Genomic DNA, 62,621 nt, shown 5'->3' with positions numbered 1-62,621 from the left:
ACGGCATAAATCGACGAATGTGTTTGTCCTGGATAACGATAATTTAAAAATTTGTCGCCCGTTTGATCACTGAACAGACAACTAAATAAAAACATGAGATGTAACTATACCGCTGAGGGATCAGCCTTTTCCTTGAAATCTACTTTAAAGGTCTCAAGTATCACATTGATGTTAAATATTCTACATCAAGATTTTTCAAATCGAAATATCATGGTAATATCCCAGGGTAACCCATCCCTTTTATGAAAGAGAAGAGTACAGCATTTCTCAGATATGGTATCAAACAAAATTATGTACAGACTACGCAGATCTAGTGCAGAATGCCGTACCTTCGACCACTTCATCGATTTTTACCATATGATTCCTCGAATATGTTGCAATATTCTTTGTTCCCCTTCATCGCATCACACATTTGTGGTGCACAACGAATTTTAAGACGTAATAACCATCCGGGATGGATCATAAAGGACTGCTTCTCCGCATAGATTTGTAGAGATATCGTCGAATTTCATAACATTATGGTGAGCATATCCTCAGCTGATGGCAAACGACGATTTCATCAGCAGCACGTCGAAGAAAGATGTGTTGTGCAGTGGGAGGTAAACAAAAAGTTGAATGTGTACGTCGAGCATCAAAACAATCCATCGCTAGGTGTGAGTGAGATCGACGGCGACGGCGACGGCGTACTCTGTTTTATTTACTGCGCGCGCTTGTGATCTCCGTATCCCGCTCTTTCACGCGCTTTTCACACAGCTTGCTGCCCTGCTCCCGCCGCTTGCGTGAAGCCTGTGCGTGGGTTTCCAATGCACTACAGCGTACAGCAACGTTCGATCCGAGCTCAGTCTGAAAGGAAAATTGGTTTCGAACAGGAATCTTCGCATCCCGCTCTCGTCGTCATCGTCGCTACAGCCAGCCAAAACGGACATTGAGTTTTTCCCCCAAAACTGTTGTGCAATAGAGGAAAAGGCAACCCAACACTGCACATCCGCTGCAGCCGCAGATACGAACTGCAACGCAGAGTCCACGCAACGGCTAGTTCAGTTTCGTTTTGCCCTCAGTCGCCTGGTACGGGTTTCTGTTAGTGTATCCTTGTTACAGGAAGTTGAAAACCGTACATCTCAAAGAAGAAAGTGCAGTCGATTTCGTGCAGATTCCCATTGCATCATCAAGCGAAAAACAGAACACAGTCATTGTTTAGCCCACAACAACAAAGTGCGCACCAACCGTAGAACAAAGGAGTAAAAACGGAACAACGGTGCTGAAAACTAACAAACTTTTTCCCCCCACAGCAGGCATCTGTGTTCGATCGATAGAGCGTGTGCATCCGACGATTTGCTGGAACGTTTTTTTCCTTCAGACTCACCTGCAAACTTAATCGAAGTCATTCGCAGAGATTCGTGTGATTTTGAAAACAATTTGAAAAAAGTGTGAACATCCGATCGATAATTGGATCGAATTTCCGACCAACCGTTTTCCCGCGAAGGCCATCTGTGTAAGCTTCAAGTACAAAATAACTTTTGCCACCCTCGCTTATCGCATTTTTTGGATCATTTCGTAGAAACTTTTCGATTCAAAGTGGTTTGATCCTTTTGGGAGGAAAAAAACAACCAATAACTTTTCTACAAAACTTGCCTCGCGCGGTAGTATTGGTGGAAAACAGCAATATCATACCCGCGTGTGTGTGTGTGTGTGTGCGTTTGTGTTTTTGTGCGCGAAAAGTGTGAGAGCGAGCGTATTTTTCTCTCTCGCACTCTCCGAACTACGCAGAGGGAAAAACAAAAACATTGAACGCGGACGATTATAAACAAACCAACAACAAACGGTGTCGTTTCAGTGGTGAGTCGAGCGCAATCGAGTCAGCGAACGCACTTAGTGAGCAGTGAGCAGCGGAAGCAGCAACAGCAGCAGAAGCAGCAAACGAAAGGAAAACTCCCAGTGCGCGCATTTCCCTCACTCTTCCGCCAAACACCAGCGTGTCGCTAATTCGCGTCGCACACCACCCCAGGAGCCGTCGATTCGTGTCTTACATCGCGTTCGCCTGCTGCGCATCCTTTGCAAGGACCTGCGTACCTGCACATCTGAATCACCCGGATCGTTTGAAGGCGAAAAACAGGGCCAAAACACAGCAGCCAGTGCATTTGTTTTTTACCTGCTTCCGCAAAAACCGTTTGCGCCCGCGAAACCCCCCGCGCCCAATCGTTTAAATGAGTGATATAAGTCAGAAATGTTTCGGCAAAAATGGTGGATTTTCTATAAGTTTTAATCAAGACTATACGTAAGTACCAAACCGCACGCAATCGCAGTGGATACCAGATATTTTTGCATGAATTTAAATTTACCCACTAACCCAACGGAAATGGACGCCCGTTGCATTAACGACGTAATATTCGGGGTTATAACACCCCTGAAATGTGCTTGTGCGTGTGTATGTGTGTGTGTATTTCTAGTGATTAATTTTAACTCTTGGAGCGTTGGCGAATCGTTTTTCATTGGTGAACTTTACTTCTTTGTGTACAAAACGCGAATGGTTGCACAGATGATGTTGGTGCGTCGATAGCATACTTTTTGTGCTAGTAGAGTCACGCACACTAGGCACTGCACTGGTGTGTGCGTGTTGATTTTCTATTGTTATCCCCCCCCTCTTTTACTACTTATACGTTCGGGGGTTTGTGTGTGTGAGTACGAGCGCCCCAGGAGCGGAAGTGTTAAGGACGAAGAGGTGTCCGGATTGATTTCTATCGGTTCGCAAAGTTGGCGCTTTGGGGTTTGAAACATTGATGTGGGTTTTTCGAAAACTTTACAATCACCACACCATGCAAATTAACCCTGAGAGTTTGAAGGAGCTGGAAGGGGGAGGGAGGCTGTGGGGGGAGAGGGATAAGCGTTTAAACTGAACAAACACTACCAGAGATCGTTTGAACACTCGATGCAGAAGCACTAACAGAGTTCGTTGTTTATCTTGTTTGTTTCGTTTTTGAGTGATATTTTTGGCATGGCCATTTGTGAACAACGAAGAGTCGTTGTCGTTGGGACGGTAAAGTGTTTTGAAGGAGAAGGGAGCGGTATTGAGGAAGATGGGAGGAAAGGAGAGACGAAAAGCATCGATAAACAGTTTTAAATTTGGATGATGAAATATGTATGAAATATCTAATGATTTCTTGTTCATCATTCGTCGTGTTTGCCGTTCGTAGTTTTTCTTAATCATGTTACTAGAAAGAAAAAGTTGATAGTTTAATTATTTTTTAAAACAACCTTCTTGTTGGTAGAAGCAACGTTTTTAACCAACTCCCTGTCCATTGTCCTGTGACGATTATTAAATGCAAATTTAAGTTAATTTGTAGCCTTCACAATTGTCAACGCTAAACACTTTGTCAACGGTGGATGTAATGCTCGATTGCTGTATACCATCATAAAGCAATGACCATCATTCCGCTGTGACAGTGACCTTCGTGCGCCCTTGCGATTGTTTCGCCTGTGTTGTTTATCGCAGAACCCGCGCACATCAAACAACCGTTCGCGGATGAGTTTCTTCAATGTCATATGTGAGCAACAGCGGTGGGGATACGTTTGTATGCGAAAATGTAACAAAAAAAGGAAACTCAAATCACAAAAACAATCAGCCAAGATGACCGCGAGATGCACTTGTCTTGCACTTTTTGCTTCGCTGCATATTCTGATGGAGCCATCGGTTGAAGAATGAGTACTCATTGTGCATTCTTCAACCCTCCCATCGGCCCACTTTTTAGTATCTCAATCCATCCTGGATTGCATATTGTTGTGTGTTTGTGGGGTTTTATTTTAATAACAGTGCCATCACAGCATGCTTGGTTACTTTTTTGGTTTGATAGAGTAAAGATGGATTAACGGTGAGGTGATGTGTTTCTAATCATTATCGTTAGTTTACGTTTTTAAAAAGGCAGTTATTTTCATTACGATTGGCAATTGAACAATTCTTTCAGCTGGGCTGCGCAACACAACTAACATATAAAGAAGTACGAAACAATCGTAACCATACTCCAAAAAAAGGGGTATAACTCCTCTGACTCAACTGTGCTCGTAGTTTTTGACCATTTGTAAAAGATTGCTTCGATGATGCATGTCAAAAATGCGTAGTAATTTTTTGTTGGCCTTGAGAAAGTTGGAGATTTTTGCTTTCCAACCAAACGGCGTCATCGGTGTGGGTATTGCTTCTTTCCATTTAAATGTCCACCGCCATCTGCATTTCATCATCCAAGCTGCGTTATCGGTCAACTAAAGGCGCGGGGGTTTGAACTAAGTTATTTGGTGGACCGAGATGGGGACATCAACATAACGTAGTACACGGTGCAGCATAAAAACAAGAAAGAAAAACAGCTGCCTAGCAGAGGAACAAAAAAAAACCCCAAGGAGGCGAGAAGTATCCAAGCAACACCAACACCACCAGTTTGGGTTTCGTGTATGTGAAAGCTGCCCCCGAGTTGGGATATAAACAAAATTTTCTCTTTGTTTACATTTGCTTTGTGTGCATCAGCTGAGCCAATTTGTGGTTGGCCTGCTTTTTTCCGTTCGCTGGCGAAGTGTTGCTGGGAGAAGGAACTACTTTTGGGGATACATTTTTCAATCCTATGCTCTTATACTCATCTGCGGGACTGGCTAAGGGCTCTCCCCATTTGGCCATTTTATGAGATGTGAAGGAGAGTACAAAGAGCGTGTAGTAGGGGTAGATCCAGTTGGGGTAGTTCTTTATGTTGCATACTCCGCTTGAACCGTCCTGAACTTTGTTTCTTCAGCCTCTTTGCCCTTTGGGCTTGAGTAAACATTACTAAACATCATTAAATTCGGTCGGATGGTGCGCTGCAAACGTTTTGCTGATAGTATGTGTCCGTTGGGCGAATGAGTGGGAGGATATCTGGTAAGAATTGTGTTTCGATTAGATGGAAAAGATTTTTTCGTTTAAGAATTCAGTAGATTTACAGCTACATACGCTTAATATGTTTTTTAGATCGTATGAAAACAAACAGCTCACTTCAAACACAAACACTATTCTCGTACATTTATCGTATCTGAAAATGAAACATCGAAGTATGTTTTACATGCAACACATTTACAAATTCGGCCATCGGTCGACTATCAGTTTTATCTTATCTACCGGACTTAATCTTGATAAGCAACACGATGTAATAAGAGTGATTAATTAATTCAATTGTTGCTTTAAAATTCATCATGAACAACCGGTCAAGGGCGGTCATGGGGTTTGGGAATTGAATTCATTTACATTGCGGATGCTTAATAGAATATTTCTAACATTATAAGTCACTGTAGGTTTTGTTTCGAATATTTTTTGTCATGTTAGAAAGGGTTAACTTTACTGAGATTTTGCGACGACATGCGATAATAGATCACGACACTCCGAGAGGAGTCTATGACGCTCAGGCGGTGGCCTCTGTGCAAAGCAAGCAAAACAACGTCCACTCCTTGCCGTTTCTTTGAACCAATACGACAGCGAAACCGAAACGCAACCAAAGTCGTCCGCGGCGTCGTCTCCCCTTGGCTTGCGTGTGTGTGGATGGTCAGGGTGGGGAGGGTGGTGGTGGGAGAGATGGACGGCGGTTCGAAGGCGGATGATGACATACATTTGCGCGTCATCGCGCGTACGCTTTCCAAGGCCTTTGTTCGGGCTCGAGTGGTTTTGCCATCGAACGTCGGAGCGCGGAACGCGCACGGGGAAGGGTGAAACGGTCGTATGCAGGGTGAGACCCGGGGAGGGGTTGTGTGAGTGAAGGAGTGGGAGACGCGCAAAGCGCTGAGCGCAATCAGCTGCGTTAAAGCTTTGTGGGCACGTTTCGTACCCTTCCTCAGGAAGGGAGAGGAGAGGAGAAGAGGAAGCGGAGACAGGAGGAAGCGGGTTGGAGTTCGCGAAGTGAGACGCGGTTTGTTAGATGGAAGCGAGTTCGTGGAACCGCGCAGCTAGGGGTGGGTAGTGCGGGTGGCGGAAACGATGAGCGAATCATACGTTCGAGCGAACAGGCTTACTAACACAATCACGCCCTCAGCTCGCTGTGCATACATTAACAACAGCGAGCCCCAACAACACAGAACATCGCGAAGGAGGGGGTTGTTTTGTGATCATGAATTGACAAGTGACCGGAATATAATCCAATTTGTCGAACCCTTGGAAATTGTCCAACCTTGCGCATAAGTAGGTTTTAGGACTCCAAAATAGTAACTGAAGAATTACATCAGGAAAGTTAGAGAACCCAATAGACATCGAAAGTTTATATCAATGGCTAAAATTATTTTGTACGTTTTAGAATTATCATGTTTTTGTTACGTTTTATTGTACATTTTTAATCTTGTCATATTTTTTATGTTTAGTTGTGTATGTAACTTAAAAAACTAGCAACACTAGGAACATTAGGTAGTCTGGGTTCATGTTATTGCAATTAGCATTTCAAAACATACATTGAAGTTGGATTGTGGTTAAACCAGGGATAAACAAAGAATTGAAAAATTAGTTTTAAATTACCATAAACAACCTCATCCGCAAAACATGGTAAGAGTGAAGTCAGCCCTCCGACCTGTGTTTGTTTGTTCAAGAAACGAATCAATCCGTTTTCACGGTGCATCCCTTCAAAGTGGTCCTTTTCATCGGGGGTTTAATGCAGTTTGCCGTAAATATCAATCTATTAAAAGCTCTATAGGCCATGCTATTGCATGTGCATGGTAGCTGCAACAGATTTTCCGCGGCCATAGTTCGGAACTCCCTTCCCCCCGTGTACCTTTGTTTGTGTACAATTTTCCGTCCCCCTTTTTCAATCTGGATCAGTTCGGTTGTCCGTTGTTCTAGTCACCTTTGCTTTCTCCCCTTTTAGTGTTATGGGACGCTGGGCTGATAAATTCCGCCTTAATTGGCACTCGTGTGGGTTTTTGTTTTTGCTAACATCGGACACGCATGTCGCATCAGTTTCCAGTTATCTGTGATGCGACTCATGTTTGTTTAGAGCCCCTGACCTTTTTGATGTCTGTAAAATCCATCGGTTTGAAGCGTTTTAAATTTCCCAGACACAGGCTAGGAATAATCAGTTTATTTTAATCGTTTGGCTGACATTTGCCTTGCCCGGTGGTGGATCTATTGGTTAGGAAATGATTAGTTTATGATGGTCTTATAACATTTACCCGGTTGGACGCTGTTTTGCCAAGCATTTGCGACAAGCTTGTCACCAGGATGAGGGAAAAAACTTTTCTGGCGAACCCGGAACGGAAAGGGCATTTGGACGATTTCGAACGGAAGGAACGCAATTACAATCCGATTCGATTTTGTAAACAGATAGAGAGCATTTTGTTCATTACCATGTTCCTAGAATTAAGTTTGCGTGCGTTCGGTGCCGTTAGGTGCGCCTCTCCGTTATGAAAATGGAGGAAAACGACGATGTCCGGTGATGGAAATCGAAACCATCGGGCGTAGCACACCCGAAACCGTTGAACCCCCGTCTCAAGAGTGTGTGAGGGTGTGGTGAAAAGGAAAAAAAAACGCTAAATTGGATGGAAGGGCAGGAAAACTTCGACGAAAAAACGCGAATAAGACGCCATCAACTCGCTGACTCGCACTCCGCAACAAAGCAAAAACATGAACCAAAGTTATGATTCAGAAGTTTGTCTGCCTGCGGGGGGAAACTGCAGGTGGAAGGATGGCAGTGGCGGACGGCCGGTTCCGACGCGCACTGATTGTGTAGAAAGTAATGCGCAAAGAAGAGAAACCAAGCAAAACAACAACAGCCCATACCCCCTCCCTCGATCAGGCCCTCCCCCTCCGACGATCGCGTCAAACAGCCTAAACATAAACATGACGCCATGACGCGCGATCGATCTCTCGACGTCTACCGAGTCGAAGTCGAATGTTTTCCGTTGCAAACTAAGAGAAAAAAAAGTAAAAACACGTACAAATGCGTAAAAAAAAGAAACTACCTTTTTGTCGGTAGTTTTTGGGGATATTTTGGAGCCACAACCACCACACGCTTTGGGTTGACCTCAAGCGATCTTTCACTCTCCGAACAGTATCTAAACATTGGAAGACGCTTCTTGCGGTCGTAAATCCGTAATGAAACACTGCACTTAACGGACCGTTTACTTGGCGTCGATCCAAGCGACGCTGGAGTGCGCAATACTTCTCGAAAGATTTTCATTTTCACAGCAGCTAGTTCTGGTTTTTTTTGCTTCTCTTTTCTTTGGGTATAGCAAGCAAAAATGTGTAAGGGTTTAGTTTATTACTCCACGGATAGCGGTAGCTGACGAATGCGCACGCGCGAGCGCACCCAACACCATATGGAACGGTTGTAGATTTATCGGCCGGCCATACAGCTTAGGCTGCTACTTTAGGCCAAGGTGACTTCCAATTTTCCACTAGACGGAGCCAAGACGGTGTGTTTGTGTGTGGTGTTTCCAATTCGACTTGCAACGGGCTCGAAGCTGAGATCAATCGCTTTAGAGAATTACATTTTTACATTTGTATTGTTGAAGCAAGGTATTAGACAGGAAAAACTCTTCCCAAACCTAGGAAAATAATTTCCAAAAACATTTTCCAAACATATAAACCTCATATAGAACATCTCTTAAGTATCGCTTCGTTAATTGGTTAGGTTGAATCAGGTGCTATTTAATCGAAACCCTCTAACTAGTTTTCGTTTAATCGAATCCCTTGTTGAAAAAGGTCAAAACAATTACTAATGGCTTCAAAACATACGTTTCGACTTGACTCGGAAAACGGTACCCATTTTGTTCGACCCAACGTCGATCGTAATCCCAACGGTCCGTTGGTTTGGTTGGCCTTCAAGAACAGCTGAGTTCAATTATTGCTTGGTTATGGTTATGGCCCTCTACCCCAAAGTGTGGCCGAAGTTCGAGCTCTATTTCCTTGTTTCATGAGGTTCTCCAGACCAAAATCTATCAGTACCGCCGAAAGCACCATCAAACCTGTTGCATTCGGCGGGGTGAGGCTGTAAATTGGTTATCTTTGCCAGCTGGGAGTGGATCTTTTTTGCTTGCTTTACGTGACTTTCACATTTATTTTGGACATACTTTAAAAATGGCCGCTGACGAGCGATGACATTTCGCTCGGATCATCCTGCCTTGATTCGAACATCTAGAGTGGTTTTTAGGTGTAATTAAATGAAAAAAAGGGTAAAGACGAAATTAACCACACTTAAACCAACCAAACGACAGGTAAAAAATGATCTACAAGCAAAAAGAACCAAGTTTTTTTAAAGCTCAATTTTATCGTTTGATCGATGACCAATAACAAACCAAAACCGATTCGCTCCGTTGTTATCCGTCCTGCCGGTTCAGTTTGTTATGGCCGTCCGCTTTTGGGGTGGTTGCAGTTTTCCTTTTTTCTCCTTCTTCAGCTTCACCCTGCTGCGTCTTGATGCACCGAAGCGCTTGATGCTTTGTTCTGGTGGTGGAATTTGGATGCGGTTTGGCGGACGCTAAGGCCCCACACTGCGCCTTGGTCGAGACTTCTAGACTGGCTGCGTTTGTGTGTGTGTTGTTGCCGTGCATTTGCGTCATCACGGCAGGTTGTAACGTTAACTGGCGAACGGATATGCCTCCCCGACGCGCGTCTCGCATCGATCGTCCGGGCGCGCACCTAATTCTGCCGCACAAATTAGGATCCGAAATAGATCGGGTCCGTCCGAGAATGACTGAGAATGTTGGTCGGTGCACAGGGAAGCGGTCCAATTTCCGAATTGATTGAATCAATTTTATTGTTATGACTATGTTGGTTATTGGTATTGCCATTGCACTTAATTTGCAAGCACACCACAGTTGGTGGATAGTTTTATTACTCTTTGTGCTGTCAAATGTTTACAGTTTTTATTCATTTTAAACCACACAATTAAAAGCAATTAAAAGTATTAAAATTAATTATTTTTGAGCTTCTTTGCAAATATTCTTTTCACTTTCCCTTGAGATGCATGTGAATATTATTTTTGAAGATAAATTTTGCGTTCTCTCTTTACTAACAACAGGCTAACGTATGATTTGTTCGTGGTGATACAAATTATATATACGACTTGTCTAAAAAAGGACCTATTAACACGTTGACTTCGTTGTCATCCAAAAGTGGATGACGGCAGAAATCAGTTCTAAAAAGTTTTCGGTCCATAAATAAATGAAAATGCAACATAAAAACTATAGTAATATCAAAAATAGGTTATTTGGGAAGCTAAGTTTTTGCATGGCTTTTGAAAACCATCGGTTTGACAAATATTATAAACCAATTTTAATTAAAAAGATTGTGCTATAAAATTGTGCCAAAGACGCTTGGTACTCAACGTGTTAAAATAGTTATCCTAATAGTGTTTTGTATAAAACCCCAACAAAATGATGACTACAACTATCATAGCATCAATTTTTAACAAGCTTTTCCTATACAAAAAGGCCTCCCAACGACCCAACGGTCCGCATTGAAAGCGGGAATCGTAATAGCACAATTGCGGCCCCGGGCCAACCAAGGCATGTGCATAGTTCATTGGCTCGATTATGAAATCATGATGAGCTAGAAATGTTAAATTGGCCACACGCGAACAAAACCCTCACGCTGCTGCACTCGATCTCTAGCAGCTAGTTCTCGTCGGACGGGCGGAAGATAAATGGAACGTAGGAACGGAGGTAGCTTCTCGATTGTCCGCAGAATGTGCAAGAATTTCGATCCGTCCGTCGTCTCTCTGTCCCCGGGCGCTTGTTGGCACGTGCGGTGTCAGTGTTTTCGCCCCGCTGTGCAACGAAAGGGCACATCCATCCGTCCTAGCCCTTTTCTTCTTGGTCTGTTTGCAAAAAGAATCCATCCCCGCAAGTGTCCGCCGGATTGGTCCTCAGGAGGAGATCCGATGTGTTCGGCGATGTGGGGTCCGCCAACTGATTGAGTTTAATTCCAACAACTAATGCCCGCAATGACACAGCGAACATCCAGAAGGGAACCCGACCAGACACGCGGGGATTTGTTTAGGGGAGCCGCAAGGTTTGTAAGTCCCGGTTGGATATGGTCGGCTTGGCGTCCATCGGTTGCAGGTGTGGTGCGCGTTACATCACGCGGTTGCATTTGCACCAACACGGTGTTCGTGTGGATTTCATCATGGTCCCCATACGGGTGGTGACCATCGCCACCGTCTTCAATGCGCTCTCACTTGTGGAGCTGTCAGCTGTTTGGGGACTCATAACACAGCTCAGCTGTTTTCGCTCTCCCCCGATGCACTCCCCGTCGAGTGGATGTGTGGATGCACTTGTTGGTAATTCTAAGAATAAACCCGACTTACAGCTTTGCTTGGACAAGGAGGAGCACCACACCGAGGGCCCACCCTCGGATGATGATGATGATGTTCGTGGATATGATCACATTCGTTCGCGTATGTCGTCGTGCCTGCAAACCATTAGCCGTAGCTCTGGCGACGCGAGTCGTTGTGGAATATCGCGTCAGATATTGGATGACCACAGCAGCTGATCGTTGGTCAGGAACAGGTTTTACACGGGGTTGAAGATGAGGTCGACCCGCGGGTCGTAGGACTTGTGGAGGAGGAAGGTGAGCTCCACGTCGTTAAATCGATGGGAATGGTAAGATGCAGATGCATATAATGTATGAGGTACAAGGTTTCCCTCGGTCCTACGATGCCTAGTGTACCTTGTTCGTATGTCGTAGTTGTACCGATCATCTGGTTGAACCCCAACTCCCCGACGCCGTTGACTGGTATGCACTCAGCTGGCAACTCGAGGAAGGTATAGGTATCCTTAGTAGCTTCGTTTAGTGGGCGTGAGTCGGGCCAAGGGTCGGGTGTACCACCTCACCGTACGTGTCCATGTCCGTGTACGGATGGAGGGAAAGCTGGATTGCCTTGTACCTCCCCCCGCTGAACCCCACCTGCCTCAACTGCTTCTTTTTTTTTCCTGTACAACACAGTATGGCGCACACGCTGCGTGCTACATGTGAGGGAACCCGTCAATTATTCACCTACGGGAGTGCAATTTACATAACAAAAAAGGGAGACCGAAAGGGAACGCGTGTCCGATTTTGTCATCGTGCCAATAATGAGCACCCGAGCACCGGGACAAAGCGGTCCCCTGGACGGGATGGGATGGGATGGGGGCGAAGGCAGAGGTGGCTGTAGAGATAACGCGCATGAGCACACAAAAGGTGGCCAGTGTCGGCTATCAGCTGTTGCTGAGTAGTTGGACTGCTCGAGAGTCATGACGAGTCATGTTTTGGATATCAGAAAAAAAAACGGGTCGCGACCAAGTCATGAAGGTTCCTGAGCTTCTCAAATCAGGTGGAAGTTGTTTGATGAAAGTTGCGTTGTTAGTAACTGCACATGTTGTGTTTAGTACACTGTAGTACAAGCTTGGAGGACCACTAATCATTTCAATGAGCAGACAGATTCAAAGCAGAATTAACACGTTGATTGCCAAGCGTTTTAGCACACTTTTTTAGTACATTGTTTCTTAATGAAATTTGTTTATAACATTTGTTAAACCGACGGTTTTTGAAGGCCAAGCGTACGCTTAGTTTTTCAAAGAACTTGTTTTTAATATTACTATAGCTTTTATGTTTTATTTTCATTTATTTATTGGCCGACAACTTTTCAGAACTAATTTAGAACAACGTGCTAAGTGTTGATGTCTATGAGTGGTGACTGTAACTTTTTCTTAAAAATATTAATAAACAATCATTATTAATAACTCCTCGGAGAGCGGCCAAGTCCCACCTGGAATGTCATGCACATTAAGAAGAATTATTAATATATAATGTATTTTCCATTTAGTAGATTTCAAAACTTATATTGTAGCAGAATGATCCTCAATTATTTCGATTCAACATTATTTGAGATGTTATGAGGATTTATTATGAATGTCTATAAGCAGATTCACTACCGTTTCGGACTACACTGACGGTCGGTACATTTGACTCCTAGACGTCCTAGAACTAGGTGTACCTTTATCAGTTATTCGTGTGAAATAGGGAATGTTACTGGCAACACAAACACTTGATATAAGTTCCTAATTATAGAAAGGGCCTTTAGTTTCGAACCCGATATTACGACCCTCGACTTAAATGGCGATGGTGAAGGACATTTATTTTCCCAATAACGATTAAGTTCTTTGTTCGTAAACCACTTTCATACGATATCAGAGTGTGAGACCAAAAAGAAATAATTTTTACAACCTTCTGGACTTTCCACGAATTGAGAATGAATGTGCAGGTTTTTGTTGCACAAAGAGGCGTGCACTTTAAAAAATAAAGAACCCCTGCTGCGACCCGCCGATAGCACGCATGACTCCAGGACGGTACTACTAGGCACGGGGTTCCTATCAGTCCTTCAGAGACATGCCGTGTTATGTTTCCGTGTACAAGAGCCGACCCTTTGCCGAGGTTGGTTCCACCTATTATCGGTCGGAACGCAGAGGGGGAGGTTTCGTTCCTGGTTTCGTTCAATATCAGTGCTGTGTAATTGCTCCACTTCATAGGCGGACACACGCGGACATACGAGTCTCGTGTCCGTGTGGCGGTTGGCAGTAGGGCAGCAAGATGTGTGGTGGTTGCTATTGGAGTTGGAGCTGGTAGAGCATGATGGTTAAGGACAAAGAAATGGTGCGAGCGTCACGGGCCCCATGTTTGATGACCTACTTCTGACCGAGTTGGCGATAAGCAGGAGAACAAGCAGGAACAGGATGTGCCAACCCCTGAGCATTCCATCTTTTTGTTGATTGCTGTACGGCCCAAGGGGTCAGTATTGATTGGTGGATTGGTCAGGTAGATGCTAGCGGCCGACCGAGGTCACTGACTGCAGTGAGGCACAATCTAGCAGGGCTAAGCTCTGCTCGTTGAAGATAAATCTGCACCCAACAGAAGTGCATTTTTGTGATATTATAGCCTTATCAAGGGCACTTTAAAAGCCATAAAACAGATCCATTTTATAACCCATTATTGATTGTTTGCGGTTCGACGAATGAGATAATCTGTAGTTTTCCCATCATCCGATTTGCTTTATACCAACTCTCATATGGAGTGTTTCGTAGGTCGTGCTTTTGGAATCGGAGGATTAGATTGGCTATTTGCGGCCCTCGTTAGCGATAATAATGCTAGGAAAACGAGGCAAAAACAAACCGATCCCAAGCAAGTCGGCTGAGGACTGAGACCAGGGCATGCCTGGTCGAATCGCTCGGCTCGTATTTAATCACGCGACCAACATGCGACCCTATTCCGCGCGGCACGACGACGACTGTGTCTTTTGGCGGATGAGGCAGTTTTGCTTGTTCACCTCGATGGTCCGAGGACGGTTGGTGGGTGGGAGGAAACGTAGATTGAGTTTGTTTACGGTCCTGCCCTGCCAGCCGACGTGAGCGTCTTATCTCGGCGGGAACTAGCGGAAGAGAATAGCACCCGCGGTCAACATCCTGTATGGATAAGGAGTTTTGTTTTGACGGGTTGGGGCGTACTCTCCTAATCGCAAGACGGGACGTGCCCTTTCGCGAAGTCAAACAACCGGGATTTGTGCATTGGAATGCTCTTTCATCTACTTGCTTTGAGAAGCACTGCCATTTATTGATTTGAAAACCAAAGGCCTCCAAACATTCACACATCTCCATTTTCGAACAGCTTTCGAACCGGCCCGTCCTTATCTTATCGAGCACAAGCGACCCCCGAATGGTTGACAGTACATTGAACTTGGACTTTTTTGGTGAGGCGAACCCAACCCAACCGATGTTTTGTTGTTCGTAAAAATTCACAAACCTGTTAGCGATTCGCGTCTCGCGAACGTCATCGACACACGGTGTTGGCGTATGTTCGGCCTCCCTTCCTTCCCCCAAACCCGGCTGATAATGGATGCATCGGATCGTTTTTTTTTTTTTTGTTCTGTTTGTCATTGCACCACATCATGGCCAACAATCACACTGCGGCAGGAATCGGACAGTGTGTGATAATGATAAGATGTAACATCCGATAGAAATTGACGTTCGTGTGAGAAAAAAAGTGCATTTAGTCACTGCACCGAAACCAGGAAAAGGGGAGGCCTGAGTGGCGGAGCAGGAGGCAAAGTCGAGTCGAGCGAAAAACAATTGCATCAGCTGATGTTTTTGTAGCCGCGTCGTGGTGAAATATTTGCCTTCCCGTCCCGGGTTTTTTTTTAAGTACACGAAGAAAGCACTATAATTAACGGGTTTAATAGGGAAGGTTTTTTTTGTTTTGAAGCGCTAGCATTTTCACGGGGATGAGTTTCTCCCGCCAGGGGGGGTATTTTGTTTTTAAACGAAAGGGAGAGAAATGTATTGGAAAATAAACTTCAGCCATCGATGGTTATGGCATCGATTGGTGAGGATCGGGAAATAGGTCAAACAGCATCATGCTTTACGTTCTCTTGCACGGTTCTGTTGGTTTGTTTTGTCTTTGAACGTGTTATGCATGCATGCATTTAATCAGCTGTTAGTACCATTCCTAGTTCTTGCTTGGAGTGATGATTTATAATCAATTTTACAAAAACATTTCTAACGGACACAACATTTGAACACGTTTTCATTAGACTTTTGCCTTCGAAAGGAGGCAATTGTTGCCCCTTCTTCGAAACTAATTAAAATAACAATCACCAAAGCGATGTGTCCATTAACGGCATAGTTCTTAAATTGAAATTCCAGTCACGTACCAACTGGCTGGGCCAAACTTATCATACCAGAACCTGGTCGGAATTGTTTTCCCAACACGACCAACCTGATGGTGTCCGGAACTTGGGACTGTGCTGATTTGTGTCCGTTTCTCACTGAACAAATGATAAGTGAAACGAAACGGAAGTAAACCGTGCGGCGGATGGGTGCTTGAAATGAACCACCTATTCACTGAAGGTCACGGTGGAAGAACGAATCCGGTTGGCAAAATCTTGTTCCTTCCTGGCACGGACCAACACACCGACATTCCGACCGAAGGCACAGGAACGAACTGTTAAAGCGATGATCTCAGGTACGGCAAGCGGTAGGGAAGGTTCTCGAAAGGGCACGGAAAGGTGGAAAATAAAGCCCGGAAAGCGAACGGAAACAGGGAATGGTTGTTGGGAAAGAAAACACGCCCGCAGGTGGTGTGGCGGTGGTGAATGTAGTCGTCCCTGTACCGAGGGTCATCCTGTGCCAGGGTTTTTAATGGATCGATAAAGTGAGCGCGACAAACTCGGAGCATACTTCCCGGGGAAATAAAAAACATTGTCCGGCTGCCCGGGAGAGATAGACCGGGAGCATAGAATGCATGCCTTCCCTTTTTAGTGTTGCACCAGCGTGTGGAGTGCATCGTTGGGAGTGCATGCATGTTGGTATCCTTATCGTCTCGGTTTTGCACATTGCACCGATGGAAGCATGTTGTTTTCCATGTTGTGAAAGGTAATTACGTGGGTTTGGTGGTTCGAAACAACACCGTATCGTGAAGGACGGCACACATTTCCTTCAGTAAAGTTAATTACGTTCTATAAAGGACCCGATGCGTTTCTTAAATCGTTGGGGATTCATTTTTGAAATTATGTTTCGCTGTTTATAAGACTCTTGTCATAACTTTTCGAAAGAAACAAATACAATTACTTACTTAAGTTAAAATTAAAAAAGTAAAATAGAATGTCTAAAATGTAGTCTGATTTTTTAACAAAACAATACAACTCAACCCCTGGCAAAGAAGTAGCAGAAGCAAGATTAACTTTTAAAAAATAATACTTCCAATTGGAAGAAGGTTGTGATCCTCCACAGTCTTCTAGGAGATACTTTAGTCATCTTCTAGAAGATACCACTAATAGTACATTTTATTTGAGCATTTCATACAGAGATTGCTTATAATCGGGGAACTGGACAAGTGTCTTTAAAGAACAAAATACACAAAAATGCAAAAGCGTACGCGTTTCTTGTATTATTCAAACTTGTTTTAATTCAGCAAAGTTGAGTTCTTTTGAAAAATTATGCACCGCGATCTGAAAACATCTTAAATTATCTTCAATCATCGTACATTTTAAACCTTAAACAAATTGGCAAGCTTTAAACTGGTATTTTGAGGGTAGTGCTTAAACACACTTCGACTGGAACAGTGTGCACCGATACACGACCGATCGATGCACCTTAAATCGCTGCACGTCGCCGAGGACGAGGACGTGCTCGGGAGCCAATTCAACCCAGAGTGCCACCATGGAATCGATAATCAGTTTCTGTCCGCGAATTCACGCCTTCTGCTATTAGGTCGCGAAGGGTGGCGTGTTCAGCTGCATCGTGTTTTGGCATTGACATTGAAATTTTACCAAAAAAAAAAAAAAAAATGGAAACAAACATTACCAGTGGACCGAGTGGATCAGCCTTTTAAAAATGGAAGAAGCGAAGAATCACGCGAAACAGATTCTGCTACAGTCGCGAAGGAGATTTGTCAAGTCAAGCGGGAGGGGTTTTTTGTGTTTTTTTTTTGTTGAGCTTCTTAATGTTCCGTTCTTGGCAACGGTATTTCCAATCGAGTCTGTATTTCGTGGGACACCTTTTTTTCCGCCAGCACGTGTTTGTCAGCTGTTGCCAGACTCTCGGAAGATGATTTAATTTTCAAAAAATCATAAATAAGCCCTTTTTAGTTGATCCGGGCCATCAGTCACTTCCGTGTGCCGCAAAACTTAGCGCTTCTTCGTAGACACAATTTCGGGAAACGAGAACTACTATCCATTCGTTTTTTTTTTGTGATGGCTTAGCTGGTTGTCCGTTCGGTAGGCAATGTTAATGGTATGAGCATGAACATGAGTCCACCTTAGGCAGCTGGCGAGACTGGTGGAACTTCTCGGTGTTTCGAGCTCTCGGCCGAGGGGGGGTTGAAATCGCCACTTTGACTGGTTGGTGGTGGCGCGAGCACCCTGTTCAAGGTTAAACCGTTTCACGGACGACAACTCGTGTGTGTGGCGTTGGTTGGTTGGTTGGTTGGTTGGATGCTCGAGCGCACACAACACTGACCATCACCCATTGTGGCACTGCTGCAAGATCACGAGTTTTTTTTTGCTCAAAGTTTTATATGGTGTGTTGGTGTACGCCATATTTATGGTCCAGCGTCTAGTGACTATCACCCCCACCCCACGCAAGTCGGTGATATTGTTCTAAACAATAATCCTCCACGGTCTAGCCTACCGTTTTTCCTCAGAAACACACGAACACAACACAATCAACCAGCGGCGTGGGTTTGGTTCTGTTATTATATCAGGGGTTGGCAAGCCAGAAAATTGTTATAGAACTTTAAAAAAAAAAAACCTAAAGTAAAAAAAACATGTTAAAAAACATTCCACAACCATTAATATCAAAAGAGAAATTGATCTGGAAACTCGCTGCACTTATATCCTCATGATATCTATTTGGATAAATTTATTCAAAGCAAAAGCTGCAAGAGAAAGCAGTACTTGTTATACAAATTATACTCAAATGGCAGATACTGTCGTTGAAAATATTAATTATTGCACAATAAACAAGTTGCAATGAACAATTTTCAATCGAAAAAGAGTGTAGCAAAGCCTAAAATCATTTGTAAGTGAACTTGGTTTATATAACAGAGTGCAATATGAAATGTATTAAATTTAAAAGTCTGTTTTCAATATTGTATGTACACGAAAACATCCTCTTTATGGTAAAATACTTCCAACGATGAAACAATTAGAAACACAGTGAAATAGAATAACAATGTATTGTATTATAAGTTTATATGAGAACAAAGTACGAACTAAATATAAATGAGAAAATACGTTGATAGAAGAAGTCAAAAGTAATCTATCTTAATCATTTTTGAGTATTTCTCTTTAAATTAAAATCTATGGCAATTAAGCTTCCTAAAAGTTAGAAACTCATTTGAGTTATCTTGCCCGTAGTTGTACTACTCCTGGGTTATAACGACCCCTGGTCTAAATGGCTGATCCCTCAAGCAGTGCGCTTCTGCCAGCTCGCTTGGATACGGTCTGAATAAATCTCAACCGTGAGCCAATCCCCCGTTCTTGGCGGACAAGCGGATTGGCCGGTGCCTCAAGCTGCTAATATGCTGCTCCTTGATGGGTTCTTTTGTTCTTCCGTGGTGCCCTTTTGCTTGGCTTCGCGACCGCGGGAAGTTCATTACCAAGGTCTCCGCTCAAGGGACTGTTGTCCACAACACGGTCACGGTCAAAGACCGGAGAGTGAGTGGCGACTCGCGGCTGGGAAACTCGCCACTGACGGCTTGACGATCGTACATACAGCATTGTCCGGAAGGCGAAGGGACTGGCCCTTTGGATCAGGGTTTGATTGTTGTGCGCGCTAAAATGACTGTCGTCAGGTGGAACGATCAAGCTGCGTCCACAGTTCACCGGGATCATCCACTGCTTGGAAGCTGGAAGCGTCTCATTTCGAAAAGAATGGCGGACAAAACAAGTATTAAGTGAGACTGTGGGGGAGAGGGAGGAAGCGTGTATGCGCATGGTCAGGAAGGTACAACAACGCAGGTGCATGTCGGTGATGGTATGCGGAGCTGCATGTTCGAGCTGATGACGAGCGTGTTGGGAATGATGCAACGACGCCTGTTACAAGCGCAATACGAAGGAATTCTCATATCATCATCATCATCAGAGCCGCAGTTGAGTTTTCTTTGTTTGACTTCAAGTTGAAGTTCGTGAAACAAACACCTCGACGGATGGCAACCAACCGAGGAACTGTTGGCCGCTAAAAATAAAACATAATATAAGTTGTTGGAAATGACACATTTAGGTTCATTTTGAACAAGGAACTGCTGATCTCACAAAAAAAGGCCTACTTTACAACCGTTGTCACTTATTTTCCCCTCAAAGCCTCCCACGATTGAAAAATGGCATTAATATTTATCAAACTGTTGTCCTGTTGTTACCTATTTTTGTCCGAGATTTAAAGGTTGTAAGTGGACTAAAAACGAAAATTATGGAAAATTATCAACAACATCAAAATTCACCAAAGTCTCAAGATTAAAAAATATAAGGACAGAATACCAATGCAACGGAGACATTCGAAATGCCAGACAATCAATAATAAAATACATACTAATTTGCAAAATCTGGTTTTTAAGCATGCGTTTATTAGTGTTTATGATCCTTAAAACTTTTAATTATCTAGCATTAAAACATTTCCCTTTTTATTATCTTGTTATCGACTAAAAACAAATGTATGACTAAGAGGCAAAACAGGGTGCACTTTTTCAAAAATTGGAGCATTAGAGACAAGAATACTGCTTTTGAGACGGACATTTCTGCCAACGACTGTATCTTGCTTTTGTTTAAAATTGAATCTTTATTCTTTTGTTTTTTCTTCGGTTCAGTTTCATAATACTACTATTGAAATTATATAAAATGTTAAGAAGAGAAAACCTAGCTTTTTCCCCATCTTGTAACAATTTGTGCCTTTTTTATGACTTTTCCAACGCACCTAACTAACGGGAAAGTACGATTTCAACGCATACGCTCTAAGATTTTTACCTACAACGCGCACAAGGGAACAACAAACGAATGCATTTCCTTATGCCGAGAACAAGGAGATCAAGGGCGAAGATGATCGCGGAGATTCTCCTTCGCCACGTGCGGATAGAGACTTCCAGGGAAAAGTCGTTCCTGAAACACTACATGCTCATTTTCTGTTTCGCATGTTACTCCTCCTGTTGGTCGTCCGGAGCTATGTGATTACGGCGCGTATCAAGTGCAGCAATTAGCTAATGCAATAGCATTGCGATGCGTTCCGTCGGACCGAACTGTCCGTCAGTGGATGGGATGTATTTCACTAAAGGGGAGTTGGTAACAAACACTGAACTGTGCACGCGCGCTCTTCCAGCTGGTATTGGTCTGATGCAATCGTAACTGCATCGGATGCCACCGTAACGGATGCATCTCTAGTCCCGAGAGAGGTCATTTGCGCATCCCCCCTCCCCCCAATAAAACCGTTAGATTTCCCATTCCCCCCTCCTAATTGGACTGGTCATTTTGTGGAGCTGTCCAACGCAGGGTTCGAGAGTCTTGGTTTACTCTTGCCTGAGGGACTTCTCTACGTAGCAGAGAAGAGTGAGTGTTCAGCAGGTTCCTGTATTCCTGACACATTGGGATCAGCTTTCGGTAGTCAATTTGATGCGGATCCCGTAGGGCCCAACATCGATTAGCGTTTGTGTACGATCGCGCAGTTCAAGACAGGATCAGCTTTTCATACGCTGCTCCCTCGAAGGCTTCTTCTTCCACGTCTGTCAATTACACCTGTCCATTTCTTAAGGACCTCTCGGGGCTAAAACCCCCGATCGCCGGTAGGGCAAATTAAATTCTCCCTCTCGCACGCTAAACACCAACCATCGTCGTGCCTATTTCTGCCAACTGTTGATACCATTTTACCGGACGCAAACACATCCATCCATCCAAATGACAAACGTGACGAGCGGCGACGATTTCCATTGACTCTCTCATTTCCATCCACTTGCATCCATGGCCGATGGTTCGGCTGGAAAATGGATAATGGCAAACGGGCACACCGTGGGGTTTACTTTACGGTTATTGCCGCTACCGTTCCGCGACAAAGTCACGTACACTGGGTTAATTTTATGCCACGGCACTGGCTCGATTTTCCACCCGACCAATAAATGCTGACTAATGTGAAGCGAATGGTCGTTGTCCTGGGGCGCAGAAAGGAATGTAAGCGACACCAAACATACGGGTGACGGGAAACATGCCATTGCTTGTTGAGTTGATTCTTTCAAAAGGAACTTGAAGCTTCGATTTTGATTAAAATATTTACGATACCGATTTAATACTTATGTTTACTTGTTCGGTTGATTTTTTTAAAAGAAATTGAAATTTTATATCGATTTAAATTTTTACACGTATAGAGATTTTTCTTAACAGGATGACAGCTACTAAAGAATAAGAAAGATTTTTCAAAGAGATGAACAAAGATGCTGGTGCTTGGAAGCTTGTTATTGTTTTTTTTGTGTTTCTTCTATTTACTTTTTATTTTATTTGCTTGTTTTTTTTTATTCTTTTTATTTGATTTTATTTTTTGCTTTGGATGTTTTTCTCCCCCAGGGGGGGAGTTTTAGATAGTATTGTAATAAAACATATTTACTTTTATTAAGTGACGTTATGTTTAGATTAAATTTTAGAGCTTTTTAGTAAAATGAGGGCTTTACTTGGGAGTAAAACAAATTCTCCAATAAGCTTTTTATGGTCAGCTTTAATAACCTTCGTTTCCCGACGAAACCGGTCTAGACATTGTGGCAGACGGTGGAAGATGCTTGTGAGAACTCACTGTGGACGATCGTAAAGGTCTGATAAGGATGATATCGCAAAACGGATGCAATATGTGTTCAACAACGCGATCCGAGTAGCGGAGAGTCATGGTTTTAATTTATTATCATTTATCTATTCGAGAGTGGTCGGACTTTGTACTAAATCATTTGAGCTGGCTAGAATGGATTGGATGTCAAAGTGACGAAGCGGAGTGGGTTGAAAATAATGGTGAGGAGGGAAAATATCTAACCTGCCCCCTTCCCATCCGGGTTTGAGCGTCCGAACAGAGTGTGTAAGGTTCAAGGAGAACGGCTGTTTCGGCTCGAGAAAAGAAAAGGGCGTCATGCATTTGAGCGTGAAACAATCCTAAAGGCAAACGTACGCAAAAACATACATCCCACTTTCCTTCCGACATACTCTGCATTTTCCATTTCGGAAAGCGGCCTCCTGGGGAGAGGGTCACATTTGCACGGAAAATCCCCAACCACCAATTACGTCACGCGATGCCGCGCGGAATGGTTTATAATTAGAACAGTAGGTTTCGCGATCATCTGATCCGAGCGCCGATCTTTCTCCTTCGCACGGTGTCATGACCTTGGCGGTGGAAGTATAGTTATTTTGTTTCTTTTCCTTTCCATCCCGTTACCGTTTTCCCCCGGGTTCCGGGGGAACGCGTTTTCCAAACTGCTTTTGCGGGTGGGTGGGAATGCTTGTTTCCTTCCCGCCGCCTACATTTGGAGGAATCTGTGGAGGGAATGTGTTTATTTTAAAAATAACCTTCCCCTTGAGAGGTGGCGGCAGTGGTTTTGATTGATGCTTATTTTACACACAAACTGGTGTTTTTTTTTGAAAATTTGTTTACAAACACGCTGAGGAAGTTATTTAAAACTAAGGTATCATATTGGAATTTAAATTTAAATACAATTTGTTTCAGCCTGAACAAGGCACGCAAGGTGGTGGATTATTGTGGATTCACAAAGAATCGAGATGTTCAATCCATCCAGATGAAGATTTTTAATAAATGAAATTAAAATTAAGATGATATTCTATTGATTTGAACATCAGTGTCTTAGCCTTGTTAGGAGAAACAAATAGTTTATCCAACTGTACTGAAATTTCTTCTTATAAAAAAACTCCAGAATTTCGACGATATTTTTCGATAAATTAAAGGATTAAAAATGACGTTATACAAAGTTGGTTTTATACGTGCGAAAACACGTTTGAAATAAGTCATCAATAAAAGTTTTATTTTATTTTCCTTAACAACATTGTGTTACCAAGTGTGGTGTTTCACACAAACGCACAAAACTCGTTGCCAATTTAAATGCACAGTTAAGTAAACTAACATTCGCACCGAGAACAAGCAGAAAATAGGCAAAACCGAAACCACCCCGTCGGTGCTCGCGTAAAATGCAGCGTGGTCGATTTTTAACGAACCCGATGCAATAACCGCACCGCCACGATACAATGACCGTTGCGACACAGATAAAGCGGTGCAGTGGAAAACAAAAGGAAAAACCCAAAATGCTGCTGCACCTTGGCCAGTCCGCGGTTTCGGGTTTACCGCCGTTTTTGGCGCGGTTAATTTCTTTAACCGACAACGGTCGCCGAGATGACGACGCGCAAAAGGACAAAGACGACGCGTCTTTGTGGCAAAGGGGTGGGATGGTATTTCGCGCCCCACGCCGCGACTGTTTTATTGTTAAAACAGATGACAATGTGTGACGGGGTGGTCGTGGTGGTCGGTTGGTTGGCTCGCTGTTTTATCCATTGTGCAACAGGTCGTTGCTTGGTGCTCCACAATGACGCTTCGATGGTGCGTTCGGGGTGATAAATTTCCGTTCTACAATATAAAACCATTTGCTGGGATATTTTATGCTTCAGTAAATCAACGCAACGAAAATAAGCCACTAATAAACGTTTCCCTTGCTCCGGTTTTCTCCCCCCTTAGATCGCTTTCCGTGGTATCCAAGACGGGATATCGACTGTTCTCGCTAACGTCCGTTGATCGTGTCGACGAAATCTTCTGCAGCCATGACGAGGATACAAAGATTGCCGAGCGGCTGTTCAGCAGCAGCCTCGTGGCGGTGGTTACCGCCAGTGAACCGAACAAGCTTAAGGTAGGTGCAAACCCCCCCCCCCCCCCCCGCCCCGTTTTTGGCCAAAGCCCCCCGAACGAGAGTAAGGGTGCGCAAGCTCTGTAAATCGTTCGCGAAACCGTGCAGCCCGCGTACACCACAGAAGCGAAGGCAAACCAATTTGTTGTTTGGTCAAGTTTATACACAAAACGGGTATGAAGCAAACCCGTCAGGTTTCCTCGCTCGCTTATCGCGCGCTGCATTTGGGTTTGCAAGCGGTTTGCCCACCGGTAGGAAATCGTAAGTGTAATGTTAACACAATTCCGATTAGGTACGGGTGGGGAGAAACATTTACGAGAAATACGAAGTAATGAAGAAAATCAACCGAAGGTTTCTCATAGGAAAAAGAGGAAAAAGAGGGCAAAAGATAGTAAGGGAATTGAGATTAATATAAACGTAGAGCAAACAAAGAAGAAACTCGCCTTGAGTGTGGATGTCATGTAAGAAAATTAGTGAAAATAAAATTAATACATAAAACGGCAATTGAGCACGGAGTATTGATAAGGAGCTTTATTACCTCTTTTGATTGCCAAAGGCGACAATTTTTAAATCGAATATTGCGTCTATGATTTACACAACTTTTCGTCAGACTGATCTTCAGGCTGATCTTCCTATGATACAATGGGAATGATGTAGAAGTTCTTGCTACGTTATTTGGGAGTAATACAAATTGGTAAAGAAAATAAAATTTTAAAATCACATTTTATAGATCCAATCTAATATGATTGGGCAAGACGGGGTTAACAGATAATGAGATAATTTATGTTCAAAATAATTCTCAAAGAAGTTATAAGTTTGGGCGAGGATTTTTATATAAAAAACAAGCAGTGAATTATAAGCAGCAATTCAAAGAAAGCAGAGCGGCCAGAAGTATGTTTGCTTCACGCAAAAGAAATTAAATTTATTGTATATTTCAAATGTCAAAAGGGAAACTTAAATTTTTGAATCACTATTAGAAGATCTAATAGGAACAAGAACAGCCTGGAAAGTAATGAACGATTCGAACTCAATATAAGTCTCAAAAACGTAATAAGTGTGGATGAAGAATTATAAAAAAATAATCAGAACCATTAAAAGCAGCAATTCAAAGAAAACGGACAGAACAGAGGCTCGTTTGCTTCATGTAAGCTAAATACATTTTTGTATTTTTTTTTAAATCAAAGGAGTCGGTGAGAAATATAGTTGAAAAATTACAACGAAGATTAATAAACCAGAATGACGTTTTACACGGAATGAACGTATCAGAAATCTAAGACGAATCATGATCGTTTGAAGATTAAAATGTCGTAAGATTAAATGTCGAACGTGTTAAACAGATACAACGTATGATTTAGTAAAATTTTTCTTCAAAGTAAAATGACCATGCTGTTATTCCTGTGGGTTGATAATCATTCAAAATGCCACAAAGCAAAAGCCGCGATGCAGATCGCAATGATAGACAAAGTTTTTTTTTTACGTTTTACAACTTACATGGCCTTTCCCATATAAGGCTCACAGTGGGAGAGTGACTCAGTTTCGATGATTCGATCGCGAAACCGGTATTAGTTCTAGAAGAAGCAGAAGAAGAAGGTAGAAAATTACAGTGGTGACCTTTGGCAATTGGCGTTCAGGTGCATGAGACTTGAGACTAAAACCAGCTTCCATTCGCTCGTTCCCGTTCGCAGGTGTGTCACTTCAAGAAGGGGGCCGAGATCTGCAACTATGGCTACCCGTCGGAGATCCTGTCGGTGAAACTGAACCGATCCCGGCTGGTGGTTTGCCTCGTGGACAGTATTTACATTCACAACATCCGTGATATGAGACTGCTACATTCCATCAAGAGCATGGCGCCGAACCCGAGCGGGCTGTGCACGCTGTCGCTGCTGTCGCACCTCGCCTACCCGGTGTCGGCCGAGTGCGGCGAGCTGCAGATCTTCGACGCGGCCAACCAGCTCCGGCGGCTGAAGCTGCGGGCGCACGACTCGCCGCTGTCGGCGCTGAACTTCTCGTACAACGGCGTGCTGCTGGCGACGGCCTCCGAGAAGGGCACCGTCATCCGGCTGTTCTGCGTGAAGAACGGCCAGAAGGTGCACGAGTTCCGGCGGGGCGTGAAGCGCCACGTCAACATCGGCTCGCTGAACTTCAGCACGTGCGCGAGCTTCGTCGTGGCCAGCTCGAACACCGAAACCGTACATATCTTCCGGATCGACCCGAAGGCGATCGAGCAGGCGGAGCGGCGCCAGAGCATCGCGGCCGATGCCGGGGCCGGCAGCAACCACAGCAGCTCGAGCGACGACGACGAGACGAACGGTGGCGCAACCGAGACCGGGTCGACCGTCGGCGGTTGGGGCATGGGCTTCCTCGCGAAGGCCGTCACCAACTACTTGCCGACGAACGTCGTGACGGACGTGTTCACGCAGGATCGGGCGTACGCGACGGTGCAGCTGGCCGAGGCCGGACTCCGGTACGAGTGCGTGATGGCCAAGCTGGAGAAGGAGACGCGCCTGCTGTTGGCCTGCGAGGATGGCTTCCTGTACATCTACAGCTTCGAGGACTCGAAGGGTGGCGAGTGCAAGCTCATCCGGGCCCACGATCTCCGTACGCCGTTGCACGGCATAACCGGTAAGAGAAAGATAATGAGACCTACAAGTGCGATCGGCAGGATTTTAATCGTGTTCCTTCCTTTCCTTCCTCTCCGCCCTCTACGGTTTCTCCTTCAGAAGTCGACATCGTTGGCAATGAGAACGATGAAAATACCAACAGCCTAAACGTGAACAACATGACCAAGTCGATGATGCCCGCACCGGGCACGTACGCCGGCGTACTGAAGGGTCGTCCTGCCGACAGGATGTCAGGTTAGTTGTCCGTCGTCGAGGACGGGATATCCTGTACGCAAAAAAAAAAAAAAAAAATAGAGTACCCTTCCCCCCTGCTCCGATACAGATGAACCGTTTCTAAAGTGAATCTCTTTCTCTCTCTTCTCTTTTTCTCCATTCGACGATCGACCGATCGATGGCGTTTTTAATTATCTCTTTCGTCTCGACAACATTCTACCAACTTTGTGATTTCCTTCTTTTTATTTTGGTCACGGTTCTCTTATGTTTTCCACCCCTTCCCCACCACTCTCTCCTTTTCCTTTACCTGCCTATGTCGCCACCTTCTCCAACCAATCCCACCCTCCACGTGTTATTATTTGTACCGTTTTTTTTATTTTACACACTTTGCACACACTTTGGTTCCATGTTTTCGTTTCCGTTTCCGCGGGTCGCTCCGTTCTCTCGATTTCATTCCAGCAGACTCCGACTGGTGTCACGATCTGCGCGAGGCGGTCGAGTACCCGGTGAAGGTGACCGTACCGATCTACGACGAGATGCAGTTCCCGCCGGTCAAGCCCATCGCCGTCGAATGACTAGTGGGAGGAGGTCATTCCGCCCCGGCCCCTGGAGGGAGATCGAATCGAACGGCCACCACCAACAGCAAACCAGCATCATCCAAGTGCGGCGGACGCAAGGGTTAAAGCAACCATCTAACCCTTCGATTAGACATGTGGTTGGCTGACTTCGGGTTTGATCTTCTTTCGGACACCATAACGATGATGAAGATGACGAGTGGCAAGCGTAAATGAAAGGATATATCGTGATGTTGACTTCTGCTTACATAGCGAGCGGGTGGGGTTTTGCAATGCGCGGGTCTGTGTGCGCATTGAACCATTGTTTTTATTTTCTTTAATTTATTTTTAAACGCATCTCTTCTTAAGGATTAAGTAGCGAGAGAGGGGAAAGGTGGGCTCGAGCATCTACAATGCCGGCAATGTCAAGCCCGCGTGCCCAATGGACATTTGGAAAAACATGAAACCATTCAAAAGGGACAACCAGCTGAGGCCGCTTTTCTTACGTCTGTTGCTTTATTTTGGTGTATTCCCCGTATCAGAAGACGTCCAGCAAACTATGTTAAACTAACATTACTTGAAGTAATTTCGGTTCGGAACAATCCAATCAGTTAATCAGCGTCTATTTGGTTTGAATGAAAACGAAAATGGAAAAAGAAAAAAAAACAAGACAAAAACAGGTTTACACTATTCGAGGATCGGGAGGCAGAGGATAGGGCTGCATTACAAAAAAATTATTTTTGTATTCTATTTACAGGCAACGGAAAGAATAAAGATAAAAAACTATTGCAGCCTGGTCAGACGAGATGAGAGAGCAGTTTCGGTACTTCATTTAGGGTCAGTAATAAGCAATAACAAAATCATTCAAAAATAAACACACACACAAAATCAAGTTCAATTTCATACACTAACTTTGGACACTGCTCGCCGTGTCGGCGCAAATGTCCTTTCGCAAAAGGATCCGTACTTCTCTCTACCATAGTGTGTTTCTATAAGTGCGTGTGTCGGTAGGTGTGTTTTATGCGCGCGTGTCGCAAACCGTCGTGATGATTTTGTTTCACTTCCGTTGAGTTGACTGTCAACGAACAAAATTGTCATTAAATTCGCTCGATCGAAGTTAGTATGTAGTAAAACACTATGCGCAACAGTTCGATGGTGGACGAATAACGAACGCCCCATATACTGAAAACCAATAAAAGTTACACCGTAGCACGGGATTTATCCTTCTTACGCGATCGCGCGAAACCTAGTGGACAAAAAAAAAAACGCTGCAACATGCAATAAGGTTTGAAAAGGACACACCCCTTGAGGAGCATCGGTTGCCACATTGGGCAGTGGCACGTGTTGTGGCAAGCAAATGTAAGGGAAGTGGAAAACAAAACTACAGAAAAAAACACACACACAAAACATGTGCATGTATAGTTTATTAAATGTCAATATCCATGGACGGTTGGATAAAGTTCATTGAGGAAATAAAACGCAAAAAAACGACAAACTTCTGCATGATACCAAAAAACAAATATTAAAAAAAATAATGTAAAAAGTGAAAAAAGCGAAAAAAATACTCATTGTTAAGTTAGTGGTTTAAGTACATGTATTTTTGTTTTTTTGTATGCGGGGCTCCCTCCCCCGCTGTTTTGCTCTATCGTTAAAACACCTTACCGTGCGGCCGAATGATTTGTGTGCAGAAAAAACAAACAAGGGTGGGAAGGTTTAAAAAGCGAACACCTGGGGACGGAAACGTGGAGTGAAATACACCATTTAATTTATTAAAACAACCGAATCCCGTATCAGTTTATGTGCATCGGTTCGAAGGGGGGAAACGGATGTTCTCAAGCTCTGTACATATAAAACACGTTCATAGGTCTACGCTTACAAGTGCATTGCGTACATTTTATTTGTCCGTTAAATCATCTGTACTTTGTGTTGTTTTTTTTTCTTTAAAAAAAATAGTATTTCTTGTAGTTATATCTAGTTGTTGTAAATTCTATGACGTGCATTGCGTAAACTGTCTTGCTTCTGGAGGCGTGAAGTTGATTTCGTTATCACACCGAAGTATTATTTTTCTCCCTTTTCAACCTTTTCGACCGAAACGGGGCTCGTACCTATGTTCCATACGTTTCTATATTTTTTTCATCTTCTGGCGGGGTACCGTGATGCACAAGTTTAAATTTTCCAACGGAAGGAAACGGAAACCGGCAAAACGGGATCCCAGCAAACATCTGTGAAGGTGTTTGAAGCACTACAATCTCTGCATGGTCGGCTTCCTTTGCAATCTTTCATCTAAAACAATAAAAACCCCGCCATTGGAGGCAACTTTCAAAGGAGAAGAGGAACATGATCAAGATCACGTATAACAAAACTCCCGAATGGATAACCATGTGTAGACACTTTGTGCACTCATTGCGCCTACTACTAGTAGAACAAAACAAATACAAAAAGTTGACAATGAATGTAATTTGAAGAGGAATATAACGTGCAGACAGAACAGAAGAAAAAAAAAACAAAATGGAATGAAAACAAACAAAAAACATATGATTATAAGGCAATAGAAAAAAATACATTAAAAGAAACACTGACATATGCCTAATTGCTTAACTTTCATTACATCTAGAAAATGAATCATTACACGGTCGACTATCTCACGGATCTTAACTTACTTAAGTATATCTACAACCGCTGAGCGGTTTTGGTTCGCCGAAGCTCCATCCGAAACCGCTCACGGTTGCTCGCCAAGCTGGTCCAATTCGTCTACACCGTCCTTCCACCTAATTTTAAGCCTACCACACCGCCTCTGTCCCTTGGGACAGCCTAAAAGGACTTTACGGCCTGGGTCGTCCGTTGCCATCCGCATGACATGGCCAGCCCACCGGAGCCAGCCGAGTCTAATTCGCTGTACGACAGTGGGTTCTCCATACAGCTCATAGAGCTCGTTACGGTTTTGCCCCCTGGCCTGGCTCGGGTCCGTTTTGATTCTATTTTCGTTGTGCGACGTTGATTCGCAATACACCTCCTTCGGAAACATGTTATTACATGTTTGTAGATTTTTATTCAGTTATGTGGTACTAATTGATCCAATCGCCTCTCAAATTACTGTTACACCATGCCATGAGCTTAGATAGCAATAGCATTGAAAGCGAGCGAAGGGAGGGGGAAAGTGAGATGCAGACAATTTCTACAATTTCTACCTTGAGCTTAGATAGCAATAGCACAGTTGAACGAGCGAAGCGAGCACGCAAGAGAGATGCACAATTTCTACAATTTCTACCTTGAGCTTAGATAGCAATAGCAAAGGTGAACGAGCGAAGCGAGCACGTAAGCGAGATGCACAATTTCGACGTTCCGGTTTTCCCACGCACTTTGCTGCTGTAGCTAAGGATACTAAGGATGCACGATGGAAGGGAAAATTTTTCTTGCGTTCTGATTGGTTGCGCGGTTTGATGAACGTTGAATGAATTTTTGGTAATCGATGGTTACATTGATTATCGATGGTTACTTTGCCGAAAAATAAAGCAAAGCGGAAGACTGCTATACAGTTTCATTCAAAAGTTTGAAATAGTTACGAAATGAAACGTTTTCGTGATTTTAGGGACAATTTCGAATCGAACATTGCATTTAATCTTGGGAAAGGTGGTTCTTCAACGTGATGAAAACAACCAACGCAAAATAAAACTACATCCATAAGGTTGGGCCCAGTAAACGGGCCTTTTACCGGGCCCTGCAAACGGGCCGTATTACCGGGCCACGTAAGCGGGTCCTGTTAACGGGTCGTGACACCGGGCCATGTAAACGGGTCCTGTAAACGGGTCCTGTAAACGGGTCCTGTAAACGGGTCCTGTAAATGGGCAATGTTACCGGGCTCTGTAAGCGGGCCGTGTTACCGCCGTTTACCGGGTCATGTAAACGGGTCCTGTAAATTGTTCGTGTTACCGGGCCCTGTAACCGGGACCAGTCAACGGGCCGTGTTACCGGGCCCTGTGACCGGGTCCAGTCAACGGGTCCTATAAACGGGTCCTGTAAACGGGCCCTGTAAACGTGCACTGTAACCTGGCCCTGTAAACGGGCCGTGTTACCGGGCCCTGTAAACGGGCCGTGTTACCGGGACCTGTCAACGGGTCCTCGAACCGGGACCTGTAACTGGGCCGTGTAACCGGGCCGTTTTACCTAGTAGAACCAAATTTGAGAAAGTATTGGTGTAAATCCCAAAAAAAAACCGTAGAACGCTGAGACTATGAAAAGGTGAAAGTCCTACTGCCCACTCTTTGGTAAAAGAGGTTGTATTTAGTAACGTTTGAAGCGTGTGATTGCCCAGAATATTATATAAGAAATTGTTTACAATTAAAAAATGATATTGATTATTACTAATAATTATTCAATGTGCCATTATCAGGAAGAAGCTTTACGTAGTTTCCCTCGTTTAAAGTGCACATAGGCACGATGCTTTGCCACGTCCGCTTTTCCGTAGAACCGTTTGCTGCAGAGGTCACAGGGAAATTCCTTATTCCCCGTGTGCCGGTTTTCGTGGTCCCGCAGCATGGACGCGCAACGATAGGCGAGGGTGCAAAACTGACACGTGTACTTCCCGCTGTGTATTTGCATATGCCTTTTGAGGTATTTTTCCAGCTTAAACTTAGCACCGCAGTGACATGAGTATGGCATCTCGTCAGCGTGCAGCTTCAGATGGTCTCGCAGATAGAAAATTGAATTGAATGCTTTACCACAGGTGAGACAAAGATGCTTGGTGGGGGCCACCGGCGGGCCGTGTTTTCGTGCGATATGCTTCTGTTTGGCCGTTTTGTTGGCGAACTTTTCGTCACAATGGGCGCACGCGTAGATCAACGCTTGGGTGTGAACGTTTTCGTGTGCGAGCAGATGCGATCGTGTTGCGAAGCTCTTGCCACAGGTCGCACACTGCAGCGAGCGCATGCGCATGCACCGTTGATGCACCCGTACAGCGGAATCGGATTTGTAGCATCGATAACAGATGTTACATCGGGCCGGTTTCGCGTCGTCGTCGGGGGGTGCATTCGGGGCGTGCACCGTACCGGCATGGACCATCAATTCGTGCTCGCTATCGAAGGTTTCACTGCATCCACAGCATGTTTGCTTTTTTGAGTCTTCACCGGTCGAGTCGGCTTCGGCATCCTTTACGGGCGGATTTTCATGCTCCCGTTTTTCGTGGCTCATCCTGCTGTACGCGTTGGCAAACATTTTTTCACAATATTTGCACGAAAAGATAAGTGGTTTTTTTTGTTCTTCGCCGGCCGATTCAGTATCGGTACCCTTTACGAGCGGGTTCTCATGCTCCCGTTTTTCGTGGCTCAACTTTTTGTACGTGCTGGGAAACAGTTTTCCACAATATTTGCACGAAAATATGAGTGCCTTTTCGTGCGTATTTCGATGGCGTACGAGGGCCGAAGCACGACCGAAGCGCTGGCCACATATCGTACACGCAAACCGACGGTTGCCCATGTAGACCTGATGATCCCGACACGACCGTTCGGATGAATACCAGCTATAGCAAACGTTGCACTGCACTGGCTTGTTGTCGTCTTCCGGTGGCGCATTTGGTGCATGAACCGAAACGGAATGTTCCATCAATTCATTCTCGGTTTCGAAGCAGAGCATACATCCGCAGCAGCTAAACTGTAGATCATCCAGTAGCTCGGGTTCAACAACCTGACTCGCTTCCACCTCGTCCGGTATTTTATCGTGTGTGCTTTTATGTCGCAGTAGCGAAGAAGTTCGGCCAAAGCGCATACCACACACCGGACACATAAACTGACGGTTGCCCATGTAGACCTGATGGTCCCGGCAAGACCGCTCGGATGAATACCAGCTATAGCAAACGTTGCACTGCACTGGTTTGGTTTTGTGTGGCGGGGGCGCATTTGGTGCATGTATCGAATCGGAATGTTCCATCAATTCATTCTCGGTCCCGAAGGAGAGGGTACATCCGCAGCAGCTGAATTTAAGATCATCCGGTGCCGATGACACCACGTAACACCCTACGTCGGTTGATCCATTGTCGATCAATTCCTCGGTGTAACTGTCGTCGATGCTTGGATTGGTTTGCATTTCTTTACCATGAGCTTCGAATCCTTCATTCTCAACACTATTTGCTGTAGAGTTGTTTGCGGCATCACTTGCTATCTGTGCGCCAATCGAGGACTTTTTCATCCACAGATGCTGCAGCACTTTACGATGCTGCTCTATACCCCGTTCTGTTCTTCTAGAGCAGTAGCAAATGTTGCACTGGAATGGTCTCGTTGGGTCCGGTGATGGTGGATTGAGAGCGTGTGTTAATTGCGAATGCTCCATCAAATCCTGTTCAGTTTCAAAGCTTGCAGAACACCCACAGCATTTGTGATTTAGTAGGCTATGGTCCGATGGTTTGGTTGTGTTAAAAGATGTGCCTGTATCATTTGCAACATCGTCCTCATTGATTGAGACGGGCGAAGCCTGTTCAGTTTCACTCACACATGAAGGACTATCTAACTGTTCTTCGTAGTGATCAATTTCTATATCTTCAATTAACGCAATGTAACTTTCAATGCCGGAAATTTGAACGGTTTCTTGTTCAACATCGTCCTCCACACTTTTTTCGGACGCTGTGTCTAAAGCGTCCAGCTGAAGTATTTGTCTAAAAGGTGTAGTTATCGTTACTGGGATTGATTGGACAAACTTTCATTAGTACATTAATACTTACGTGCAGTTTTGTTGACTTAGGTGCTCTTGTATAAGCTTCTCCGATGCGATGCATTTGCGACGAAAAGCTACGGCGTCGATGAGGTCCAATTGGCACTGTATACAGCAGAAACTGGGCAAACTGTTATCGTCCTCCACCTGGGTTCAAGCAGAAGATATAGCCCAAATCAAGTCTTTCGCATTCTAGAAGCTTTCAAAAACCTTACCGTCAGTCCTGTTAGTTCGACGATCATTTCTGCAATGGTCTCATCTTGATAATTGGTTTCAAAAATATTCACAAGCTGGTCCATCGATTGTTCACCAGTGCAAGTTCTGCACAGAGCGTTTAGTGCCATATTTTCAAACTAATGTAGAAATGAAACCGAACGGACAATAGCAAGTATATTTCCTGTACACTGAATTAAAGATCAATCGATTTGTATTACAATTGTTTGCGTTGTTTTCATCGACCACAGCCGAATCGGAACAATTTTCCCACCTTAAACTTGACAGAACTAGTGATGGCATTCTGCGAATCAGGATTCCGAAGATTCAATCCAAAAGGGATCATCAATCGAAGCGTTCGTTACGAAAGATTCAACACAACCAAGGTGTATAAATTAGAAGGTGAAGTCGTCCAGTGTAAAATGACATTTCACGACTTGACATAACACTTCTGGGGTATTCATATGGGTTTTGAGGGGGGGGTATCGGAAAAGGATTAGGCTTTTGACATAACTCTTCTCAAATATGGCACCCCTTCCAAAGCGACATAAAGTCACCTTCTATATTTATACACCTTGCAACACAACCTGGTATTTTCTGCTGAAATAACAAACTTTAGAATTGGTGAACCGATTTGTACATGTTACTCCCGAAATGAAAGGTCTGCTCAAGACACACAACTTTGTGTTACAATAGATCTTTCCATATTTTCTAGTTGTTAAGAAAGTTAATTTTGTGGAAAAGAGACGGCAATCTACCTGTTCCAACGGAACAAGGTGCTCAATATTTCGATTGGCCATTTAGGCAAAAATTTACCAATTTGTTTATGACTTTTGATTCTTTGAACCGATTTTCACGTTTTACTCCCCAAAAGAAAGGTCTTTTCAAGCCGCTCAATTTTAACGAAAGTGAGATTTTCCAGGCTACTTAGTTTTAAGCACGCATGATATGACGGATTGGGATTCGGATCTCAGAATGGATTTGGATTCGAATCCCTGCAGGAATTCAGTTTCCCCATCACTTTCTGTGAAGGCTGATTCGCACGTCGGCAAGTGCAAGTGGCAAGTAAGCAGGCAAGTGGCAAGTAGCCGTTCGCACTGCAGGCAAGTACTTGCCGGTAACTAGATCACTCACACAAGTACACAATAACGATTAAATTTTATTTTACCATTATTTCATCATCAATAAATAAAAATATTGATCAACGATACGATCAAATAATATTTCTCGAACATTAGTCGAAAATTGTCCTAAACAAATCACGAAAATGAAACAGTTTTTGTTTGACATCTTGTATTTACACGAGTTGTCAACCAATACATCCACCTACTTGCCTGAAAAATAGACTCGGTTCTATTCCACTGGCAAGTAGCTACTTGCCACTTGCCACTTGCTTGGTCCTGATTCGCACAGGGTAGGTACGCGGCAACTTGCCACTTGCACTTGCCACTTGCCGACGTGCGAATCAGCCTTGAACGAAACTGGCAGCAGCGTTGTTGACAAGATCAACACATTCACCTTATGACAAGGGTTTATTGAACAAGCCTCAAATACCTTGGTCTCAGTTTGAAATAATGGTTGAAATAGCCACTTTATGAATTGATAATTTTTAAACTACAGTTTGAAATGCCGTCTGCAATGTTTCCATGAGCATGAATACGTTGAAATGTGTTGCTTTTTTTTTAAATTTATTATTGGATTTACTAATATTGTAGTTGATAATCATGTGATTCTAAAGTAAATCTCAAGAGATTATAATGAATTTCGATTCGTCGAAGCCAAATTTCTTTTCCAATTCTGATTGCATTCAATTGGTTGCACCAAAACCAAATAGACCGCAATGTACGCTACTTTCCATGTCAGATATAAATTTATCATTTCATTATGATGATACCTTAAGAAAAAGAGAAGAAAGGAATTTTATTTGTTGTTAAGATATTTATTTGCAAATTATACGACCCTACACGAATACACCGCACTTTAGATGATGGAGTTAAAAAAACAACTTTTTTTAAAGTTGTTTTTCTAGCTCTATTAGTTTAGGATTTGATTTGTTAGCCTGCTTTCGTTTCTTTATGCGGCTTTTCGGACCGTGCCATTTGGCACGATGTTTTCCTAATTGTTTTTGTGAGTAAAAACCTTCATTGCAGACGCTGCAGAAATATTCCTTTATCCCGAGGTGCCCGTTTTCGTGTCCTTTAAGAACACTTGGACATCTGAAGGTAGCTTGGCAAAATCGGCACGTGTTTCGACCGGAGTGTGCCTTTGCCATATGGCTGTATAAGTAATGCTTCATCTTGAATGCTGCGCCACAATAACATTTATGTAACGGTTTGTCTTCATGCAGATTCATATGTTCTCTAAGATAGCTCGCGGTAGTGTAAGTCTTTCCACACGTCGGGCAAACATGGCTCGCCTGTGCTCTGTGCGTTAATCGTATATGCTTCGTTCTAGCATATTTACTGTGGAAAGTTTGCCCACATTGTCCGCATTCGAATTCCTTTGTGTTGTGCACTATTTCATGCATGTAAAGGCTCGAAGGTATGGAGAATATTTTTCCACATATCGCACACTGATACGGACCCTGGGCATTCTGGTGGCGGTGCAAATTAATTTCCGTTTTAAACGATTTGTAACAGATATTGCATCGAACTGGCTTCCGTGGGTCTACCAGGGCTTTTGGGGCATGCACCGTTTGTGCATGTTGCAGTAATTCATTCTTCGTTCCAAAGTCAGAACCGCATCCACAGCATTTGGATGACTTTTCCAATATGTGTTCGTCTTGTTGAATATTGCCTTTTGCTTCCTGCGTTTGTTCTTCATTGTTTGGCCTTTTCAATATATGTTCGTATCGTTGATGCTGTAATTTCTGATAAACTGAAACAAACAATTTGCCACAAAATTTACACGGCAGAGTTGGTTCTTTGCTGTGCTTGCCTTTGTGTCGTACTAAGGCATAAGGAACACCGAATTGTGCCCCACAAGTAGCACACTTATACTTTCTTGGGAGCTTTTTGTTCTTATGATCGTTTAAATCGTCCTCTGTCTTAAACGTTTGATAACAGATGTTACATTTAAATTGGTTGCTAGCATCTGCCAAGCGTGTTTTTTTAGCATGCACGTGATTTGCATGTTGTATCATCATATCATCCGTATCAAATGTTCTGCCGCAACCACAGCATACGTGGTTGACTGAATTAATATCTATTATTTCATTGTCAGCTATTGGATACCTAACTCTGCGGTTCAATATGTTAACGGGAGTTTCACTCTGTTCTGGAATCTTGCGTATTGTTTCCGGGGTTTGTTCTTGATTGCTGCCAACTGTTTCCTTCGTTTGTTCTTGTGTGTTGCACATTTTTTCCTGCGTTTGTTCTTCATTCTTACCTATTTGTTCGTTCCTTTGTTCTTGATTGTTGCATTTTTTTTCATGCGCTAATCTTCTATATACAGATACGAACCGTTTGGTGCAATATTTGCACGGGAAAATATCTTCTTTATCGTGCTTGTTTTTGTGTCGCACAAAATCAGTGCGGGCCTTGAATAACTTACCACAAGTCGGGCACTTATATTTCCTTTTACGATTTATCTTTTGATGGCTCTGCACAAGGCCTTTGGTCTTAAACCAGGCGTAGCAAATGTTGCATTGGAAGGGTTTGATTTCACTAGCCGGAGCAGAGTTTGGGGCATGCACCAATTTGCCATGTTCGATTAATTCTGCCTCGCTCTGGAAAGTTCGTCTGCACATACAGCAGCCTATGACTTCCTCATGGTTTAGCTCTTCGGGTGCAACAGCAATTCTTTTGGACACTTGTACTAAACGGGTTCCAGGTAAACTGACGAAACAGAACTCAGCACTTTTCCTAGTGCTGTCGTCCTGTCGGTTTCGATTGGATGCTTCGCCGTTGTGACACTTCGCAGCGTGCTCTTGTAGAGAACTAAAGTCTACGAAGTTAGTTTTACAAAAGCTACATTGGTTATTTTCAAACTCTGCAGATGCCAAAGATTCTTCTTTTGTACCATTCAAACTATCTTCGGGGTTTCCAACTGGGGGATTTGAGATATATGTTTTACCAACACCAAATTCTTTGTAACCATCGTCTGCTACCATGCGTTCGTTGATATCTTGAGCAGTCGTTGATGTGATGTTCAGTTTGTAATGTTTGTAATTATCCTTTTCGAATGATATTTCAGGTGGTAGAACGAGCTCATCACTTTCGAGTTCAAGATGTTCTACATCGGAACCTTCCTGTTTTATGTGATCAAAATCCACGCATCCATGGGCTCCAGCTTGGCTAAGTGAAAAGAAATAGTTCGAATCGAATTATACAAATGAAGTCAAACATAAATCAAGAGTTACTCAAACTTACACAAAAGTAGACTGCAGTAAGGCCCTCATTATATTATCTGAATAGATGCATTTACGACGAATAGTGATGGAGATAATGAGGTCTGAGTGGCACTGCACACAACATAAGCTAGGTAAACCATCATTTTCCTTCACCTGCGTGAGGGCATCACACATTATTTTTGTAGGAAATCTGTTAGCTGCATAAGGAAGCCGAAAATGTTACCTTCAATCCTGTAAGTTCGATTATCATTTCAGCAATCGTGCCGGGATGGCAATTGGTTTCAAAAATATCCACCAGCTGATCCACTGATTTCTCCTGACTACAAACACGGCACGGTGAATTTGCGGACATGTTTGAAGTTAATCTGATGCTGCCGTAGTGCGTATTTGTTTATAACGGGTTTGGCGAGCAGAAAAAGTATGATTTTATCATCAAAATGGAAAGAAGAGACCACTCGATACATCAATTAGATAAACAATTCAAGGAATATTAAAAACATCGCCTGCGCATGACAGGTAAAATGTTTACGTTTTTAAGTTTTCAGTTTGGTTGCGATGATTTCTATACACCTTGAAGCTATTAAGGCCATTATTGGATTCCGACGGTTTTCTCAACATGAACTTTAAAAAGTACATTCAAAACATTACAAAAAGCAACTAAAAATGCCGCTAATAAAGTTTTCAAAAGTGTTGTTAATTTTTTGTATGAGATATAGAATGTTCGTGTCGACAAAGTCGTCGGTATTCTATAATGTGCCCTTATGTTTACCTGCAGAGTTCTTCGATGTTGTGAGTGTGACAGAACGATTTATAAAGTGCGGCGTGCTACTTGTAAACAAATAAGTATTTCATCTACTGCTGCCTCCTTCGTGGCGTAAAACTATCTTCAAATATGTCCGCAAACATATTGTGCCGAGTTTGTGCTAATGAGCAATCAGTTGAAAAGATGGTCAATATTTTCGTAACCAACGATCACGGCGAAAGCATTGCCACTTCGATCATTGAACTAACAGGATTGGTGGTAAGATTCAATGCTTCATCCATTTCAAACGGAATTATAGTGAATGCAATTGTGTTCTTCATGTAGGTAATTGAAAATGATGGTTTACCTAGCTTATGCTGTGTGCAGTGCCAATCAGACCTGAGCGGTTCCCTAGCAGTCCGTCGCAAATGCCTCGAATCAGAAAATGCTCTAAAAGTCATGCTTCAAATAACCCCATCGTGAGTGTGAACATATGTCCATTAGCTATTTAGTCATTTTTTACAATCCCTTCTTTTTTTTTTAGAAAACAACACATTCAGGAACTTTCCATCGAAGAAGATCGGAAACCAGATTTATCATTATTAATGGAATGTAGTGTTGCAAACGAAACAAGCCCAAAACGCACATTGAATCACATATGCTGCGGATGTAGATCAAGCTTCGAGACGGAAAGTGAATTGATGAAACATTCCCGTTTGATACACGCCACCAATCCACCTTTGCCAGACCCAACGAGACCATTCCAATGCAATGTATGCTATCGATGGATCAAGACACAGAAAGGTGTAGAGTTGCACAAAAGACGGCTTCAAGTAAAAAATTCAATCCAGCCATTCGAGAATCCCTTCACTGCGTATGATGAGAAATCGATAGCAAATGATAATTCTAATATCTTTGTTGGAGAGTTTGCCAGTGTTGATGGCATAAAACAAGAGGATCCTATCGAAGTCGATGTTAACAAAAATTTGGAATGTAGCATTTGTCGAGCATGCTTTCTAGATGCAAGCTCATTCGATGAACATATCGAAAAGTGCAAACAAGAAGCAAACATTGGTTGTATTGCAGTTGCCAATAACATCAAAGTACCGGGTGATACAGCTGATGATGCACCCACAATAAGAGGAGTAGATAAATACTATAAACATGATGCAGCCAAATCAAAGGATTCAACTCGGCAAAGGCACACATGCTGTGGATGTCTAAAAAGCTTTGACACTGAAAACGAATTGATAGTACATTCAAAGGCAGTACATGCCCCTGATGCACCTGAACCGGACGACGTAGCTCCATTTCAATGCAACATATGCTACAGCTTGCATCAAACAGTCCGTGCCGCTCGGATTCATCGGTCGCTTACGTGCCTGCGTAGCTTTTGTTGCAAGGTGTGTCAAGCATCGTTTAAAAGTGCTGCCGCCCGATTAAAGCACCATCATAGATATCACACGGACCAGCCCACGCAGGCTGTTTCAATACGGAAGATCAATAGGCGTGTTGAAGGCGTAGAGACATCATCAGTAAAATCTCAAAATGGTTTAGCAGAAGAATCAAACAAAACGAAAAATGTGTCCATGCCACCAGGTTCGAGTCAACAATATGATCGTGCTCACGGTTCCAATGCATCTACAACAAGTTATATACCAGCAGAAAACGACGATGAAAATTGCAGTGCAGAATCAAAGGATTTAACTCAGGAAAAATACAAGTGTTGCGGGTGTCTAGTTCAATTCGACAATGAAAACGAATTGATGGAACATGCGCAAGCCGTACACGGCTCCAATGCATCGAAACCGAACGAGACAAACCCATTTCAATGTAAGGTTTGCTACCACTTGTTTGACACAGTTCGTGCTATGAATATCCATCGGTCCCATTTCTCCCAGCGCAGACGTAGCTGCAAGGTGTGTGGTGCATCGCTAAAAAATGGAATCGCCGTTTTAAGACACCAAAAATGCCTCTTAAAACCCGAGAACCATTATCCTTGTAGGCTTTGCGGTGAAAATTTTACCTATTGGATCTCTAGAAAAAAGCATGAACAAAATGAGCACCACGATACAATCGAAAAAAGTTATAAATGCTGCGGGTGTTGCACTCAGTTCCGTACGGAAAAGGAACTGCTGTACCATAGCCGTTCGGTACATGCCCCCTGGGCGCCACCGCCAGCCCAAGGGAGACCATTTCAATGCAAAACCTGCTATCGTAGTTTTAAGACTGCGGGTAATCTAAAAACCCATGTGGATTCAAAAAAATATTCGTTTCAGTGTACAACGTGCGAAAAACAGTTTTCATGCTATTCCTCCCTAATCCGACACGAAAAGTTGCACAACAAAACCACGCGCCCATGCAAATACTGTAGGGAAACATTCTCAAATAGATTCGAATTAAGGAAACATGAATATGGTGTCCACAAAGAAGAGCGAGCAAATTTACTGCAACACGTTTGCTCTGTGTGTGGGAAAACTTTCCGCAGTGCTGATTACCTTAGAATACATACGAAATTGCATGCTGATGCCACACCATACAAATGTTTTTGTGGTGCTCAGTTCAAGCTGAAAGTATACTTAACATCGCACAGGAAAACGGTGCACAATGAAGGGCACACTTGTAAATACTGTAAAAAGAGCTTTCCCTACGCTTCCTTACTGAAGGAACACGAAAACCAGCATAGGGGAAACAAAGAAATTCAATGCGAATTTTGCGGTAAAGAATTCTACACGAGCTCCTCTGCCAGACACCATATGCAGAAAGTACACGGGAAAATTAAGAAACGTGCTTAATGAATGGGGGAAAAGCAAAAGGAAAAAACAAACAACGTACTAAATATTTTGAAATGTATACCTTGCTGTGCATTCGTCTCAAACGAAACGAAAAAACTTGTTTAATGGATTCAGCTGAACATTCTAACATAACTACATATGTATTCACTTATTTTAAAATGCGCATGACTTCTTTTTCCGATTTAACCAATAAGTCGTTGTAATGTTTGATGTTAATAATAAAACCAAATAAATTTCTAAAATCAAACCATATTTTAACGTGTGTGGAGAGTTTGAATGAAATCAAAGGTCTTTTTAGACACATAATTTTAAAGAAGTAAGATTTTCCTAAGTCCTGGTACTTCGAGAGAATTCACTGTTATGGAAAAAGGTAGAGTTATCCCTAACGGAATTTTTAGCTGAAGCAGTCAAATTATTGATAGTTTTTTAGTAGCTGAATCAATTTTTACACTTGACAGCTTGATAATGAGAGAAATGTTAAGCCAAGAAAATTTAAGTTTTTTTCAGTAGTTGAAAAATTTCACGAAATATTTGATCGCACGCAAGATGCAGGGCTTTGGTAAAAGCTTGGATGCAAAAGCTAGCCGAACATGATGGTTTTAATTTTAATGTTTTAAATTTATAGTAGTAATTTTAAATAAGTAAATTAGTAAAAGTAGTATTTTTTTATTAGTAGATGCGAAACGTTTCATGTATAATTTTCAGGTTTAGTTATAGTTATAATTTATAAAAATAAATTTCGTAAAAAACATGGGATTCTTGAGCTGGGATTTAGAAATAGGGATCTGTTAACTCCGAAGCACCGTAGGAAATTAATAAACATTTGCCCTTCTATCTTTGTCATTCAATCTTTTCCAGCGGTGACCCCTATGGCAGCTGCTTCCAAACGCGTGGCGAAGACGTTTTGTATTTGTAGACTGGCTTGCGGTCATTTTTCTTCATTTGATTTCTATCAGTCAATAAGAAATTGAAGCGTTCATTGCTATCCGTTGAATAGAGATAAAGAAACCTTCAGCCACCTCATGCTCGGTTGTCACCCGCATGCAGTTGTTCTTCTTCCGTTCGTTGCGGTTATTCTTGAAACGCATGCCAGCATAGGTGCGGTTCTGGTTCCACCACACCAGCACACAAACGGGAAGCTGCAACTTGCACCATGCTGATCGAGCAATCCTTGACGGGTATATTACATCGCAGAGTGAAGAAATAGTTATGGTCATTGGTCAGGGATACCTCATTAAAGGAGGATTTAAACCAACACCCCGTCGATGCCTGGGCATCATGTCGTTTGATAATGCTCGCCCTTTTGCTTTTTGTTTAACTGCAAAAAGCAAAATAAAAACACAGAGGGCACAACTCCTAGTGTTCGAGATGCTGACCCCGTACGGTGACGGTATCCTTCCGGAACAGATGGTTTAATATATGCGCCACCTTAGCCCTTGTGAGGTGGTCCTGGGACACCCTCCTGCGTTGTCCGGCACCCCGGCATGAGACTGTGTTTGGGCTCGTGCTGCGTCTATTCGAACGCAAACTTGGCGTGACCAGTGTGTTCCCAATTTCTTAAAGATGGCTTCATTCGAGGAAGTCAAAATTTCTGCACGGCAAAATGAAGACAACGCCTAGGATAAATGGGACCTGATGGCCATTTGTTTGATTGAAACACCAATCAGTTCTGTCGCACAAGTAATGCTCCTTGCAGGCTTTGACCATGCTTTTGCAGAAGGAGTGATCGTACGGCCAGTGAGTATAGCAGATGCATCTTTCCGTTAATGTTTTCCATCGCAAAAACCTTTGACCAATAGTCCACTATTGTTATCGATGAAACGAATGGGCTACAATGACAATGTTTACACGAAATATATGCACGTGCTCGTTGCGGTAGGTAGTTTCGATAGGAGTGCAGAAGGAAAACGAGAAAAAATCCTAGCACATTAATTGCCATCACTGATTGCAACGAATGCTTCCTACCAAACAGGAGTTTCGTATGTGTTTGGAATGAAAATGAGGGTTTTGATTTGGATTTGGATGGATATTTAAAGCAAATACGTATTGGCCAACATTTTTTTTTGGTTATTTCGTTAAACTAAAAAGTCTAACAGCAGTCATTTTAAATGATTTGTTGAATAGAACAAACTACAGTTTATCAACTTCTTAGTTATTTAAGAAGAATTAAGATGTAAGGATCTGTGCAGTTAAGAAATCAGTTGAAAAATTGTCGACTTAATACAAAGCAACAGATCAGTAAAGAGGCAAGATTAACTGAAAATAAATATTTTGTCTGTTGTGTTTTCTCTTCAAAATTCTGTTTTCAATTCAGTTATATCAACGTATTCCAGTGCCGCCCAGCGAGCCCCCTAGAGGTTCTTCTACACTCTCAACAGTTTTATTATTTCCACAACACCGGGCAACCAATCAATTTGCAGCCAAATTTATGATCTTTATACCATAAATACTTGTGTAGCGACATCGTCTAGGAACAATGTACAGGGGCATAATAAATTTTAAACTATTTCCAAACCATGCGCTCCGTGGAGTACATAATTTCGGTCGTGTGTTGTTTATGCTTGTCGTGCGGCCTTTTTCTCCGGTCCACGAGATTATGTAATGAATAAAGATATTCTTCTTCTGCGTTATTGGTCGCCCGGTTTTCTGTTGTTGGTTAACCGAACGAATCTATTTTCTTCTATTTTGGCATTTCTACCTTTCATTGATTCAATCGTTCTCAACTTTCGAGTGGTGCCAAAAAGCATCTTAAAACGATCGAAATAGTTTCAAACTGCAAATGCGGATCATTATCCTTTGTCCCGAATGAGAAAGTAACATTGGGTAAGGCAGAAAAAATAATTAAGATTGATGGGTTTATAAGGAACTTCAGGCAGTTTGTTTAGCCCTTGCCCAGAGGCGATACAATCGTCACTTCGAATCGCACACACCGATATCGACATAAAGTTTGCAGATCGCTACCGACTCGTGGCCATCTTGGGCGGCCAGGGATCGCTCCAGTCAGTTCTGTGCCATGTCCACACTTTTCCTCCCTTTGCCTGTGTGTGATTTGGACCCGGGCTCAAGAAAAGGTCCTGCCAGACAGCCCTCCCCAGGTGGCATTGGGTGAATGGTGGTGTTTTGTTGTGTACACTATTGAACGCACTCGGCGGGATACTTTAGAATAACGCTGTCCAGGGATCTGGCTGGAATCATACCGAGTATTAGGAAAAATTACAAGAGATAGCAAGAAGCTATCTACGGTACAAATCGCGAAACGAATAGAATCGATCCTTGATGGTATAGTAATTTTTAATGTAATCTATGGTTTAATAACAAAAGCGTTGGTAATATTGGTCTTCAGGGATCATTATTTGTTCAACAACATCTTGTACCATAAATCAGACTCCTAATGAGAATGAAAACGTTATCACATTGTGAAGGCTCTAAAAGGTTAGAAAATTCTTGCCAGTTTATATGAAATCATTACCTTTTACTTTGGTATTTCATGTAGGTCTCTGTTGTGAAACATTGTAGTTGATTTGTTTTACACAACCGTACGCACGGTGAGTTTATTTGAGTGTTTTTTGGCGTTTTATTTCCTACCCTTTTGCCAGGTTTGTGGTTTTTCTCTTCTGCTGCTACTGGTTTAGCCACACTTTGTATTCATATTCATCGCGATGCATTTTACTGAAAGAAGTGATTTTTAAATACGATTCGTAATCCGTTGGCAAAATAAACCACACGCTTTGGGTGAGGGTTTGAAAATAAAATAAAAATTGAAGTAACAACCCGCGTCGGTTTTAGGACAACCCATGGTAGCTGACAACTTCCAAATGAAGACACCAAGGCTGGGAGCTTAAGGATGAAAGCGGTTTGTGCTTGTGGCTGGAAAATCGTAAAAAAGGGAGCACCGTCCAAACCGAACAATAGACGCGCTCAGTTGGGGTGAGCGTGTTGGAAAGATGTGAACAAAAGGTGAAAATTAATTTCTGTTCCGATGATTTCAACCCCGGTCCCGCTTAACGACTCGTCAAACAGTGAACAGACGGAGATGATGGAGCTGCGGGTTGCGCTGGTTGGCCGGGGCCGAAGGGACAGTAAGACAAATGTGCATCATTTCGGGCCGATTGCAACTGCAACAGATGCTGCAACACAAAAAGCCCACGCCCGCCAACGCCTTCCCGAAACAGTTTACGTTTAATCCGCGCAAACAGAGGGCTTCGAAGTTGGTATCCTTTTGGAGCGACCTTGCTCAGGTGCAGGGCGTGCTTTAAGGTTCGTGGACGGTTCTCGGAAACGCATCCCGGCGCAACAATCGGGCCAATGAAATGGGCGAAACAAATGGTGGCCCGAATAAAGTTGTGAAATTTATGACACGTTCGTTGCCGCCGCCGAAACAAGTGCCTCGGTTTTATTTCCCGGCTTTTCTCCGCAGGACACTCCGGGAGTATTCCAGCTGATTGAGTTGTGTCTCGCGCGGGACACCACAAAGCAAGTTGCGGCGTTTTCGAGAAACATTTTTCGAACAAATTCCACCGACGCGCGCCGGTGGTGAATGTTTTATTGCTTTCACACCATGCGGCGGCGTAAATTCGTTTCGAAAGGACGAAAGATTCCTTAAAGCGGAGGCGTTCTCCAGTTTGCCGAAGGCAGAAGGTATATGCCAGAGTATATGAGGTTCATTTGTTTTACAAGCTGCTAATCAATGCGCTCGTGTGGACACTTGACCTTTGGCCGGCTCCTCCTTCGAGGGTTTCGTAAAACACCTTGAGCCAAGCAAATTGATTTCACCTGCATCGGTTTTATGCTTGGTAAGAAACAAAACTAAAAACACAAATCAATAAAACTGTGAACACATTTGTAAGCAATTAACTGCGACCGGGAGAAAATTGTTTGTGAGTGATTTTCCCTTTGTTTTATAACGTAATAGATGTTTTCTATTCGGAAAAACGAGAGAAAGATTCTTCGTCATCCGTCCCCTTCGATCGACACTAATAAATGAGTAATTTTCGGCATCAGCGCCTTCACGTCTTCCCCCTAAACGTTTCTACTACCCTACGTTCTCTAGAAGGCGTTTTTGATCTTATCACTCAGTTAATCGGGCCCTTTGATACCGCGTTTATGCTTTAGCTGGCGAATTGTGGATGGAAAGCGGGAAAATTTACCGACTGCAAGTCAATTTACATAATAGACAAAATAGGAAGTTAACTTCCACCAATGCTCGAACAACTGTTCCAGATTGCGACGAATGATAACGGAGCGTTAGTGAGATTTGTAACGAACTTTAGAAAAAAATAACAGTTCGGCGAAAGAATCTGAAACTTGTCAATTGTTCTTGAAAATCTCGCTAAATTAGTTGAAGAATACCGATAGTATCAAGGATGTTTCAAAACACCAAGGTTCGCGAACAGTTTTTCATTCTTTATCCATAGTTTACAGTGTTTTTTTTGTTACATTTTTAGGTGGGTTGGTTTAGGGGAAATTAAATTTACATACCAGCGGTAATAGAATTTTCCAGTATCGTTTTTGAGTTTTTTACCCAAATCTACGACCCAAGACGAACCCTTGAATACTCGCACGAGAAAGTGAACTGACAGTAAATGAAGAGTAAGGATGAAATTCGGAAAAACAGGAGAGTAAAAGGGAGAACCAGAGCCGCTTTGATTTATTCAAATTTGCAATTCATTTAGCGAGCCCTGACTTCAAAGGACCGGTAAAACCCCGGTGCGATACGGATCGCGCACCACACGTCGGGACGGGGAAATGCTGCCGAAGGCGGCGACCAGGGACAATTGAGTTTTAGATTCAGTTTTCTCCTACAGTCACCTCGATTGGATTCTCTCTGTTTTTTGTTTATTTTGAATTTCCCTTAAGGCTCTGGAAGCATCACCAGGTTTCGGCAGCAACGGCAGCAGTCAATGGTTCCGGGATCTGGCGGAAAGAGCGTGCTACCAACGCGTGTGCTCCGGATGCATTGCTGTCAGAAGAAAGTAGGACCGTTTCCTTTCGTTTAGATACACGGACAACCCAAGGGATGTTCGGCCAACTGCTTGAAAATTTGAATGTTTATGCTCACACTGCAATTCGCACTGTAAAATATGATAAAGTAACATTGAAGACAGTGAAAGAGAGCAAAGTAATAGAAAGAGAGCTGGTGACAGAATTATTGAAAAAAGAAGAAGAAAGAGAGATTAAAAGGAAAAGGAAGGAACGTATTTTTAAGGAATCACAATTTTATTATACTGTATGACGGTAAACACAGCAGTAAAAACCCATTTACAGCGTCAAATCGGAGCTCCGGTCTGCCTCGGGAGGACATTTTCCTTCTTTGCCTTCTGCTTGGTAGGGAAATTCAGGATACACCACCATCTCAACAGCTTATGCTTATGAATATGATACCGATCGCCGATGTTGGAAGGACGCTCGCGGCGGATCCCTTCTTGCCGCACGACTTGTACTGGCGTACGACAAGCCAATAAAACACACGAATTCATCATAACTTCTGCATTTGGGAAACTGGTAAACGAAGGCCAAAACCAGGATCGCAGGCTTTAAGGATCAATCGAGGCGGGCATTGAAGCGGGCGATTTTTCGATGCTCTCTCGTCGAATTGGAGTTCGATTTTCCTTTTCCTTTTCGGAAGTTCGGGCTTTCGGTTGGGCTTTAAAACGATAAAAATTCATAGCGCGGCAGCGACCGGCATAGTCGTAACCATGACGACGTTCGCACAAGGGCACGTTTGCTGTTGCGAGGAGGTTAATAAAAATCAAAGGCAGCCACACGGCAACAACATCGGGGTCGTTACGGTGAATCGATACGTGTATACCCGCATAAGATGGGAGGTGGTGAGGGTGTAAATGAGAAGGTGAGAAGATGTTGTATTATGCAGGGAACGATCGACTCCGATGTTTAGTTTAGCTTCCGAGCGGCCGGCTTGAGTTGCGCTCGAAAATTGGGCCCCTTTACTGACTTGGCAGCATAGTTACCTGCTTTTTTACCCGTACACACACTTTGCCCACAACTTTTTTTTTCAACATCCTTTTCGCCGAGAAAAACTCCTAAGCCAAGACTCGATTGATGCGGGAGCCCGGGGCCGGAGTGTATTAATTGGGCAGGCACGGAAGGTGCATTGGAGTCGTAAAGCAATCCGAGCGTCGAAATGTATCGTTTGAGCCGTGCCCCCGGTAGTGGTTGGTTGTAAAGGGTCGGAACACATTTTTACATTTGTTTATTGGAACTACCGAAAAAATCCGTCAGCAACCGCCCCAGAAATGGTTCGCGTCCGTTCAGTTTCTGTTTAACTCTTCGGGGTTGTTTTTTGGTCGGAAAGTAAGGTGCTCCCCGTCTTTTGATCGCCGCTTAAGTACGATGCAATCATTTAGCCTTTTTTATGTGGAAACATCACAGAAAGCGCATGTTTTGAATTGTTGAATCATAAATCTGCGGGATATAAAACTAATCGGTTGGATGAATATAGAACCTAATCCAATAAATCTTAAGTAAAGAAATTGGTTAAAATATTTTTAGCAATTGCTTATGAGAAGTAATCTCACTCAACATTATCCAACTATTTATGAAAAAGGTATAAGAAAAAGTAAACCTAACCTAAATACTCAATCATGAACGTAAAGTGAGAGATTAAATAAAAAAAATATTTAGCAATGGATAGGAAATAAATTTGTTTCAAATGTTAAAACTATATAGCTATTTAAAAAAGTATTTGGTCTGCAATAATAGTCTTTTGGAAAACTTGAACTGTTTCAACAAACAACGTGGAAATGAAAATACCTTCAGTGTAAGGGATGGAATCCTTAATTCATTCATTTTCATTGTTTATTTCTCATTTGCGAAAATCTGAGGACAAAACAAAACTAGAAAACAATAAAATTACACGGAAAGTTACATGGCGATCACCTTCCATGTAATATTTTGGCGCAGACAAATATGTCACCGAGAGGCGACCGAGGGATGGAAAACGAATTGGCAGGGAAATCGATTTCCCCGAAAATGCGCCGCGGGTAGGCTGGCGAATGGGACGTAAACAATACCTGTCGTTGCAGAAACCTAAACGGATCATTTTGGACCCGGAACCAGCACACCTTCACTGTCGATATCAATGGGAGGCTCTTGGTGTGGCAAAGGAAGTTGGAGATACAAAAACATTGTATATCGAGGGAACCAAATGCAAAACGAACGTAAAACAATGCTGCGTCCTAGGGTCGAATCAGGGATAGCTCGGGAGGGAAATCAACCTGAGGTAAACCGAGGCGAGACCACAGGAGTAGTGCACAATATGGGGCCTCAGCACCATGCGCTCCGCAGGAAGTGTAAAGTAGTCCAGTGGCACGTTACGAACCTGCCAGTGGCAGCTATGACAACACCAGAAGCTCCCGCTAAGTTCCAGCGAACTCAAGAAATTGGGCAAAGTGCAATAGGACAAAGTCCCAGACAAAGCAACCAGCAGTGTTTTGCTGCAGAAAAAGGTAGCAGACGAGATGAGTCTATCGTCCGAGACGACACAACAGCATGAGTCCGACCATGACCACCAGGTTGGTTGACGCATCACGGGATATCTGAAACTCTTATCAGGGGTCGTTTTTTTCCTACGTTTACCCTACTGTCACAACAATGGCTCCATGGTTTAATGTCCAGGGCCAACCACGACCCAGAAGGTGCCAGTAACCAATGGCAACGTGCGATTGGACTAGAGTGAGCTGTGATGAGGCATATCACATGTTTATCAAACTGTTTAAAATAAACCTCTTTGAAGACATGCTTATGGCTAAAAACACAGAAGGACCATTATCGTCCTTTTCGGTTTCCACAGCATCTGAACCTAAGTCTATTTGGTATCTTCATCAATGATTTACTAATGTCCTATGTCACCTCCATACTGTGCGTGGTTCGGAAGATCAGGACCACACAGAATTCGAACAGCTCAGCTTCCAGAGAAGAACTCCTTCCTTTCGCTAGCTTCACGAGGGTATCGTTCCGTGACCTTCGGTGAACGGCGAGGGTGACTTTGGACACACAGGCAGGATCATTATCTTCCCAACGTGGCAAATCGTATCCTTCACCCTTGGGTTTCAATTAATCCGCGGGTATTCGGCTAAAGTGTTGCGGAGAGCATGTTCCGCATGTAGTTGGTAGTTGATAGAGATAACAGTTCGGCTAAACGATACTTAACGTTAGGGATGGGTGCAAATGAGGCGGTAGGCGATGGGTCGACGGGTGGGAAGATCACACCAAAATCCGATCCTTGACGTCGACCCTAGGAGGGTGATGGACGGAAACACATTTTAATTTAATGTAGTCGTAAAATTAATTCCTTCGCGCGCCGCCCGCTCGAGCATCGGTTTTCACGACGTCGGCCGGGGATCTCAAAAGGCGCGTAAATTCCTGGACCCCCAAAAAACACCGTTCTGTCGTCGCCGTTTGTGTTTCTTATTTATTTCGTCAACACCTTCGCCGGTGTGAAGATGGGGTCTTCTCTAAATTTGCATCGCTGGCGGCTCTGGAGTGGTGTTCATTCCCGTAGCACAAAAACAGGTCGTTGGTCGAAGCTTCGATGGAGGTCCTCGGTGTGGAGTTGAGCCGGCGCACAATAAAAGGCCTAATTTGTCGGGGTTCACTTTGGTCCGCGACTGTCGGCGGTTTTGGTGTTACTTTTAACGTGGTTTGGCTTACGGTTGTTATTTCTCAGAATATTTCGGGCGGTCGAAGGGTTCGCACTAAATGCGATCAACGGGTTATGGCAGGTCAGGGCAGGCGGGGACTGTCTTCGGGTGGTCGCGTAGTTATTGAGATGTTCCAAAGGAGACGATCAATTGCGACCAATTTTTAACGCACGTACGAAGCTTCCAAGAGCAGTTCACATTTATATCTTAATCCCAGAGGTTGAAAATTGAAATTAAAGTTCAAGCGCCTTTTTCAAGGCATGTGATTCGTACAAAGTTTTTTTATTATTGCAAGGAACAAATACTCTTGCTATCCTCACATTAACCCTATGGCCAATGAAAAACCTCAAAACATAAGACATATTAATTGTTAATTTTACTTAACAAATTTTAAATATCCTTACCTTTAAGTCTTTGCTTCATTAAATTATTTTATTTATTCTGTGTATCCAACCCCGTGAATTGAATTTGCTGAAAAGATATAGTTTTCAATTTGATTTTTCTTTTTTAAATACTCTTTGGCTATGTACGATGATGAAATCCATGGTTTGGTCAATTGCGAGTATTAAGTTAAAACAGTTAAAAATGATTTTTAAATTGATCTAATGAAAAATTCTCCGAAAGGCTCGGTTCGAAAGGCATTACAATAGACTTTGTTTCTAAAATTCATTAACACCGTGATCGAGATCATAAGCGCAAGCGATCAAGGATCACCCTGGCAACGATATCGTAAGGGTGTGCCGTCTAATTCCACAATCTCTTGATTGCTTGATTGGTATGGAATTGCAGTCCGCTTGCTACTCCTGGTAGCTGCTGCTTCTTGTAGGATAAATTTATTCTATTGCATTCGGAGCGTAACTTCGGTGGACGCGTACCGGTAGTGTGCCGTATCGGTTTACGATCATCGGCGTGCTCCGCTCGAATGCGAACGGGTCGGCGTAAGCAGCTTGGAAGCGAATGGAAGGATGTTGCTGCAATAAAAGCGAACGACAGATCCCATCAAGGATGGATCTCGAGGATTCACACCGAAAGAACTGCAAGAGTGGATAAGACATAGTGCCTTACGATTGCCCAAGGTCGTAGGTCACACGACCGGAGAAAATTTGTGTAATTAAAGCTAATTGCGAGCGGGACAGGACGGATGGAGGCTAGAGTTTAGCGTAGTATGCCGTCAACGCAAGCGTACGAAAGATTCTAGTTTAGTACCCTCAAGCATAAACTAATTCTCACGAGCGTCCCTTTTTTTTGCTTTGGTTTTCGACTCGATTGGTTAAATGGCACACCCGTAAAAGCTAATCCTGCCAACAGGCCGGGAAAACGTTCCCCTTGTACCGGTTTCCAGGGGGTAGGAAAAACGAAAACATCATAATCATCAAAACATAAAACAATTTGCATACCATTTTGGGTGTCGTGCGTAGCTCGGTTCTTCCTCGTTGCCTTCACACGCGTCCTCGCATGTCTTGCATGTACGTGGATGGTTCGTAAAAGAGGAAGACAGTTGCTCACCAATTTGTGACCATCCTGGAATTTACACCAGTTCTAAGGATGGATGTTTTTGGATTGTCCTTGCGAGAACTGATTCCCGAATTCGACGAAAGATGATTTGCTTTGAGAGAAGTCGAGAGTCCCGTCAAGGACCTTCGAAGGACGGATGAGAGTGCTTCGGCGACCAGCTAGACGCGAAGGCGATGTCCTTTGGGCGCACGCCAGGGGCCACCATTTCGCATCCCGGGGCTTTGGCGCATTAAGCTAATCGTTCCATTGCGTTCCACCTAGGGGGATCTAGGAGAGAAATACGACACCAAGACCCGTAGGGACATTACGAGCACGCGTGGGTGGTAAGTCGTCACATAAACAAACATCCGAAAGCCCTTTACAGACTTCTCCGAGGGGGGGCGCTCAGGGACGAAGGCGCGCTCAGGGACTCGATCGATGAAAGCGCTCGAGGTCGAGGAAGATTTTCGGCGCTCCGAATGGAGGAACTTGAGGAGGCCCGGAGGAACTTCGGGGACGATAAATCCTCCGGAGCGGAACATAAATCCTTCCGCATCATCACTGTCCATGTGGATCGACACCGTGGGCGTCGACAAGCTCGGATTGGCGGTTCGGATCAACCGCCGGAGCCGGAGGATCAAGATTTAGGAACGACGGCTAACGACGACACCGGGAATAGGGGAAAATCTCAATCAACCCATTCAACGGCTAAAGCCCAACTTTCTGGGAGTTCTCCATGTTTTCTCACACATGAATCCCCACGGCTTCGAGTGACTGTTGTTTCGGCTCGGGATGCCCGATTGAAGGCATATCAGGCTTCAGACCTGATCCGCTAGATCCTCCCGTAGCAAGGGCATAAATTTCCATTCATTCGAATTAGCAACAGTCTGGAGTGTTGGTGGTTCTTTTTCCTGGTCTCTTAGCAATCGTCAATGTGGACGATGATGAGGTTGATGATGGCTGTAGTCTTATGTTTCGGAAAGTCATTTGAATGGATAGCGGGTTTTATGAATGAATCTCTATTCCTCCAAAATCCCACCCTCCTAGTGATGATCTCATTGATTAGTTGACCCTGAAGGAGGGGCAGGGAGAGTCGGTCTATGCTGTGGGAATTAGTTGCGTTGATGGCTTTCAGCGGCTATAAGTATCGCCTGTCTGTCTGTCCCAACCCCATTCGTTTCGGTTCGCTTAAACCCTGCTCGATTTTTTTCCAAAACCATTCAAGTTCCCCACTCGACGACACGTCGCGTCGATCAATCGATTATGGTTTAGTAATTGAATTTATCTAAATCTCCATCGTTGCCCCGCTCTTCCGCTCTTCGTCCCACGTTAGTTCCCTCCCTCCAACTGTGAATAGATCGCGATCAACGCAAATTTGCGCGGAGCCTCTTTTTCTTCGCTGATCGATCGATCGTTCGTCAATCCGTCCGCGATTGAGGTTAGGAAACGGAGGAGGCCGGAGAGTCGGATGAAATAAAATCGTGTGGGTTTTTGGGCAACAAACGCACGCGATCGGGTCCGATACCTGACATAAATCAGGCCCATTTAGGGAGGGCTTAGTTGATTGATTGATATATTGATTATCCCGCGAGCAGGCGTGCGCACGTACCGAAACGCACACATACACACACACACGTACTCCTTCGGAATAACATGTTTTTTCGCCAATCGATCCCGGACGGTCCGTTTCGATTTGATCCGTGTTTTTTAGAACAGAGATAAAAAAAAAGAACTCCACCGATGGAACCGCCAACAGCGAACATCTCCTGAGGTCTGCTCGTCGTGTGTCGGTCACTTCGCTGAGTCGGCCTGCTCTTCTCGGGCCAGTCCACACCTGCCACCACGCGGGTTGGCCTCACATCGATCTTTTCCGATTCGATCGGAATGCCCATTCATCACGCGGTCGTCGCGCACGGTTGACTGGGTTTCGGGAACTTGCCACCTTTTAGGCGGGCTCCGAATGACTCCAGGAAAGCCTTCCCCACCCTGGTGCCTCTTGGTTGGGGATCCAATAAAATCTTAAGGCACAAACCCCCACCCCTTGCTTTCCAAGCCTCCAAGTCGACCGGGTCGTATGAATGAAATAAATCTTCCGTGATGAAGCTCTAAATCAAACTCTCACGGTTACTTGGTTCTGGATTGGCACGGGGTGGTCCTGCCAAGCCGTCGCTTTCGTTTTAGGATAGCAGAGGGGAAAGGGGGAAGATTTTGCAACATGAGTGGAAGCATTCATACATGTTTTAGGAGAAAAACAAAAAAACAGATTTCAATTTGGCAACTTTGTTCGGTTGAATGGATTCTGCTGTAATAAGAGAATGCAAATAAGATAATTTTAAGAACATTTTAATGCTTACAAGCTTAATCATTTTGTTTTGGTTTTTGAAACTAATTGAGAACATAATGAGAAGTAATGACGACACAGCAACATTCCATGAAATGAAAAACACTGTTTAAAGGAATTCCTTCAAGACATTGCGTTGAGATATACCATGTTTGGTGTTTAAATGAGCAGAAGGCCCTTATCCAACTTTGTCGCCCGAATCACGTGCCACACGTTGACACTTTCAATTTAGTGTGCTTCGGAAAACTATTTACATTGCCATTGACATATTGAAGTCTCGTGGATTGCGTGGAGAAAGTTCTCACGTTTTGTAGCACGTCATGCGAATGCCTACATGACTTCGGCTCTTCCTCAAATCTTACGATTCGCGTGTCACTTTCTCAAACGAGTATCTTGAACTTTACAAACAGACACAAAAAAGAGAGGAGATAAAAAGTGTGTTAGAGTAGCCGGTAGTGGAGGAGCTAAAAATCACACGACCTTATCTGTCAGAAGTCGATTACGTCAGTCCACTCGCGGTGAGTGTTTTGTCACTTTCCACCGGTGCTACCGGTTGTGCTGTTTGATTAGACGGGGAATAGATAAGCTGGGCGTTTGCTTGCGTAACTGGACGGGGAGCGAAGTGGGTTGCACTGCGGAGTACCAAGGCCTTTTACTAATATATAAATGGCACGAAGAGTAATTGTTAAACTAACAAACCTATATAAAACCGTTTATCAACGTTTGATCTCCAAGGATTTAAAAGCCCTAGAAACAAGGTTATTGTAGTATTGGATTTTTTTTGGATGACGCCAATATCTCGATTGGGTTAGTGTGAACCTTTAGACCATCATTGTAGTTGGCTTTTAAGAATTTCACAATGTGGGGGAATGTGTTGATCAGACAAATCCCTCCTTTGCAACGTATTTTCATAAAACTGCAGCTTGTGTTAAGGACCATTAAAGCGCATGTATAGACTTACCGCCTATCTTTTAAGCTACAGTTGCTTCCGGCTATGTCGACAAGGTGGCCTTCCGAATGATGACTCACCCTGTTCTAATGTCTCTTCATTTCAAAATTTACCTTTCGTTCCAGCAGCTTCAGATCCGCCTGTACAAGGTGTTTGATAGCGGAAATCAAATAAGCTGAAGCATTGTCGTGTCCAATCGCAACGAATATCGAGCCTCTAATCACCTGGAGCATGTTCCGGCTCGGACCAGGAACCGAGTTGACTCGAGTGATCGAGAGCCATTGGGTTGTGGGATGAGGTGGGGAATGGGGGAAGCGATGATAGGGCATATTTGTCTGCATGCTACCGTTTTTTTCCTCCAAGCCCTTCCCCCCAGCAACCCTTTTGGATCCCGCGGGGAAGCGCAAAGGGTAGTCTAGGCTCTTCCATTGCGGAATTACATCAAACGTTAGTCGGGGGGGAAGTGTATATACACACACACTCTTTGTATCCGATACTGATCTGATACATCGTTGGTACGTTTCGATTACAGCAATCATTCCCCCTTTTCCCACCATTCCACCCCTCCCCTAGGCCGACTAAGGAAATGCAATTGAATCAGCGGATAGATTTATTAGTCGGCAATAGACAGTCCCAAGCCGTACTGCGTGTGTCGTGGAGACACCCGTACTAGGCCGTACACCGATGCGGCCGCTCTAATCGATCCGCGGCATCGATAAGGCACGAATGGAATTTATGGACCGTTTGGACACACTTGGACCATAGACAAACAACAAACATTGGACCTCAATTGGCGGTTTGATTGGTTTCGTTTAGGCTTTTGTCGCATGGTTGTTGGGTTTTAAAGGCGGGCTTTGGGGAGCGGGAGCTTCCCTTTATTTCGTTGTGTTCGATGCTTATCGATTGCCAATGCAGGGAAGCGCTGTTAGGCGATTTTGGAGCTCCTCAGGTTCGGGAGGTTAGCCTTTTACGTTCGTCTGAATCTACTTCGGGGGATTTCATGGACTGGAAGTAGAGAGTGGAGAATTGCAGTCTTGGGAGGTTACCGTGCCATCAACAAACACACACACAAACACGACGCTGGTAAGCTCAAATGCTGCCGACAGTGGGCAAACATCGGGTTTCGATCGGCCGATGCTGTCAGAACTGTTTGCCCAACGGGCTTCCTGTGTGTACCGAACGGCTTACGGTTGACAGGGCCGTTGTCAGTTGCGAGCCGCTGATGATGGCCATCACGGTAGAGGACACACTCGACCGGGGTGCGCACCCGCGTTGGCCAAAACAGCCTGTTTTGCGATATGGCGAAATCAAAGTTTCCATTACGGAGGGAAAAGGTGCGGTGACATGAATGGTTTCGAAGGGTCTTTTGAGGGTTCTTACACAAGGCAGTCATTTCCAAAACAAGAATACTGATCTGCATAGTTTTCTATTTTGAGACTTATAGTAATTGGACTTTGACTAATTATTATGACTTTGGTTATCATTTGATAAGAAAATTAAATTTAAAGTTTTGTCTAGCAATAGTTAAAAATTCTTATACAAATAGTTTGCTGAAGAAAACTAGTTGTTCCAAAGCGATAAATAATACTGGTTTTTATTCGTCTATGGTTAGATTCTTTGGCTCTTCCTTCCTTCCTTGATATCGTTAGGACACTTTAAAATAAATATCATATTTTCCTAGACAAATTCCCTTGGCTAAATAGTTCTAAGCCATTTGAAAACACTTGCCCTGCACAGCACGTCCTACAAGGGACCAAAAGCGCATCACCACGTCCAACCACGATGGAGAATCGGATCCGACAACGACGTAGATAATGTGTCATTGGTCGGAGTGTTTCTTGTCAAACAATCGCATGGCCCTCAAACGGCTGTAGGGGCGCACCGACCGAGTCTCCCACGAACGAAATCCCACAGCCACTAATCGGGTCCCGGCAGGTTGGCCCCGAAGTACCTTTCCCAGCGAGCCGCTCCGCCGAGAGTGCTTTGCGACAAGAATGAGTTCCACCTGTGATTTAATGGACCTGCTTAATTTTGCAGGCAGGAAGAAATGGGAAGGCTTCCTTTCGTTCGGCGGTGTTTGGCGAACCAGGACGTGCGAGATCCTCGTAAGGCGTAGGGCCGGGCTCGAACTTTGGGAACTCGGGAACGTGTGACCATGGTGGCCCGTAAACGGCCATTGTGCTTGTGTCTGCCACCTACCGGGCTTTTAATTTCTATTTTGCATCGCCTCAAAGCGACCTATAATGACTCCCAAAATAGGGAAGGTTCGAGCTGGAGGTCCTCCCGGGACCAGAACGTCCCAAGCCTGAACGTCATCGTTATGGTGGAAGGTCTCCTCGTTCTCGGGGTCGTGAGGCGATGGTAATAATCATTCTCGACGGTTGGGCCTCATGGCCTTGGCCCACTCGTACGACAGAACTGCCATCCAGGAGTGTCGTAAACCGAGTGTGGCAAACTCCCTCTCTCTGTCTCTCTCTCGCTCTCTCTCTATTGGTATCATAAAGATGTTTATATCATTACGACTTTCTTCTCCCCGGGTTCGGGTCGCCTTCAGCTACGGAGGCTTCCAGCGAAATAGGCCAATTTCACCGATATCCCAAAGAGGAGAAGATGTTCCTTGGTGACGAGCGCAAGCAGCAATTCATGAACGGTTCGAGCTGGTCGATTGTGTTCGCATGGCGTACAAGCGAACGCGTTCGTTTGCTGTTTATATTTGCATTAATAAAACTTTACGACCTCAGCAGAACACCCGATACTTGGTAATGGCTTTCCGAAAGAAAGAAGCAGAGATTGAGTGTCGAAAGGAAGAGACTTCACCAGCGAGACACGAGACTTTCCGTAAACCTCGCGTGTTCCCTTGAAGTCCTTCGTAAATCGAATCAAATCGATCGCCAGATATTGGAATCCGAGGCGTACGCATTTTTATTGTTGCTCCTGCGTTCGAGACAAGCGTTGATATTTGCGTATATGTATACGGTATTATTTCGCGTCGGTTTCATTGCAATCCACAATCAAATGGCTGACGCGGCTTCGTCGTATCTATGATAAAATTTATGCGTTTATTATGTGGCTGAGTCTTTAATTATTTCTTCCTTCTCGATAGTATACTCCCCGTTTTTTTTCTAACGATTCCATCATCATAAGATAGATCTGGCAATCAGAAGGAAAAAAGAAATGGCTGCTACTTCGGCTGCTACTTTGACTGCTTCTGCGTATTGCCACTTTCCCTCCCGCGGGGGTAAGTCGTCTACGTAAAAAGCCTGTCGCTAGGCAGCCATATTGGTTTTTATGAATCATGCGCGTGAGAGCATCCCATTCGCCCCGATGGCGGACATTGAAGGACGGTGGGGAACTGCTTTCGGTGTGGTCGTGGGGTAGTAGGAGGTCTCTTCCGGTACGGGAGCTGGTTTATTCTTCGCCCTTCATAATATTCCCCCGCTGGCTGTATCATTTTTACCGGTCTGATTGTAGCCGCTAGTTTTACGACGTACCTCAACCAATACGTTTAATGAGGAGCAATTTGTGATTGATGGAGATGGAGCCGATTTCATTTTTTCCCAATTTTATAGATGGTTATTACCATTTCGTAATTGAGGTAAGAAGATGAGAAAATTCTAATTGAATTGAATTTCCAATTTGCATTTTTTTTCTTCAGATCAATTCTTCCACTGTATGAAACCAATTCAATTAAATTTTGTTTGTGAGTTCTAGCTGAGAACGGGTTTTTTTTGCTCCATCACATCTAAACGGCATCTTATTTACATCTCGGTCGGAATATTTCTATGAATCAGCCAATCAATCGTAAGTCCGCGGAAATGACATCGTTTGATGGCGAATGGTGACAGCAATACTCATTACTTGCAAACCTTAATTATTTCTCGTCTGTCAAAGTGCAGTCTCATGTCGTTCGTGCTGCGTTCCGTTGCATGGATGTGGGGGGAAACCGTGGCCCACAAAAAAAATGACCCCAAACACAGCTGTAAACGGTTGGAAAACAATCAATCGGATGAGAACCGGCCCCGGGAACGGCGTTTGCATTAACAAATTGGCCACCGTGTAGTGGTTTGTTCCGCCAGACGCCGAAGCGGTCGGTGGCAACATGTGTTCGGTATTATCGCATCTTCGCGTCGCCAACCACCCCGGGGCCGAAAGGGTGTCCGAGTGAATTGTTTCATTGGAAATCGCATCGGACAAGGATCGATCTTTATGCGGGAGGGCGGAGAGGTAAGGTAGCCGTCGGAATCGATGTTAAACATGGGGCCAACATTTGATTGGATTCGATCGGCTTCGGTCAAGGGGCAACGCTGCGGGGGAGGAGCGTTGGGTGTGGGGATGAAATTAGCGCATCAAGCCCGGAACTTGGTAATAAAAAGGAAATGCTAACGTTTCGGTAACAAAGCAGGCGGAATAAACGCTGACCAGCTTATTAAAGCGAACATTAATTCGATCGCAGCAGGCCAACAGCTGGATGCAGTTCGGTGCAATGTTGCATCGGTCGCGTTTCGGTGGCAGCATAAAACCTCGGCCAGCATCATGGGGAGCGCTGGAACCGCTCTGGACTTCCCTGCGGGTGCTACCAACCGCCGACCATCGGGGGCACGACATCGCGTGCCGATTATCATTATGGAACTCCTTCGCGACTCTCCAAACCTTTCTTTACTCCTTTGATCTCAACTGCATCTTAAAGAAGGTCCAACATCCTCGGTTCCCCTGTGGCACGCACCGGGAAAGCTCGCCATGACGGCATTAGGCGGTTTTGTGCAAATATTTTGACAATTTCATAGCACTGCATGCGTTGCGTGTGCGTGTGCAGTGGTGTGCGTGCCGCCGAACATCTCGATCGGGACACGCTTGCAGTGGAATATTTAGTGACACTGCACATGCAACCGTGCGATAAATCAACCACCGGCTGCAGGGCGTGCACATACGTGTGTTTGACTGTGACTTACTGGCATGCAAGGTGCGTGCATACTAGCTATGTCCTCATAAGCCATTTTATGAAACTTTTTGAAAAATAAAAAAGCGCAAAAATAATCACAATTTCTCCTATTTACTTCAAGGATGATGGGGAAAGAGCTGAAAAGCTCAAGTATTTGAAACACACTTAATACATACTCGTTGCATTTGATCAACATTTTAAAACTTTACTAAAACTCAATTCTAAACAAAACTCTATTCGATACAATCGAAAGATTGAGGAAACATTTTATTAATGCAATTATTAATGCACTAGTGCGGATTTTGGTTATTATTAAACAAACTTAAAAACGTTTTCGTTAGATAAATTAAGAAAGTTGTGGCTCCTTTTTTAGAATAATGTAACGTACGTTGAATAAATAATTCAAAATGATGAAGATTTCTCGTCACCAAACCGTCACCAAGAAACAAACAATGTCACACACAATTTGTTATTGTCACCAAATTATCTGATTTCCACAAATAAATTATATTCACTTATATGTAATGTTCATAATATTAATAATAATCATTGTCAGACTATAATAAAAATAATTTCTTCAAGCAAATGTCGAAATCATGATACAAAAATGAGTTATGTTTAAATATAACATGGTAATTATGTTATCGAATAAATTTGCATTTTGATCACACTTGTATC

The 62,621-nt window shown here is 43.7% G+C and overlaps 4 protein-coding genes across 6 annotated transcripts; 2 read left to right on the top strand and 2 right to left on the bottom strand.

The window, feature by feature from the left end:
• The first annotated feature begins 1,899 nt into the window (after nucleotides 1-1,899).
• On the top strand, nucleotides 1,900-28,568 carry LOC131267142 (WD repeat domain phosphoinositide-interacting protein 2). 2 transcript variants are annotated; one of them, XM_058269919.1, is made up of 5 exons: nucleotides 1,900-2,275; nucleotides 24,208-24,376; nucleotides 26,059-26,995; nucleotides 27,094-27,228; nucleotides 27,670-28,568. In XM_058269919.1, exons 1-5 carry the CDS (start codon nucleotides 2,205-2,207, stop codon nucleotides 27,780-27,782), a joined length of 1,425 nt encoding a protein of 474 aa, XP_058125902.1. In that variant the 5' UTR covers nucleotides 1,900-2,204; the 3' UTR covers nucleotides 27,783-28,568. The 2 variants fall into 2 exon arrangements, with proteins under 2 accessions (XP_058125902.1, XP_058125903.1); XM_058269920.1 differs by having other exon boundaries at nucleotides 27,667-28,568.
• A 1,798-nt stretch (nucleotides 28,569-30,366) lies between these two features.
• LOC131267141 (zinc finger protein 595-like) lies at nucleotides 30,367-34,842 on the bottom strand. Its single transcript, XM_058269918.1, has 4 exons — nucleotides 34,676-34,842; nucleotides 34,471-34,607; nucleotides 31,936-34,404; nucleotides 30,367-30,845 (listed from the first exon to the last, which is right to left on the bottom strand). Exons 1-3 carry the CDS (start codon nucleotides 34,802-34,804, stop codon nucleotides 32,148-32,150), a joined length of 2,523 nt encoding a protein of 840 aa, XP_058125901.1. The 5' UTR covers nucleotides 34,805-34,842; the 3' UTR covers nucleotides 30,367-30,845; nucleotides 31,936-32,147.
• A 1,760-nt stretch (nucleotides 34,843-36,602) lies between these two features.
• On the bottom strand, nucleotides 36,603-39,465 carry LOC131262854 (zinc finger protein 184-like). 2 transcript variants are annotated; one of them, XM_058264937.1, is made up of 3 exons: nucleotides 39,248-39,465; nucleotides 39,044-39,177; nucleotides 36,603-38,968 (listed from the first exon to the last, which is right to left on the bottom strand). In XM_058264937.1, exons 1-3 carry the CDS (start codon nucleotides 39,374-39,376, stop codon nucleotides 36,685-36,687), a joined length of 2,547 nt encoding a protein of 848 aa, XP_058120920.1. In that variant the 5' UTR covers nucleotides 39,377-39,465; the 3' UTR covers nucleotides 36,603-36,684. The 2 variants fall into 2 exon arrangements, with proteins under 2 accessions (XP_058120920.1, XP_058120921.1); XM_058264938.1 differs by having other exon boundaries at nucleotides 38,788-38,963.
• A 467-nt stretch (nucleotides 39,466-39,932) lies between these two features.
• On the top strand, nucleotides 39,933-42,802 carry LOC131262917 (zinc finger protein 607-like). The gene is made up of 3 exons (XM_058265015.1): nucleotides 39,933-40,045; nucleotides 40,112-40,245; nucleotides 40,311-42,802. Exons 1-3 carry the CDS (start codon nucleotides 39,971-39,973, stop codon nucleotides 42,559-42,561), a joined length of 2,460 nt encoding a protein of 819 aa, XP_058120998.1. The 5' UTR covers nucleotides 39,933-39,970; the 3' UTR covers nucleotides 42,562-42,802.
• Nucleotides 42,803-62,621: the final 19,819 nt, after the last annotated feature.

This window comes from Anopheles coustani, chromosome 2 (assembly GCF_943734705.1).
Source record: "Anopheles coustani chromosome 2, idAnoCousDA_361_x.2, whole genome shotgun sequence".
Classification (NCBI taxonomy): Eukaryota; Metazoa; Arthropoda; class Insecta; order Diptera; family Culicidae; genus Anopheles; species Anopheles coustani.
This window is presented reverse-complemented; position numbering and strand designations above follow the sequence as displayed.

Coding starts and splice junctions, on each gene's coding strand:
- LOC131267142 (XM_058269920.1), top strand. CDS start 2,205: ATGAGTGATATAAGTCAGAAATGTTTCGGCAAAAATGGTGGATTTTCT. Junction 24,377..26,058: donor GTGAACCGAACAAGCTTAAG/GTAGGTGCAAAC, acceptor TCCCGTTCGCAG/GTGTGTCACTTCAAGAAGGG. Junction 26,996..27,093: donor GCCGTTGCACGGCATAACCG/GTAAGAGAAAGA, acceptor TTTCTCCTTCAG/AAGTCGACATCGTTGGCAAT.
- LOC131267141 (XM_058269918.1), bottom strand. CDS start 34,804: ATGGCACTAAACGCTCTGTGCAGAACTTGCACTGGTGAACAATCGATG. Junction 34,608..34,675: donor TCGAACTAACAGGACTGACG/GTAAGGTTTTTG, acceptor GCTTGAACCCAG/GTGGAGGACGATAACAGTTT. Junction 34,405..34,470: donor CTAAGTCAACAAAACTGCAC/GTAAGTATTAAT, acceptor TACACCTTTTAG/ACAAATACTTCAGCTGGACG.
- LOC131262854 (XM_058264937.1), bottom strand. CDS start 39,376: ATGTCCGCAAATTCACCGTGCCGTGTTTGTAGTCAGGAGAAATCAGTG. Junction 39,178..39,247: donor TCGAACTTACAGGATTGAAG/GTAACATTTTCG, acceptor GCCCTCACGCAG/GTGAAGGAAAATGATGGTTT. Junction 38,969..39,043: donor TTACTGCAGTCTACTTTTGT/GTAAGTTTGAGT, acceptor CTTTTCACTTAG/CCAAGCTGGAGCCCATGGAT.
- LOC131262917 (XM_058265015.1), top strand. CDS start 39,971: ATGGTCAATATTTTCGTAACCAACGATCACGGCGAAAGCATTGCCACT. Junction 40,046..40,111: donor TTGAACTAACAGGATTGGTG/GTAAGATTCAAT, acceptor TTCTTCATGTAG/GTAATTGAAAATGATGGTTT. Junction 40,246..40,310: donor ATGCTTCAAATAACCCCATC/GTGAGTGTGAAC, acceptor TTTTTTTTTTAG/AAAACAACACATTCAGGAAC.